This window comes from Wolffia australiana, chromosome 20 (assembly GCF_029677425.1).
Source record: "Wolffia australiana isolate 7733 chromosome 20, ASM2967742v1".
NCBI classification, from domain to species: Eukaryota; Viridiplantae; Streptophyta; class Magnoliopsida; order Alismatales; family Araceae; genus Wolffia; species Wolffia australiana.
Window position 1 is genome coordinate 170,904 of NC_135854.1, and position 72,089 is coordinate 242,992.

At 43.2% G+C, this 72,089-nt stretch overlaps 4 protein-coding genes across 5 annotated transcripts in view; 1 reads left to right on the plus strand and 3 right to left on the minus strand.

Moving 5' to 3' along the window:
• The first annotated feature begins 4,193 nt into the window (after positions 1-4,193).
• Positions 4,194-9,352, plus strand: ERD1 (Clp ATPase). The gene is made up of 8 exons (XM_078591207.1): positions 4,194-5,077; positions 5,144-5,295; positions 5,379-5,717; positions 5,796-5,926; positions 6,043-6,426; positions 6,803-7,411; positions 8,317-8,550; positions 8,968-9,352. Exons 1-8 carry the CDS (start codon positions 4,434-4,436, stop codon positions 9,274-9,276), a joined length of 2,802 nt encoding a protein of 933 aa, XP_078447333.1. The 5' UTR covers positions 4,194-4,433; the 3' UTR covers positions 9,277-9,352.
• ASHR2 (ASH1-related protein 2) lies at positions 8,632-10,964 on the minus strand. The gene has a single exon (XM_078591208.1). The coding sequence runs from the start codon at positions 10,870-10,872 to the stop codon at positions 9,679-9,681; it is 1,194 nt and encodes a 397-aa protein (XP_078447334.1). The 5' UTR covers positions 10,873-10,964; the 3' UTR covers positions 8,632-9,678.
• A 35,225-nt stretch (positions 10,965-46,189) lies between these two features.
• LOC144716221 (uncharacterized) lies at positions 46,190-49,224 on the minus strand. Its single transcript, XM_078591314.1, has 6 exons — positions 48,932-49,224; positions 48,153-48,319; positions 47,402-47,460; positions 47,262-47,287; positions 46,818-47,169; positions 46,190-46,591 (listed from the first exon to the last, which is right to left on the minus strand). The coding sequence occupies exons 1-6, from the start codon at positions 49,167-49,169 to the stop codon at positions 46,393-46,395; spliced, it is 1,041 nt and encodes a 346-aa protein (XP_078447440.1). The 5' UTR covers positions 49,170-49,224; the 3' UTR covers positions 46,190-46,392.
• Positions 49,225-69,487: 20,263 nt separating this feature from the next.
• ACS (acetyl-CoA synthetase) overlaps positions 69,488-72,089 on the minus strand; it is a 6,486-nt gene continuing 3,884 nt past the window's right edge. For both annotated transcript variants that reach the window (XM_078590990.1, XM_078590989.1), the window contains 7 exons: positions 71,978-72,054; positions 71,404-71,482; positions 71,256-71,324; positions 70,919-71,094; positions 70,783-70,839; positions 70,507-70,696; positions 69,488-69,924 (listed from right to left, as the gene is read on the minus strand). In XM_078590990.1, the coding sequence (XP_078447116.1) occupies positions 69,739-69,924; positions 70,507-70,696; positions 70,783-70,839; positions 70,919-71,094; positions 71,256-71,324; positions 71,404-71,482; positions 71,978-72,054 (834 nt within the window). In that variant the 3' untranslated portion in view covers positions 69,488-69,738. The remainder of the gene's footprint in view (positions 69,925-70,506; positions 70,697-70,782; positions 70,840-70,918; positions 71,095-71,255; positions 71,325-71,403; positions 71,483-71,977; positions 72,055-72,089) is intronic.

Sequence of the window (72,089 nt, forward strand, 5' to 3'; positions counted from 1 at the left end):
GTTAAATGGAATACAAAAAATATCACACTGCCTGGAAAATATTCATCGCTGGTGTTGATGTGTTGGTATAAGACAATTGATTGAAACTATGTTGAAGATGTACGATCGATGACTTATTTATTCTTTGTTCAACATCCAATTCAAGAATATTGTCCCTGATTGAAGTTTTTATCATTTTTTAATGTGTATATTTTCAAAATAAGTAATGGGGAGGACTTCTGAAAACTGTTAACCACTGAACGAGCTGCCAAAACTGATTTCTATACATTACCATTTAGTTTGTGAAAAAAGAAACATCTTGTGAAGGGAAAATACATTATGATCTCTTTTAAAAATTTTCTGCAGTTATCAGTTCTTTTCAAGACTAGAATTGTCATCATTTTTTGTTTCTTTTCCCAACCAATGGATCCTCCTATTTTGTAAGCTTAAATTACAATTGATCCAGGTTGACAAAAAAGAACATCAAGCTACTCATGACTCTAAGTGTTGGTAGTGAGCAGAGGATGATGTCAACAATGATACCAAGCAGAAGGATGAAGATAGCAAAAAGGACCCGAAGATTGATTAGGTTGAACCTTTTTTCCTTCAAGCATATGAAATATTTAGACATTTTTTGTATTGATGGGAGACATGTTGAGACAACTCATATTTCTTTTGATAAAGCTAAAATTAAGATTAGTTTATGTTGTGTATTTAATTTGAACATATAAATATTTTAGAAAATACTACATGGGTATGTAAAAAGTTATGGTTCTAAAATTTTAATCAGAACATTTAAAAGTTTGCATAATATAATAATCACTATCTACATAGTGGTGGACGTCAATATTTCTAAATTTAATTACAAACTTATAAATATTTTATAAAATGCTGCATGGCTTCATTAAAAGTTATGGTAACAAAAATATTAATCATAAAATTTTTAAGTGTGCATAGTATAATTTTTGTCCACATAGTGGTGGACGTCAATAATTATAAAATAAACTTAAAAGTTTAAAATACTTTATTAAATCCAGATTTCCTACGTTAAAGTTATGGAAATGAAATATTCATCAGAACATTATTAGGTTTGCATAATATAGTAACTATTATCTAAATAGTGGTGCACATCATTAATGATAAATTTAATTTTAAACTAATAAATAGTTTATTATGCATAGGTGTCAGATGGATAATAGATAATGGTTATTTAATTATTTTAACATTTAAATGTTTTTATATACTTTTAACAAAAAATGTATTGCATTTCAAAATGACAATCATTTGTGCGAATTTATGTGATGTGTGATTATTATATCTACACAAATCTGCACTGGAAATTGTTCAAGGGGTTTGGTGCAACGAAACTATTGGACTGGTGGTATGATTATCCACACAAACATTGTATGCATAAAGAAGTTCTCGAAGGCGACAAAATAGTGAAGATGAAATCGCCCGCCCTAGATATAAGAGGAGACAACTGAAGTGAGAGAGTGCATTGAAGTCCCTAGCCAAGGTAGTGCAACATCTTAGAAGAGTTCTCTGAAGAGTTTCAAATGCATTAGTATGAACTCCGATGACTGATCAGGGTTTGACGGTTGACCCTAACGAAAGTCGTCCTTGGTAACCAATGACACATAGCCTCAAGTGGACGAGGGACTATATGTACATGGAAACCAATGACAGAAAAGTTCCACGAGTGAGTTGACACCAACTAGTTTTTACCTTCTAAAGCACGAGGTGTAGCTTGGCACCCAACGGGTTGCAAATGGCCTATTGGGAGTATGAAGATATACTTAAAGTATGAGCTTTTTCATAGAGCCTACTCGTCCAATATATACAAAGGCGAAGGACCTGAACAAAATCCACGCACGTCACAACCAATCAGGACGGATAAATAATACCCCATTAGATGTACTGGGAAGATCTCGAACGCCCTAGATTATAATTTGCACTTATAAAAACCTTGCATCTTATTACATTCTATCTGTCTTAAATATGTAGATTAAGATAGTGATTGGGCCCACGGAGGCCCATTTTATGGGTATGCATTGGAACTATCCAGTTAATAATGAAAATATTTGGATTTTCAAGTACCAACTAGAGATGATTGTGTGGTGTATTGCAAATCTTTGCACCAAGTGTGCAAAAATTTCATTGCACCTGACATTCTGTGTTGTGTGTGGCACAATTTTTGGGATGAAATTTACATTAAATGGAGTAAAAATGGATCACGATAACATAATAAGAAATTGTTAAGAGAATAAAGAAATTTTCAAAGAAGAAAAGATGGAGAAAAAGGGGGGAGACAAGAAGAAGAAGAAAAGGACAATTGTGAAGAGGAAAAGAGGTGGATAAGGAAGAAAAGAAGTGGGAAAAGGAAGAAGAAAAAATGAATGAAGGACGGAAAAAGGAAGCCTGAATGTAACTTAAAAGAGACCAAAACCTGCATATACTCATGATGTCTATGAAAGCTGCAAAAAGGAAACTTGAAGATCATCACAAATACATTGGCAAAGTGGTGATTGAAAATAATTTCAAATGATTTGGCGCTAGATGCAAGACTCTGAGTTTTAGGCCTGTTCAAGGAGAAGAGTCGTGAATGCCAATCATCCTTTTCTTTGAGTTGGCATTATTTATTAATTGATTGTGTTCTAATGAGGGTGTGAGTAGGTTTACTAGATCAGTATCAATTATAGTGACTGTGATCTTTCTGTGCTGGACCCAAACTGCCTGCGTGGGGTGGGGTCAGTCGCTTTATGATTGTTGATTGAATAAAGTGTGGGTCTGTGAGAAGAGGCAGAATTCTTCCATGGGACTGGACTCGGGTTTAACTTGAAATCTTATAGATTATTCAGGTCATACTTTTTGTTTTATCTCCCTTTATACTAATACGATGTTGTATACACAACAATATTAGTACTCAAGTTTTCAGGTTTTCATTCATTAAACCACCAACGATTCAACATCAAAATGAGTTTGTCATAGCTATAAAAGAGGTACCAAAATTTGTGGTTCGGAAAAAGAAGGAAACTTTCAATAATAGTGAGAACCGGAATCTTGTTCTGTAGGAATGTGGCGCGGACGTGGCTGGACAGAATCTCTTAGTTAATTGGCATTTGGCATTTGGCTGTGGCATTTGCCCCACCATCCCTACGATTACTCTATTCAATGTTTGACTGCGGTTATCGAACCACAGATTGGAAAAACTCGTAAATCCCTTAAAATGATCGTCTCCACGTTGCAAGACCCTCGTCTTTGACTTGAGAGAGAGCGAGAGGGAGAGAGAGCGAGAGGGAGAGAGAGCGAGAGGGAGAGAGAGCGAGAGGGAGAGAGAGAGAGAGAGAGAGAGAGAGAGAGAGAGAGAGAAATAGAGAAACAGAGAGAGAGAGAGAGAGAGAGAGAAATAGAGAAACAGAGAGAGATAGAGAGAGAAATAGAGAAACAGAGAAAGATAGAGAGAGAGAAATAGAGAAACAGAGAAAGAGAGGGAGAGACAAAGAAACAGAGAGATAGAAACAGAGAGATACAGACACAGCGGGAAACAGAGAGATAGATAAATAGAGAGAGAGAGATAGTTTGATAGATACATAGCTAAATAAATAAATACATAGATGGATAGATAGATAGATAGATAGATAGACGCTGAGAGAGGGGAGAGAGAGAGGTATTTTGCGTGCCGTGTTGCACCAATCCTGCAGAGAGAAGGGCGGTCAATGATAGAATTCCCCCCGACTCCATCGCGGGCGGCGCCACGTAGATTCCCCACGGCGAGGCGCGCCGATACTCTCCCACTGCCTCGCGGCAATCTTCATTCCCGACACGTTTCCAAAAGCGCACCGGCCCACTTGCGGGACCCACTCCCCGGAGCCCCTCTCCCACCGCACGCCAAACTAGATATCGGCATAGAGAGAGAGAGAGAGAGAGAGAGAACGATCGTCGATATTTTTGGAGCAGGCGTTGACCCAGTCAATGCACCAGGAGGAACGGTCAACGGTATTCCAACCAATCAGAAGCGTAGTTAAGGAAATGGGCTTCATCAGTGGCCCTTTTTAGCCGTTGATGGGAAATCGATTATTCCACGTGGCTTTCTCTGTATGGGAACACGTGGCAGGAAACGTGTCCCCCTTCCTCTCCCCCCGCATCCGTTTCCTCGCTCTTTCCACCTCCCGTCTCTCTCTCTCTCTCTCTCTATCCCCTCTCTCTCGGCCTTGTTTCTCTTCCTTGCAAGTCAGAGGCGAGGGGGGAGAAGGGGAAAGCGACGGGAATGGCGCTGCCCAGATCTTTCTTTTAGAGAGAGAATCGGCCAGCCCAGACGAAGAGCAAGAGAGAGAGAGAGTCGAAGAGCGAGAGAGGGCGAAATTGTTGGGTGTTCATCGTCTTGCTCGGAGGAAGAAAGAGAAAGGCGCGATCTTTGCATCGATAGTCTGGTTCGGCTGTGAAATTCGGTCAGGATGGAGGTTCTCTCCACGCCGTGCTGTTCTTCCTCCACTGGGTCGGCTGGCTCGGTCCGATCCGCCGGGAGAAGGGGCGGCGCGATCGCCGGCCAGGCCCGCTGCCGCGTGCTGCCGCTGCCGGCGTACCCTCTTCGCCCGGCGCGCCGCCTCGCCGCCATCGCGGCGCCGTCGCTGGGACGGGGCGCGGCTCAGCTGCGGCGAGCCGCCGGCGGCCGGGGCGGCTCGGCCCGGCGGGGCCTGTCGATCCGGGCCGTGTTCGAGCGGTTCACGGAGCGGGCTATCAAGGCCGTGATCTTCGCGCAGAAGGAGACTCGCGCCCTCGGCGGGGACATGGTGTTCACCCAGCACCTGCTCCTCGGCCTCATCGCCGAGGACCGCTCGCCCGACGGCTTCCTCGGCTCGGGCGTGACCCTCGACGCCGCGCGCGACGTCGTCCGCAGCATCTGGCCCGACGCCGGCGCCGGCGCCGCCGCGGCGCAGCTGCACGCCACCGACGTGCCCTTCTCCATCGCCGCCAAGCGCGTCTTCGACGCCGCCGTCGACTACTCCCGCAGCATGCGCTGCAACTTCGTCGCGCCCGAGCACATCGCCATCGGCCTCCTCTCCGTCGACGACGGCAGCGCCGCCCGCGTTCTCAAGAGGTACCACGCCCCAAACCAATCACGAATCTATAGTACATAGCGTGAATTGGTCCTTGTATTGGGCAGCTTGGGGGCGGACATGGAGCAGCTGGCTTCGGTGGCGCTGGCGAGGCTACAGGGGGAGCTGGCCAAGGAGGGGAGGGACCCGTCGGCGGCGCCGCCGCCCAAGATACGCGATCGCTCCGGCGCCGGGAAGGCCGCCGCCTCGAAGGCCAAAGGTCCAATCTTTGATTCCCTTCCTTCTTTTTGGGTTCTTCTTCGTTGCCGCCATGGCGGAGCTTGAAGTGGGGGGTTGGTGCAGAGAAGAGCGCGCTGGCGCAGTTCTGCGCGGACTTGACGGCGATGGCGGGGGAGGGGCTGATCGATCCGATAATCGGGCGGGAGGCGGAGGTGGAGAGGATGGTGCAGATCTTGTGCCGGCGGACGAAGAACAACCCGATCCTCCTGGGCGAGCCGGGGGTGGGCAAGACCGCCATCGCCGAGGGCCTGGCCCTGCGCATCGCCGACGGCGAGGTCCCCGCCTTCCTCTCCGAGAAGCGCATCATGTCTCTCGACATCGGCCTTCTCATGGCCGGCGCCAAGGAGAGAGGCGAACTCGAGGCCCGCGTCACCTCCCTCATCTCCGAGGTCCAGAAAGCAGGTCTCTCTCTCTCTCTCTCTCTCTCTCTCTCGCTGGCTAGTGGCTAGAATTCTGAACTAACCATAAGTTGCGGTGCAGGGGACGTGATACTGTTCATAGACGAGGTGCACACGCTGATCGGGTCGGGGACGGTGGGGCGGGGCAGCAAGGGGTCCAGCCTGGACATAGGCAACCTGCTCAAGCCGGCGCTCGGCCGTGGCGAGCTGCAGGTGAGGCCCAACCCAGAGCTGCTCAAGTGTTGCCGGTTCTCTCCTCTGAACGGCTTCGTCTTCTTCTTCTTCTTCTTCTTCTTCTTCTTCTTCTTCTTCTTCGTTGTACTGCGCAGTGCATTGCGTCGACGACGATAGAGGAGCACCGGCTGCACTTCGACAAGGACAAGGCGCTGGCGCGGCGGTTCCAGCCAGTGATGCTGGAGGAGCCCAGCGAGGAGGACGCAGTGAGGATTTTGGTTGGGCTGCAGGCCAAGTACGAGGCTCACCACCGGTGCAAGTTTACGCGCGCCGCCATTGACGCCGCCGTGTACCTGTCGGCGAGGTACATCCCCGACCGGCGGCTGCCGGACAAGGCCATCGACCTCATTGATGAGGCTGGCAGCCGCGCACGCATGGATGCCTACCGCCGGAAGAAGCTCCGTGCTACGTCTGTCCTCTCCAAGGCCCCAGAAGATTACTGGCAAGAGATCCGCGCTGTCCAGACCATGCACCAACTCGTAAGTAAACCCTTCACCTGTCTTTTGCGCTATGTCTGTCCTCTTCGTGCCCAGGTTATTTGATCATTATGTTTTGTAGATGTCTTTTCGATTCCATTCAAAGTCTTCAGCTACAGGAATGCGTTTGTGTTTCATCTAGATCAAGGATGATCATTATGTTTTGTAGATGTCTTTTCGATTCCATTCGAAATCTTCAGCTACAGGAATCTGTTTGTGTTTCATCTAGATCAAGGATGATCATTATGTTTTGTAAATGTCTTTTCGATTCCATTCAAAGTCTTCATCTACTGGGATCCGCTTGTGTTTCATCTAGATCAAGGCCATAGAACCCAACATCTCTCTATCTCTGATGATTGGTGTGGTGTAACAATGGCAGGTGATGGCCAACCAGAGCAGGCGGGGGGAAGAGGAGGGGGTGGAAGTGCAGAAGAAGGAAGAAGAGCAAGAGGATGAAGAGGAGGTGGAGGTGGGGGCGGAGGACATAGCCGCGGTGGCAGCTCTGTGGTCAGGGGTGCCAGTACAGCAGCTGACGGCGGACGAGAGGAAGATGGTGGCAGGCCTGGAGGAGCGGCTGCGTGGCCGAGTGGTGGGCCAGGATGATGCTGTGTCAGCCATCGCGCGCGCCGTGAAGCGGTCGCGGGTGGGGTTGGCGGACCCTGGCAGGCCCACGGCGACAATGCTCTTCTGCGGGCCAACCGGCGTGGGGAAGACGGAGCTGACCAAGGCCCTCGCCGCCAGTTACTTTGGCTCGGAGGCGGCGATGCTGCGGCTGGACATGAGCGAGTACATGGAGAGGCACACAGTGAGCAAGCTCATCGGCTCGCCGCCTGGGTACGTGGGTTACGGCGAGGGCGGCACGTTGACGGAGGCCGTCCGCCGCCGCCCCTTCACCGTTGTCCTGCTCGACGAGATCGAAAAGGCGCACCCTGACATCTTCAACCTACTGCTCCAGATCTTCGAGGACGGCCACCTCACTGACTCGCAGGTTCTCGTCTTCTACTACTACTAGTACTACTACTACTGCTACTACTGCTACTACTACTCTCTTCTTCTAGCATCTTCTTCTTCTAATACTGCTACTACTACCATTACTACTCTCTTCTTCTTCTTTTGTTTTCTAGCATCTTCTAGTTTCTTCTCACTTTTTTTTTACCTTTTTCTTCTTCTGTTTTCTAGCATCTTCTAGTTTCTTCTTCTTCTTCTTCTTCTTTCTAACGTCTTCTTACTGCTTCTAGTTTCTTCTCACTTCTTCTGTTTTCTAGCATCTTCTTGCGTCTTCTTGTTTCTTCTCTCTTCTTCGTTTTTCTAGCACCTTCTACTCCTTTCTTCTCGCCTCTTCGAGCTTTCTCTAGCCTCGTCTTCTTTCCCATTTCTCTTTACTACTACTACTACAACATCTACTACTTTTCTTGTTTTTCTTCTTACTGCTTCTACTCTTTTCTTGTTTTCTCATTTCTCTAGCCTCGTCTTCTTCTTCTACTTTGTTTTAATCCCATTTTCTTGCTTATTCTAAATTTTATCTGGCGTCGTTTTCTTCTACTCTTTTCTTCGTTTTTCTAGCACCTGCTACTCTTTTCTTCTTCTTCTTCTTCTTCTTCTTCTTCTTCTTCTTCTTTGTTTTACTCCCCATCTTCTTGCTTTTTCTAAATTTTATCTGGCCTCGTCTTCTTCTATCGTCTCCTCGCTTCCTTTACCTTCTCCTTCTTCGTCTTCTGTTTTCTAGCATATTCTTGCTTATTCTAAGCTTTCTAGCATATTCTTCCTTTACCATCTCCTTCTTCGTCTAGACTCCTCTTACCTCCCATACCTTCTTTTTCTTCTTCATCTCCTCTTCTCCTTCCTCTTTCTCGTCACCATGATCATCGAGATGAAAATCTTGTCTGGCTGCAGGGTCGGCGAGTGTCGTTCAAGAACGCGCTGATCGTGATGACGTCGAACGTGGGGTCAACGGCAATATCCAAGGGGAGGAGGAGCATCGGCTTCATGATCGAAGACGATGGGGAGGGGAGATCTTACGCGGGTATGAAGGCTATGGTCATGGAGGAGCTCAAGGCCTACTTCCGTCCTGAGCTCCTTAACCGGATTGACGAGGTCGTCGTCTTCCGCTCCCTTGACAAGTCCCAGGTACTTGCACTACTCACTGTCATGACAGAGAGAGCGAGGGAACCAGTCTCCATAGGGAGATAGAGACAAGTCTCTCTATAGTTATAGAGAAAGAGGGAGAAACCCATTTATGAAGGGAGATAGAACAAGTCTCTCTAGAGAGAGAAAGAGAGAAAAAAACCAGTTTCTACAGATTGAGAGATCCAGTTTTCTCTAGAAGTAGAGTGAAAAGCCACTTTTCTTTAGAGGTGGATATGAAATCCTATTTTCAACAGGTAGAGATAAAGCCAGCTTTCTAGAGATAGAGAGAGAACCAAATTCTCTTGGGATAGAGAGAGAGAGAGAGCCAGTTTCTCTGGAAATAGAGAGAGAAAAACAGTTTTGTCAGTTTTAGAGAGATAGAAAGAAGTTTAATGCAAATATGTGTGGGCTGTTCAGTTGCAGGCAATACTAAGCATCATGCTGGAGGAGGTGCGGGGGAGGATGGCAGCGCTTGGGATGGGCCTGGAGGTGACCGACGCCGTGAGAGAGGCCGTCTGCGAGCAGGGCTACGACCAGAGCTTCGGCGCGCGGCCGCTGCGCCGTGCCGTGACCAGCCTTGTGGAGGATGTCGTTAGCGAGGCCCTCCTCGCCGGCGGCTTCCTCCCCGGTGACACCATCACTGTTGACCTTGACCCTGCCACCGGCCGCCCTGCCGTGTCCCGCCGCCTCGCCATCCAGTTCTCTGATGCCCCCTCTGTCCTTTAATCCCCCCAACCCCAACCTCTGTACAGAAGACTCATTAATTATTTGTAAATCTCATCCTCTCTAGCTTCCTTCCACACTCCACAGAGTTTTAGTCCTTTGCTTGCTGTGCAATTACAGTACCAATATCCACTAATCATTGCCGGCAAACATCTCTTCTAATTCAACGATACTAGAAGCAAAAAAGGTGAATCCGAATCAGAGTTGACTTGGTAACATTCATCTGAATCTGAATTTCTTGCTCCTAAGGAATAAGGGAGTTCATCTGAATCTGAATTGACTTAGTAACACTCATCTGAATCTGAATTTCTTGCTCCTAAGGAATAGGAGAATTCATCAGAATCTGAATTGACTTCGTAGCATTCATCTGAATCTTAATTCCTTGCTCCTGAGCAAAAGGGGAGCTCATCCCTCCGCTGCAATCCCGTCATCGCCCACCTTGGCAAAGGTGCCGCAGGCATTGCACTCCGAAGTGTCGGAGAGCTGGCCGTTGGGTGACGGCGGCAGCGGCGCCAAGGTGCCGCCACAGTCTTCCTTCTGGCACATGAACCTCGCAAAGAAGTAGGCATGAGGGAAATCTCCCCCACCACCACCACCATCATCATCATCATCTTCTTCTTCCATTACCTGCTCATCATCATCATCATCTTCTTCTTCTTCTTCCTCCTCGTCCATGGACTCTGGTTGCTCTTCCTCCTCTTCCTTGTCCTCAGCCCAGTTGCTCTCGACGACGCAGCGGTCGCAGGCGCAGACGAAGCCGTAGTCGTTGAGGAGCCGCCGCTGCCGCTCCCTGAAGCTCCAATTCACGGGGAAGTAGCTCAGGCAGAGCTCCCTGCCCGGCTGAATCTCGTGAATGGCTCTCACGACGAGGTCCGTGTTAGCCCCGAAGCCAGGAGAGTCGATGTAGTCGAAGCGGCAGACGTTGGGGAGGCAGTCGTGGTTGAAGAGGGCGGCGCTCGGGTAGATGCCATAGGCGCGGACCCGCCGGAGCCCGCCGGAGCAGGGCTCCATGAGACCGAAGGCGTTCATCCGGTCTTTGGCGAGCAGCGCCGCGGTCAGCTCCGGCCCGAACCCGGCCGGCCCGGGCGGCGGGAAGAGCGAGCACAGCAGGGCGTGCAGCGCGAGAGGGAGCTCCGGCGAGGGGTGGTCGGCGGCGCCGCCGTGGAGGGAGAGGAGGCGGTGGAAGGCGGCGGGGGAGACGGCGGCGAGGTTGTAGGCGGCGACGAGGAACGCGGCCTGCGTGGCCGCTTCGGGGTTGTCCTGCGGCGGCAGGGATCGGATCCGGGCGAGGGCTTGGCAGACCCAGCCGGTGTGGGAGGAGACCAGCGCTCTGGCTCCGCACTGCTCGCCGCAGAACCGCGCCTGGCCCGAGCAGCCGGCGCAGCCCACCGCCGCCGCCTCCGCCGGCAGGGTGCGGTAGCAGTGCGCGCACCAGGAAGAAGAGTAAGAAGAAGAAGAAGAAGGAGATGGGTCGAGGGCGGGGTAGAGGAAAAGGGGGGAGTCGGTGAGGAGGACCTCGCCCGGTTTGATGGTGCGGACGGCGACCAGGCCCTGGCCCCGGCCGGGTATGTCCGCCACGGTTCTCACCGCCGAGTTCATCGCGGTCGGGACGGGTCGGGCGGCGGGCCGGCGGCGCGGCGGCGAGGGCAACGAGACGATGAGACGCGGGGAGCCTGTGAGGGAGGGTTTTAGGGGCCTCCGCAATGGGCCCAAGTTGAGGTTTTCAACTGGATCCGCCAATTGGGCCAGACCCAGTAGTGATCGTCCTTAAAGGTCACTCACTGGTGGGTTCGGATCGAATCAATCAAAGTGAGATTCGATCCAAACAGTTGGAATCTTTTGATAGAACAAGGATTTAGGTTGAGTTTGATCAAGACTTTTTTATGCTTCCTTGCTCTCTCATCTCTTGTTCGTTCTCCCTCTCCCTTAGGCTTGTTTGACAAATGACAAATGACGAATGATGTTTTTGGATGGACAAAATGCAACTAACCGGACTTTCGTTCAGTCATCCATCCATAACATTTTAGTTCGTCAGTTTTGTCATCCATCTGTATTTCATCATCATCACAACTCCGTCATCAGTCCCATTCCGTCATTTGTCTGTTACAGAAATATGAACTGATGATGGATGGATGGATGGATGGATGGATGGATGGATGATGAATTAGACTGAGAGGCGGAGAGAGTGATAGAGAGAGAGGGACAGGGAGTGATCAACAGAGACCGAGGGAGTGATCAAGAGAGAGAGAGGGAGCAGGAGAGAAAGAGAGGGAGAGAGGGAGAAGGAGAGGGAGGGAGAGAGAGAGAGGGAGAGGGAGAGAGGAAGCAATCAAGAGAGAGAAATAGAGGGAGAGAGGGAGGATAGGAGGGAGAGGGAGAGGATGAGAGTGAGGAAGCGATCAAGAGAAGGAAAGAGAGGGAGAGAGGGAGGAGAGGGAGGGAGAGAGAGATAGGGAGAGGGAGTGATCAAGAGAAAGAGAGGGAGAGGGAGAAGAAGTGATCAAGAGAGAGAAAAAGAGGAGAGAGGGAGGGATCGAGAGAAAAAGAGGGAGAGGGAGAGGAAGTGATCAAGAGAGAGAAAAAGAGGGAGAGAGGGAGTGATCGAGAGAAAGAGAGGGAGAGGGAGAGGAAGTGATCAAGAGAGAGAAAAAGAGGGAGAGAGGGAGAAGGAGAGGGAGGGAGAGAGAGATGGAGAGAGGGAGAAAGACAGGGAGCAATCTAGAGAGAGAGAGAGAGGAGAGGAGAGGAAGTGATCAAGAGAGAGAGAGGGAGAGGGAGAGAGGAGAGAGAGAAAAAGAGGGAGAGGGAGCAATCGAGAGAAAGAGAGGGAGAGGGAGAGGAAGTGATCAAGAGAGAGAGAGAGAGAGAGAGGGAGAAGGAGAGGGAGGGAGAGAGAGATGGAGAGAGGGAGAAAGACAGGGAGCAATCTAGAGAGAGAGAGAGAAGGAGAGAGCGAGAAGGAGAGAGAGTGATCGAGAGAGGGAGAGAGGCAGATTGAGAGAGGGAGAGAGGAAGAAGGAGAGGGAGCAATCAAGAGAGGGAGAGAGGGAGAAAGAGAGGGAACAATCAAGAGAGAGAGAGAGAGAGAGGAAGAGAGAGGGAGAAGGAGAGGGAGCGATCTAGAGACAGAGAGGAGAGGGAGTACTCGAGAGAGAGAGGGAGAAGGAGAGAGAGCGATCAAAAGAGAGAGGGAGAGGGAGTGATCGAGAGAGAGAGAGGGAGAGGGAGTAAGAGAGAGGGAGAGAGGGAGAGGGAGCAATCAAGAGAGAGAGAGAGGGAGAGAGGTAGAGGGAGCGATCAAGAGAGAGGGAGAGAGGGAGAGGGAGCAATCAAGAGAGAGAGAGGTAGAGGGAGCGGTCAAGAGAGAGAGAGGGAGTGGGCGAGAGAGAAAGAGAGGGAGAGGGAAAGGGAGCGATCGAGAGAGAGAGGGAGTGGGAGAGGGAGTGATTGAGAGAGAGAGAGAGGAGGGAGAGGGAGAGGGAGCAATCAAGAGAGAGGGGGAGAGGGAGTGATCGAGAGAGAGGGAGAAATTCAGACAGGAAGAGGGAGAGGAAACGATCAAGAGAGAGAGGGAGAGAGAGAGAGAAATATTTCTTACGATTTCACAGAAAAGCGTCAGCAGTCATGTTCGTCATCCGTGTTGTCATATCTGTCATCATTCATCTGTCATAGATGATGGATGTCTAATCACAGATGAATGATTACACTTTGTTCAGTCATCTGTCTGTTGCTCCAACGATGATGGATGACATTTTTTGGATGGACGGATGATGGTCCGCCATCCGTCCAACAAGTCTACTCTCCCTCTCCTGTTATCTCTCTCACTCGCTTCATGTTTCTGTTGAAGATAGAACTGTTCCAAGCGAGAAAATCATTTCTAAATGACAATGGTCATTGACAGTTTGTCCAACCGTCAGTGACTGTTGTGATTCCCGATGGTTCCCTCTCCTCAAGAGGCACTTCTCACGCCCATATAAACCCATGTACATGAAATGATAGCATACACAACACAGATATATCTCTATTGTTGAGATCTTAGTTCTTCTTCTCTCTCTTTCTTAGATTCTTCTTGATCTATTTCTCACTTTCTCTCTTGCTCGAACCCTCTCACTTTCTCTCTCTCTCCCTCCCTCTTACTTCTTCTCTCTCCCTCTCTCACTCATTCTCTCTTACTTATGCTCTCTCTCACTCATTCTCTCTTACTTGTTCTCTCTCTCTCACTCATTCTCTCTTACTTGTTCTCTCTCTCACTCATTCTCTCTTGTTCTCTCTCCCATTCTCTCTTGTTCTCTCTCTCTCATTCTCTCTTACTTGTTCTCTCGCTCACTCATTCTCTCTTGTTCTCCCTCTCACTCATTATCTCTTACTTGTCTCTCTCTCACTCATTCTCTCTTACTTGTTCTCTCTCTCTCTCTCACTCATTCTCTCTTACTTGTTCTCTCTCTCTCTCTCACTCATTCTCTCTTACTTATTCTCTCTCTCACTCATTCTCTCTTACTTGTTCTCTCTCTCACTCATTCTCTCTTACTTGTTCTCTCTCCCATTCTCTCTTACTTGTTCTCTCTCTCACTCATTCTCTCTTGTTCTCTCTCTCACTCATTCTCTCTTGTTCTCTCTCCCATTCTCTCTTACTTGTTTTCTCTCTCACTCATTCTCTCTTGTTCTCTCTCTCATTCATTCTCTCTCTCTCTCTCTGTCACTCATTCTCTATTGTTCTCTCTCTCTCACTCATTCTCGCTTGTTCTCTCTCTCTCTCACTCATTCTCTATTGTTCTCTCTCTCACTCATTCTCGCTTGTTCTCTCTCTCTCACTCATTCTCTCTTGTTCTCTCTCTCTCACTCACTCATTCTTGCTTGTTCTCTCTCTCTCACTCATTCTCTCTTACTTGTTCTCTCTCTCTTTCTCTCTCTCTGTCATTCTCTCTTACTTGTTCTCTCTCTCTTTCTCTCTCTCTGTCATTCTCTCTTACTTGTTCTCTCTCTCTTTCTCTCTCTCTGTCATTCTCTCTTACTTGTTCTCTCTCTCTCTCTCTCTCTCTCTCTCTCTCTCTCTCTCTCTCTCTCTCTCTCTCTCTCTCTCTCTCTCTCTCTCTCTCTCTCTCTCTCTCTCTCTCTCTCTCTCTCTCTCTCTCTCTCTCTCTCTCTCTCTCTCTCTCTCTCTCTCTCTCTCTCTCTCTCTCTCTCTCTCTCTCTCGTGCTCTCTCACGTGATCTCTCTCTATCTCTCTGTCTCTCTCTCTCATGCTCTCTCTCTCCCTCCCTCTCTCGTGCTCTCTCTCCCTCTCTCTCTCTTGGTCTCTCTCTCTCTCATGTGCTCTCTCCCTCTCCCTCTCTCTCTCACGTGCTCTGTCTCTCTCTCTCTCTCTCTATCTCTCTGTCTCTTTCTCTCTCGTGCTCTCTCTCTCTCTCTCGTGGTCTCTCTCTCTCACCTGCTCTCTCTTTCTCTCTCTCTCTCTCTCGCGTGCTCTCTCTCTATCCCTCTCTCTCGTGCTCTCTCTCTCCCCCATTGTCTCTCTCTTTCTCTCTATCTCGTATGTTTTCTCTCTCTCATTCTTCTAAATAGGATCAGATAAGATAATTCAATTTCCATCTTGACTATCCATCAAATATGAATCTTTAGAATACATGTTTAAAGACTAGCAATCATTGTATCATGATATCATCATAATTCACTATGGCATTGCATATAGTCATGGACTTCATTATAAACATTACATTGGAATAATAATGAACGTAGTGTTCACCCGTCCCGATACCGGTATCGGATGACGGTATCGAGACGGATGCTGTATCAGATATCGGAAAGGAAATTTCTGGTATCCATTCGTTTCGATATCCAGATATCGGATATCAGTATTGGATATCGGTTGCTACAATGCCAATATCCAATGCTGATTGTTGGGTTCTGTAGTTTGGTTCATCCATGAAAAATAAATTCCATGGCTGCGGAAGCGTAGTTGATCGATTCTCAATCGTTCTATCAAATGAAATTTTGTAGTACCTTTTGGGGAACACGTTCCGCCCTTGACTTTGTCGTTCCGAGATCGTTCTGAAGCCGTTCACGCGTCCGGCCTCTATAAGTATCCACGCGATCATTCGGAGCTTGGATCTCCACCTCTTCTTCTTCACTTCTTCTTGAGAACCTTGAAGATCTCCTCACCATGAAGACACTCTTCCTTGGAAGTGTAGAAGAGAGTGGAGAGGGGAGAGGCTCTCAAATGAAACTTGCATGGGTGTCTAAAATGAGACCCCTTTCCCTCTTTATATTTCACTTAAGGTTTTTCTCAAAAACCCTCTAAAGAAAAATATATCCACCAATGCCCTTATGACCTTTTGCGTTTGACCCTCTAGGCCCATGTATCGTTCTAGTAAATAACTAAAATGGCCCAATAACATTTATTGACCGACCTTATTAATTAACTATATCAACATATAAATTAATTAAATAAGGATCGATTTAACCCAATCGACAGGTTAAGTTTCCAGCCCGTGGGGTGCCAAGCTACACCTCGTGCTCTAGAAGATACCGAGTAGTCTCGAACTCTCTCATGGAACCTTTACCGTCATCGGTTACTGTATATGTATAATCCATCATCCGTGCGAGACTCTCGAATGACTTAGAGCATGGTTTATCGTCAAACTCTAATCCGTCATTCGATTAGTACTGATGCGTAACGGGGATCATTGGAGAACGTCTTCTCAAATATCCTCACTACCCTGGCCAGGGATTTTCTTGCATCGTCTTCCTTGAGTCAATCTCCTCTTATACCGAGGGCGGATGATCCCATCTTGACCACTCAATCATCTCCGTAAGCGTCTTACTACATCCAATCTATAACTTGTTTGAATCCCATGATTAGAGACTCATATATCACAGCCAAAATGTAGTGGTCCGCTTACGAGATGTCCTTGGTGTGTCAGGTCAATGGATCACTTTTACAACCATGACTTGAATCAACCTGATTGACGGTTAGGTATAATACCATTCAGGGATTCATACGGATCAATTCAGTGAACTCTTTCTCCAAAGAGCACCCACTATCTGTCCTTAGTGTCGACACACTAGTAGCCACAGGATCAGCTATACTTATCAAATAAGTAGGATCAGCTAGTGTTATTCTATCCGGATAATTCGATGTCCGTCTCGACTATCCTCGAGTAGGAATATTTAGAATACATGTTTAAAGACTAGTGATCGTTGTATTATGATCTCATCATAATTCACTATGTCATTGCACGTATTCGTGGACTTCATTATAAATTATTTGCATTCATTATAAATTATAATGAATGCAAATAATTTATTCAATGAACTTAAATATACACGGTAGTGTGATTGGCTCGACGGCCACATAATATCCATCACCGATATCCGTCTCGATGTCGAGATCTGTCTCCATCTTAGGGGGAAGGATGACGATATCGGATGTCGGGTGTGGATATCGGTTTGCGATATCCAACACCGATATATTTTATAAAAATATATTTCATTTATTATTAAAGAGCGATTAGGCGAATCAACTTGCGATAGAGGGTATTTAGAGCTTTTAATTTGTTTATTGGCGCTGTGATATATACAAGTCGAAGTTTTTTTTCTTCTATATGGGATAACAGTAGGATTCTGAGATTAACAAACTCTGAATACTTTATCCCATATGGATGATAAAAGAAATTTCAGCCTGTAGTCATTAAACGAAGTATTAATATCATAAATATATATTATATATAAGCCGATTATAATATAAAGAAAATCTATTGATATAATATTAATTCATTTAATATATATACCTTGTATAATGTATACATCGCACGATTTTATATATCTTCCATATGGGATAACAGGATTCACAATTTACACTATATATATTACACTATATATATTAATGGAGGTTGATAACATATCAAAACGTAAGTCCTTAGATATAAGTAAACCAATGAATGAGATAGCTTAATTTTTTTCAGTCGATACCAGTATCAATATCCGGATAACCGTACCGATATCTGGATACCTGTACCGATATCTGGATATTGAAAACCGATATCTGGCATCCGGTTTGCATCGCGTCCCTCTACCTACGGTATCTGGTATCGATATCTGTCTACCCCTCAAGAGACGATTATTGTCCGATATCCGATATCTGGCACCGTCTCATTTTTTCCCGGATATCAAATATCGGTTGTCCAATACTGGATGACGGACGGATATCGGTTGGGCGAACCCTAAATGAACGTAATGTTTTATTCAATGAACTTAAATAAATATATGGAGGTGTGATTTTGCTTGACATCCACATAATATCCATCATTCTTTCTTTCTCTGTCTCCTTGTGGCTCTTTCTCTCGTTCTCTCTCTTTCTCTCACTCTCGTGCTCTCTCTTTCTCCCTCGAGTTCTCTCTCTCGTTCTCTCTCTCACACCTGTTCTCTCTCCCTCTAGCTCTCTCTCTCCTTGTGGCTCTTTCTCTCGTTCTCTCACTCTCATCCTCTCTCTTTCTCCTGGTTCTTTCTCTCGTTCTCTCTCTCTTTCTCCTTATGGTTCTCTCTCTCTCTCTTTCTCTCTCTCACTTGTTCTCTCTCCCTCTAACTCTCTCTTGTCCTCTCTCTCTCTCTAGCCCTTGCGATATATCTCTCTCTTGTTCTTTCATTCTCTCTCTTCCCTCTGGGCCTCTGTCTTCCTCGCATTCTATGTTTATCTTGGCCTCTCTCTCTCTCTCATTCTCACATGACATGGCTCTCTCTATCTTGCTCTCTCTTGTTCTCTTTCTTCCTCTAGCTCTTGTCTCTCTCTCTCTCTCTCTCTTGTTCTCTCACTTCCTCTGGCTCTTCTCTCTCTCTCTCTCTCTCTCTCTCTCTCTCTCTTGTTCTCTCACTTCCTCTGGCTCTTGTCTCTCTCTCTCTCTCTTTCGTTCTCTCACTTCCTCTAGCTCTTGTCTCTCTCTCTTGTTCTCTCTCTTCCTCTGGCTCTTGCCTCTCTCTCTCTCTCACTTGTTCTCTCTGTTCATCTGGCTATTGCCTCTTTCCCTCTTGCACTCTCTCTCTTCATCTAGCTCTTGCCCTTGTCTCTCCCTCTCGCACTCTCTCTCTTCATCTAGCACTTGCCCCTGTCTCTCCCTCTCGCACTCTCTCTCTTCATCTAGCTCTTGCCTCTCTCTCTCTCTCTCTCTCTCTCTCTCTCTCTCTCTCTCTCTTCTTTATCCCCCTATGGGACAGATAAAGAAAGAATGGCGATTGACGGGCGGCGGCCTGCGCGCTGCAGCCTATGCGGGTGACGGCATGTGCGGGCTGTAGCCGGTGTGGGCAATTCGCCTGCGAGCGGCGGTCTCGCGAAGAGTGGCGGTGGTGGCAACGATGAGCAGCAACAGCGGCGATGGTGACTGGAATGTGACGGGAAGAGGGCTAGGGCAAATCTTCAAAGAAGGAAGACTTTTCAATTCTTGAAAATAATTTGCCAAATGTTTCTTGCAACATTGGCCTACATATAGGCCTTGGAGGAAAGAGAAAATACGAGAAATAAAATAAAGTAGACGATGTGTTATCGTGCCATGTCAAAAGACAGTTCTGGATTTGGCGTTGACCACGTGTCATGCTGCGGGATGTGTCGTGTGTAAGTGGAGACACGTCTGATGCCGACGCCTCTGATGCCGGTGCGTTGACTTGGTCGTTATCAAGGCGGTTCTTCAGTTGATGTTGGTGACGAGTTAGGATGCGAGGCGTCTCGGATGACGGTGGCGGCGCATCCAAAGATGATGCGTTGACGTCGTCGCCACCAGTTAGGATAAATAGGTTGGAACTTTTAGTCTTCCCTTTCCATCGTTTGATGAATTGCGCACAAGATAAAACGTCAACAGAAGATGTGAAATTCATTTTTTGGTAGTATCTGATTATCTCCTAAGTTTGTATGGAATCATGTAAATTTTAAAATATTAATTTTGGGTATATGTTGACTTACCAGAATTCTCTGCCATGTTGGGATCGCCAGCAGCTTGCGACCTTCGTCCAACCAAGTTTTCCTCCAGGTGAGTCTTCAGTCCTCTCGATTCCCCCCTCTTTTCTTCTCTCTTCAGGTCAAAGAACTGTCATCACTCGAACCAAGAGTTTCCAAGAGGAAGAGAAATGATTTTAGGAGTTTTACTCTCTGTTTTTTGTTCTCGGATGGAATTTTAATAATGGTGAGCTAGATCCATCCCTGGTAGGCTGATGCAGGTTTGCCTTCCTCGTTGATATGGGATTATTCCTTATCGCTTTCCGTTGGTGATTGGGTGGAGATTTTCCTTCTCATCACCAAAATTAGGTTGTCAATGTCGGAGACGACAGCAAGGGGGTAGAAGAGGATGATTTTGCCCCTCGACCATTTGAGTTGTGTCTTGGAGGGTTCAATGTCTATGACTAAATAGTACCAGTGGACCCTCTTAAGTTCTGGCGGTCCTCTCCCAGTTGGCACATCCACATCAGCTCTGACCTCCTGTTGGTGATGCATCTTTGGTCCACGTCAGCAACCATCGTTAATCTCTTGCCTACAAAAGAGAGAGACAGGGATATCAAAGTATGTAGCTTGAATGACCTTCGATCTTTTTAGAGAAGATCAACAGTCAATGCAAAGAAAATCCCATTTCAACATGAGCTTTGGACTGGGTCTATGCGAAGCCCCAAATTTGTATATGTGACTTATTCTCACATTGGCCTGCAGGCCTGGTCAAAATATGTTATATCTGCCATGCCTGGCCTGAACCTTTCTGAAAGCTCCAATTGTTAATCCCATATTGAAATAATTAAAATCCATCAATGGTATATAAATCTGAAAATCATATAACATTTGAATTTAAAACAAAGAAAGACAGAACTTCTCGCACATGCACGCACTGAGACTGATAGTGATTACCTTTTTCAGTTCGTGCTTGATGTGTACTCCCTTCACCTGTGGCTCTAGCTATGGCCCTAGCTATGTCTCTTCTACAGGGCCACAATTGCAGCTGGCTAGGTGGCTACTCCTTCAAGGCTACAACATTTTTGTTTCTCTTGTTTTTTATTTATTTTTACTAATAAATTTTTTTTACTTATCATGTTTAAATTATATTCATTTTCATAATCATGCTAAATTCATTAAAAAGGAAATTTTACATATTATGTGAATCGATGCGAGGAATGGAATTCATTCATCACATATCAAGAAATATGTATGCTGATTCAATCTTATAGACAACATATAACCTTGAAAGTGATTAAATGCATGCATGAATTTGAATGTGTCAGTTAGGAAGATATAGAAAAATGACCAATGCGTGACCAAAATATTAGAAAGGGAAATGAAAATTCCAACTCATGCGGAATATACAGTTTTCTCAATTTCATAGGGAAATTGATGGAGATCCTCAAACTATAAGTGAACAAAAATCATTTGATCATCATGCACAACAAGTACGGAAGGATTGTGAATGACTTAAAGGACAAGTGGAGCAAAACAATTCCATGGTCAACACCAGCACTTAAAATGAAGAGAATAATATGGACTACTCTTTCAGCCAATCCTCCACTCAATTTTATATTAACCCTAAAAACAATATTTAGAAGAAAAGCGGTTGTGGATTAGTAACTTTTGAAATTCAATTGATGTTTGAATAAAGCGGTTGTGATGTTATTCTATATATGTATATTTACTTATGGAGGGACATGATGAGAAAGATGGAGAGGGTAAATTTGCATTACAATCTCATAATTTTTTACATCATTTTTTTGATGCAGGATGATAGGTGATGTGGGATGATGGGACTGACTAGGTAGGGCATGCTAGCTTGAATAGGGTATGATAAATCAGACCACAATTTACACTATCAAATACGAAGATTTAAGTCTGATGTAAATACTTATGGTGCAACCCCTTTCCTCGATCGAGGGCGGGAGAATTGTCTTTCAACCACCATGGTTAAACAAGCAACAATTTCAATAAATCAAATGGTCTATCACGAGAAGATTCAAAAAAGCCTAATCAACTTATCACGGGAAGATTCAAAAGCCTGATCAACTAATCCAACGGCGTTGGAAAAATAATCGAGAAACACTGGAGGAAGAACACCGACACCAAAGAGGGTAGAATTACCTCGACACTAGAGCAGTGCGCCGTGGCGATGCGGGTAATTCTTGACGTGGCGACATCAAGCAGGGATGGGTGTGGAGTTGGTGGAGCAGGAGGATGGCAGGCCGCGGTGGTCGCAATTGGAGCACGGATGTGGTTGGCTGCCGTGCGCGCGGGTGGCGCAGTCGGTCGGCCATGCGCATAGCGTACGCGAGCAAGCGGGCCTGTGCGTGGCAGGCACAGGCAAGCAGCCCTGTGCACGACGCGCACGAGCAAGCGGCCCTGTGCATGGCAGACGCGGGTAGGCAACCTTGCGCGCGGCAGGCGTGGGTAGGCACTCTGTGCGTGGTAGGCGTGGGCGGGTGACCCTGTGCGCGACAGGCGCAGGCGGGCGGCCCTGCACGCGACAAGCAAAGGCGGGCGACCCTACGCGCGGGCGGGCACTCTGCGTGCAGTGGGCGTGGGCGGGTGGCCCTGCGTGCGACGAAGGCGGGCTGGAAGCTGTGTGTGCAGCCGGCGCGGGTGGACGTGCGTGGCAGGCATAGGCAATTGGCAGTGCGCGCGAGCACACAAGGGCTGGTGGCCTTCTCTCAACAGCAGTGGTTGCGGCAAGAGGCAGCGACAGTGGCTCGGACGGGAGATGGCTAGGGCAAACTTCCTTTTAGAAGAAGAAACTTCAGTTGCAAAATAAATTCACCGCATCTTTTTTACATCATTGGCCTATGTATAGGCCTTGGAGGAAAAATAAAATCAGATAATCGTAAATTTAAAAACCTAATATTAATCAACATTGACGACGTGTCAACATGTCAAGTAAAAGGATGGTTCTGAAATTGGCGTTGGCGACTTGTCATGATGCGGGACGTCTCATGTGAAGGTGGATCCACGTCCGGTACTAGTGCATTGTCGTGGTCACCATCAATTCCCCCAAGGCCAGTAGAACTCGACTCCGTCGAGTTGCCGTTAGGAAGCTCCAATGGGATCAGCAGCTCTGGGCGAAGGTGAGCCAAGTCCTTTTTCGCGATCCACGTGTCATCCGTTGAAGGTTCGCCCTGCCAAAGAACAAGAAACTTCCACCCCGTTCCACTCTCGGTGAAGGTGATTCCTCATCTAGTATAGCCTCGATGTTTTCATCCTAGTCGAAAGGTAATGTAGGAGGAGTGGACAAGTCAAACTTGCTCACTGGGAAGTCCATGGGTAGGGGCCAGTTATTTGAGGAGAGAGGTGGGGCTTTATATTCAATCAAATCCGAAATATTAAAAGTGGAGCTTATCCCCCATGTAGAGGGTATACCAACGGCATAGGCATTTTCCCCAACTCACTTGGGAACGGCCCGGCACTACAAGCGTGAAGCTTGGTCGCCTGATTGGAGAAAGTCTCTCAAGTTTTACCCTCACCATCACCATGTCACCTTCATTAAATTAGCAAAAATGCGGTGCAAATCTGCGGTCTATTTACATGATGCATTACTACTGGTCATGCGACGATGAATGTCCTCATGTAGACTTCTAAAATGATTAGCAAATGACTCACCATTGCCTGAGACTCTAGCATGTGGCGACATGGGAGTTAAATCAGTAGGTTTTCGAGGTGGATGACCATGAACAATTTCAAAAGGACTCATGCCAGTGGTGTGATTAATTGATGCGTTGTAGGCAAACTCGCGCGCGGAATAACAGTGTCCCACGATTTGAGGTTATCCCCAACCAATGATCATAATAGATTGCATAGGCTTCTATTAATGACTTCAGTTTGTCCGTCAGTTTGGGGATGAAAAGCGGTGGACAATTTGAGTTTAATCCCTAAGAGGTCCCAATGGGTTTTCAAAAAATAACTAGTGAACCGCACATCTCTATCCGATACAATACTTTTTGGGAGACCATGGAGGGGAACAACTTCATTAAAATAGATTTGGGCAACCCACGAAGTGCCAGAAGTTTTGGAACATGCAATAAAATGGGCCATTTTTGAATAACGATCGACGACTACCATGATGGAATCATGCGTTTATGAGTGGGGGGAAGCATCAGAACAAAGTCGATGCTCACGTCATCCCAAGGTTTATGAGGGACCGGAAGGGTTGTATAGAGACCTATATTCTGTTATACCTGTTTAGCGAGGGCACACACACTACATTGGGATACAATATTTGCTACGTCTCATTTTAGGAAAGGCCAAAAGAATATATGCTCAACGGACATGATCGTCTTATCTCCGCCAAAGTGACCACTTAGGGTTCTAGCGTGTATTTCCCAAAAAATAAAATCTCTAAGTGAAGTTTGCGGGATGCATAGCCGACGATTGTAGAAAAGGAATCCATTTTCTAGAATATAGTCCTTGGTCTTCGGATTCAGACCTTTTCCCAAGGAATAAATGATAGGTGCAAAGTCTGGACAATCTATGTAATGATCCTTTAATTTCTCAAAACCAATCACTTCAATTTTCATGACAATCAACATGTGGATTCGCCTACTTAATGCATCTGCTACTCGATTTTCAATGCCTCTCTTATGTTTTAAGACAAAAGTGTACTATTGGAGATATTCGACCCATCGACCATGCCTAGGATTTAATTTCTGCTGTGAGTGAAGGTATTTTAATGCTTCATGGTCAGAGTAAAGAAAAAATTCCTTCGAAAGTAAGTAGTGTCACTAATGACGAAGTGATTGAACAATGGCATAGAACTCTTTATCATACGTGGAGTACTTGAGTTTGGCATCATTTAATTTTTCACTAAAGAAGGCAACGGGATGGTTATCTTGACTCAAGACTCCTCCAATCCCTAAGCCAGATGCGTCACATGGGACCTCAAATACCTTACTAAAGTCGGGTAAACGAAGTATGGGTGCCTTTGTCATCTTAATTTTTATATCCTCAAAGGAACTTTGGGCCGATGGAGTCCACTCAAAATGATTACCCTTAAGGCACCTGGTCATTGGTGCCATGATGGAACTGAGTTTTGGAATGAAACAACAATAGAAAGTACCTAAACCGTGGAAGCTATGTATATCATGGACATTTCTAGGGGTAGACCATTGGGTCATGGAGTCGATTTTAGGAGGATCCACGGAGACACCTTGTGCAGATAGAATAAACCCAAATAATGAGACTTGATCAATGAGGAATTAACATTTCTTAGGGTGTGCATATAGTTATTCAGCCTTTAAAACTTTGCACAATTGGCATAGGTGTTGCATATGATCATTTTTAGATTTATTATATATGAGTATATCATAGAAGAAAACCATCACAAAATCTCAAATAAATTGTCAAAGGACATGATTCATCAATTTCTGGAAAGCGTTTGGGGCATTTGATAATCTAAAAGGCATGAATTTTCATTTGTATAAGCCATCCTTAATTTTAAAAGCAGTTTTCCATTCATCCCTAGGGCAGATTCGTACCTCATGATAACCACTTTTTAGATCGATTTTTGAAAAGATGATTGAACCAGTCATCATATAAAACATGTCGTTGATGCGAGGGATTGGGAAGCAGTATTTAACTGTGATCTTATTGATAGCCCTACTATCAATACACATGCACCAACTCCGGTCTTTTTTCGGCGCTAATAATGTGGGAACTGCGCACGGGCTAAGGCATTTCTGAATGAATCCTTTGTCCAACAAATCTTGGACTTGTCGATGGAGTTCCTTATACTGTGTGGGGTCCACATGATAGTGGGGAAGAATAGGCAAAGAAGAACCGGGAGTGAAATATATGGCATGTTGGATGTGGCGCATAGGCGGAAGGGAGTTAGGTAAATCCTTCGTGAATACACTTTCAAATTCCTTCAGTAATTTTGAAATTTCAGGGGGAAAAGGAGTGGAGCTTTCCTTGGAATGATTGGGAATCATGGCCAGATAGACAGATAGCTTGTTATCTAATTCCTGTTGGAATTGACGTCCATTGAGAAAACACAAACCTAACAACGCCGATTTTTGTACAGGATTCTTAGGAGTTTGGGTGTACGGGTGCCACGTAATCTTCTTACCATTGTATATAAAGGAACAAGTGTTACTCCTACCGTAAAGTTGCACATCATTATTATAGAGCCAAGGATGACCTAAGATAATGCTCCCAACTTTCACGGGTAAAAAATCACACAAAACCTTGTCTTCATATGATTGTACCTTGAGGGGAAGGAGACATTGGTTTTTCATAGGGATCGATGTGGCATCGATTCATGAGACATAATAGGGGTGGGAATGGTCAATCAACGGCAACCCCCATCGTGAAGTCATGACATCAGATACTGCGTTGATACAACTGCCACTATCTATGATTTTCTTGCACATCTTATCTCCGATTTTAACATAGGTCCAAAATATGGAAGTCCTCAAAGCGGATTCTTCGATGGATGGTTGGGTAAGGGTGCAACGAACAATACCCCTAACTGAAGTATAAGTGTAACCTTGAGGAGGGTATGGTGGAGAGAGTCAGTGATTCTAATGAAGCTCACCAAACCATCATCATGCACGAATTCATCTACTACATAGTTCTCTACCCTACATTCTTCCTCATAAATAGGTTGTTCTTCTAAGGTAGATTCAATATCAATATACTCATGTCCTATGTGTAAGGCTTGAGAGGGGCACTTGGAGGCTCAATGGCCACGTCCCTGGCACATAAAGCATGTCATGTCGGACGGGCCAATCTGTGCTGGGTTAGGGTGAGTTGGGGCCCTCATGGTAGAGTCGAGGGAGGTAGAGGTATGGCTATTTGGGTGTAATAGAGTGGATGGTTGTGGTATGGGAGTAGGAGCACAGTGTTAAGCAGGAGTACAAGTCGGAGTGGGTACGAGTGCTAGAAGAGCAAGAGGAGGATTGCGAGGAGTTGACCTATTGGAGTAGGAAGGATAAGCGCGATCATTAAGAGCGGGGCAGCCACTAATGGTAGGGCTACTGTAAAGAGTTTGGCAGAGTTCGAGATCCTCTATAATCTGATAGGCCTGCTCAAGCGTGATAGCCTTTCGATCAAGTAACTCCATCTCCAGATAAGGATTAAGTCTGGTTTTAAAGCAGGATATGACAACTCGAGGGTTCTCCTCAACTCGACACCTCATATAAAATTATTCAAATTGGGTGATGTATTCTGACACAGGGCGTCTACCCTATTGTAACTTATGCCATTGATCGAGGAGATTATCTAAACAAGAAACAAGAACAGATTTCATTTGGGGCCACATGTCTATTGGTGCCTCTCATCTCTTATAGATTGAAAATTCAAGGTTCTCCCAAAAAATTTTGGCCTCACCCCCTAATTTCATTTCGGCATACTGAACTTTCTGCCACTCATGCATATCATACCATTTGAATTAATTGTTTAGCTTGGATTCCCAATCAAGATATTCCTTAGGGTCTCTAGATCCCTCATAATATGGGACATTGACTTTGACACTCATCTAAATCTATTGCCAATGATTGTGGTGATCACATGGTTGTACCTGATCCTCAGGAGGGTACGGATCGTCCTGCTCAGGACGATTCCTATTCCAACCTTGGCGTCTATCCTCATGCAGATAGGGATCATTCCACTGTGGATGATTCCTATCATGACATGGGAGCCTATCCTTAGGTGGATAGTAATCGTCACGGGGCGGACGATTTCTATCTTGTCCTAGGTGTCTATCCTCAAGCAGATAGGGATCAACCCGCAAAGGATGATTCCGATTACGACTCAAGGTTCTATTCTCAGGTTGATAGGGATCGTCTCAGCAATTCCTATCACGGCCTAGGGTTCTAACCTCGGGAAGATTCAGATCATCACGCTCAGGATGATTCTGATTACGACCTCGGAACATATTCTCGGGATGATATGGATCATCATTTTCTGGATTCTTTATATCGCACTCTCAAGGTCTAGGTTCAGGTGGGTATCGGTCTTCGCAATCACGGCGATTCCTATCACGACCGCGAGTTTCTAACTAGTGAGTTTGCTCACTAACCGTATCAATAGAATTGGTTAGACGGGTGTCCATATTGGTTAGAGGTGTGTTTATGTCACAAAAACCATTTTGGACCACTTCTAACATTCGGTCAACATCGCTACGTGATGAGGACGGTGGAGCAAGTGGAGAAGAATCTTGGATAGGGATAGAGGCCTCACGGTTATCTAGGGAAGGATCGGTCATTGCGGCAACAACACGTTTGCCTGAACATAGCTGCATGCAAAATCAAATGAAGATGGACGACATCTATGAATGTGGAGTACGTAGGCTGACACAGGTTAGGCTCTGATACCAAATTGATGCAAGATGACAGGTGATGCACGATGATATGTGATGAGGGATGATGGGACTGCTGGGTAGGGCAGGCCAGCTTGACTAGGGTAGCTTGCACGGGCAGGCGGCCTTTGCGCGACGAGCGTGGGTGGGCGCTCTGTGTGCGGTGGGAGTGGGTGGACGGCCCTGTGCGCAGCGGGCAGGGGCGGGTGGCCCTGCGTGTGGCAGACGCGGGCTGGCGGATGTGTGTACGGCCGGTGCGGATTAGCGGTTGTGCATGCGGCCGGCGCGGGTGGATGTGCGCGCAATAGGCGTGGGCAGTCGACAGTGCACGCGGGCATAGGAGGGCAGTTAGCCTTCTCTCCACGATGGCAGTTGCGGCAAGAGGCAGCGACAACGACTCGGATGGGAGACGGCTTGGGCAAACTTCCTTTGAGAAGAAGAAACTTCAATTGCAAAAGAAATTCACCGCGTCTTTTTTACAACATTGGCCTATGTATAGGCCTTGGAGGAAAAACAAAATCAGATAACCGCAAAGTTAAAAACCTAATATTAATCGACGTAGACGACGTGTCAATGTGTCACGTCAAAGGACGGTTCTAAAGTTGGCATTGGCGATGTATCATGTCGTGGGACGTCTCGTGTGAAGGTGGAGGCATGTTCGGTACTGGTGCGTTGTCCTGTTCACCATCATTTTTCATCAGTACTAATGATTTACTTATTTAAAAGACACGAAGGAACATTTGGATACAATTAATAAAAAAATTAAATGTAAAACTCACCATAATCTATTGTTTATCTTTAAGGGACATGAAACTATTTCATATTTCAGGGCCTCGTCATTCCTCATATTTTGGAATTTATTATGTTTAGATAATTTTCTTTAAAGAATTCATTTCTTAATATACCATGCTAAGATAATAATATGGTGGCCATCAAAGATCCGGCCACTCTTTATCCGGCCACTCTTTATCCGGACACACTTTATGTGATTTTCCATTTAAGAAGGATCAGGTAGAACCATCATCATCAGCATCTGAGTCCAATGATGAATTTATTAAACAGTCTTTTTACATCCTCCAGACCATGGAAAATACATGAACAACATCTTGTGTCACCGACACTGACAAAAAAATTCTACAACAGAAAACAATAAAACAAGTTCTGAAAAATTATTACTTATTTTGATAACAGCTTCTTCGAAAAAATACTTTGTAGTAGTTGTCATTTTTATTCTTCATTTATATGGAATTGTCCAGGAATACAAAAAGCTGAAGCGGGGCATTGAACTAAAAAGATGATGACTGATGGGGGACCATCCGCAAGCCAAAGCACAAGGTCAACCCGCGACGACACATCAGCGACCACGCCATGAAGCACGGGCCGATGAGAAGGACCTTGCATTCAAGTATACAGCCTGATGCGGTCCTCTCGGCGAGTTCTTTCTTTTATGCATCTTAATTTCCCCTAGACTTGTGTGTGTGTGTTTTGGGAGGGCCCCCGTCGCTTTTGGGCCCTCCTGGTATTTCTCAGACCTGTTTTGGGGGTCCACTAGGGAGGGGGGTTGGCCTTTTCATTGGGCCACAACTTCCCCTAAAATTACATGGTTATCCTTAGGGTAACCCTCCCCTTTCTCTCCCCTATATAAGGAGAAGAGACTACCGAATAGAGAAGATGTTTTTTTGAAGAAAAGTTATGTTAGATGTGATGTTCCCATGATAATGGAGACCACTTGAGGGAGTTCTAGAGGGAGAAGAAGGAGCCGTTGTCACCTCGCCACCGCCGCTAGCCGCCATCGTTCTGCCGACCGAGTCGCCGTCGTCAGATTGTGCCGCCGCCTCATCGCCGCTGCCGTTCTCCTTCCGTCTCTCAAGGGAGAGACCGCTGAGATCCATCGCCCGTCGCTGCTGAGACGTCACCTCCTCCGTCGCCGCGACCGCCGGTTCCAACGCCCCCTGCCGCCGCCTGTCAAGCACGGTCCAGGCGCCTGCTGCCAGTTTGTTAGCGGCGCGCGCCCTTGTGCCCACCCTGACCATCGCCGCCCTTCAGCCGACAGCCACAAGGCACCTTCCGCCCGACGAGCCGACACCCCTCATCTTAGGGCTCGGCCACCCGCGCTCCAGCTCGTCCTACGACGCAGCCGGGACACAGCCCCCCACTTGACTGCTGCCGACGGGTCGTCTGAGTGCCGACCACCGCCCGGAGAATGCCAGGGCAGCCAAGGCACCGCCTCCGGTCTTCTTCGCTGGGAAGGAGGGGCGACGAGTCGCGACCGACTCGACCCAGTGCCTGACTCGACCCAGTCCGGCCCGCATCGCGACTGAGTCACGACTCGGTCATCCAGACTGAGTCAACCCGGATTTAAGAAAGGGCATTTTCCGGTAATTACTCGCCACGGAAGGGGCAGTTCTGTCCTTCCCGCGTTGCCATGTCCTAGGTCATGGCGAAAAGTCGCCGCCGCCATCGCTGCCGCTGCCGCCACCCAGCCGCGCGCCGCCTCCACAGTCGTGCTGCCCGCCTCCGCCGCTGTCGCGCCGCCCGCCAGTGTCACTCTCGCGCCGTACTATACCGCCGCTGCCACCGCGCTGCACACCCCCTCTGTGACGCTCGCCGTCTCCACCTCAGCGTCGCCGCGCCGCCGCCGCCACAGCCGCACCATCGTCGTCGCCGCCGCCGCTGCCCGAGGTGTCGTTCGCCGCCGTCTCCACCACCGGGCCGTCGCTGCCGCCGCCGCCCGCTTGCCACCTCTGCCACCGCACCGCTCGCCGCCTCCAGCGCCGTTCACCGTCTCCCGCCGCCGTCGCCGTCGCATGCCGCCGCTGCCAACGATGCTCATCATCGTTGACGCCGTTCGCCGCATCGGACCGCTACGCCAATTAAGACACGGCTTCGACCACCGCGACTACCGGACTCAGTCCGCAGGTCACGACGCTACCCCTTTCTTGCGTATTATTATTTCTTGCTATATTCTCTCACATGCTCTCCCCTCGGACCTCACTCTTCGCCGTTCTCATACATTGGGTTGTCGGTAGTTATTTCCCCCCGTTATCCTACCCATCACCTTGCTTTCGGAATAGACAGTTGGATCGAGGATACCCTTTCTTGCGGTGCCCTTCGATTGATCTACCGGGTCATTGGGAGTTTGATCGTATGTGACACGTACGGAAACTCTTCCAGGCCGCTCATTGTACCTCAGCTGCTCCATTGTACTTCTCGTTGTTTTCTCACAAATGTTGCATCATTACGTAAAACATCAAATCATACTCGTTGTCCGTTTCCCACCCTGTGTTGCAACGCGCGCCGTCAATCCTGGCCATACGTGTTGCATCAATGACACACTATGATATTAAGACAATGTGAATCTTAGAACCGATGGTACCACAATCTTGGATTCTCAAATATTTTTTAGAATTGGGTTTGGATAATAGGATCACAATCAAAAATTTTATAGAGAGATAAGAAATGAACTATGGCTTGGCCCCAACAACTATCTAGGACATGACAAGTACCCTGGATAGTGAGGGGATTTTAATTAATTTTAAAATGTTCTGAAAAAAGGGGAAGTGATCAAAATCTCTGAACCCCCTCATGATGGGAATCACACTCTTGGAGAAATAATAGGAAAGGTCATAAGCATACCTATGGAAAGTTTGGATAGAGTCTATTCAATCATAGAGCCTAATGTCAATTTGAATAACATTATCATTGTTACGGTGGAATGAAATTATTAGAAATTTAATTTGTGAATCATAAAAAAAATTTATAGAATAATGTAAGCCTACATAACACCTAATGTTCTTAAAATATTGGACATAATGCCCTAAGTTTGAAGAACATTATAATTATTACCTACTTAGAGGTGGAACCAAATTATTATAAATTGAATTTTTGAATCATAAAAAAGTATAATACTAGGATCCCACATAACACCTAATGTTCTTAACATTTTGAACATAATGCCCTAAGTTTGAATAACATTATAATTTCTTCTAACAATTCTAAATAACTATGATTTTAATTTCATAATTATGAAATCGATTTCACAGCAATGATGAATTTATTACCGTAACCATCTGGGCCAATGTCCAATTATGGTTGAATAAATATATGATATATTTGTACTTAAAAAAAAATTAAAAAGCAAAATAATGGGCCTTGGACTGTGCAAATTTGTGCAGTGTGAAGTACAAATTTTCACACAAATTTTTACCAGACATCAAATTAGGCCTTCCTTGCAACCGGAAAATTTGCACAGCGACCAAAAAACTTGGGCTAGACCACACGACCTTCTGTAACTACTTCCCTCTTTCATGTGCTTGACTATCGTGGAAAATTTTGGGTTCTTTGTAGGCTCCTTGTGGGCTCCTTATTGGATTTCTGGGGCTTGCGCTGGGCACCGCCGCTTGTTGGTTGAGGGTAGGGTTGAGCACTCTGCGCTCACCCGTCTATGGCTGGCTTGGGCACTGTTGTGCCCTGGTTCAGCCGTTGCTGCCCACCTAAAACTCAAAATTTTAATATATACCTTTTTCATATATCTCTCTCTCTTTTTATTTCTTCAACTTTCACTTCCTCCATGTAAAAACATAAAATATCATACTAGGGAGAGCATTAAACTAATCAAACTTAATTATGTTTTAACACATTTTACCAAGAAATAATTGGACCTCTAGAATATTAAAATTTATATTATAAACTCTTATTTTCACCAAGTTTTATTTTTGATGGATGAAATGAGATTCCAAATAAAAAATAAAGTAATATACATAAAATGATCCCAAACGGTCAGTAAAATAAGTATAATTTCATGCATTATTGAGGGTCCATCAGCTACCAGACAACTGAAACATCCAGGATTTAGATTTCAGGCAATCTGAGTTAAGCACCTGGTACTATGAAAGGTGATACATGAAAATAGAGTTTCCCCAATAGTGTAACCCCATGGTTTTTCTGAGCTGAGAACACAAATATATAAAATCCATCCATCCATCTTAGTATTTTCACATGGAAGTATCTCTCCTAGATATGCCACCATAAGCCATAACTGATGAGGAAAATAAATAGGTATGCAGCAAACCAAGCTTCTCCGAAATTGAATTTTCTCTACAGCCTATGAACAGTAATAGATCCCCAGCCCGATGGATTTAAAACCCACTTTTCGAATACTCATGGTAACATGTATTTTGTACTTGAAATTTTATCAAAACTTGGAAAAACATTTTTGTAGCATTACTAACCAAAACTGAAAAATCCACCTGATTCTCTGTGGTGGAACCCATAAGCTTGTGTAATGGTTCCTAAAATATCATTAACAAAATTATGAATCAACAACTTAGTAAAATCTTTCCTAAAATTATTTATATATAAAATTTTTATTTTTTCAAAGGGAAAACTATATATGAAGATATTAATATGGTACCAGAGGTCAGTGAAATACTAAATAGTAGCATCCCAAGACACTATAAATGCTAGATATGTGAAAAGTAGATGATAGAGTTGAATGATCTCCTCTATTAATGATTTGAAAATGTTTCAGATTGGTAAAGAATGCCAAGATCTTATAATTAATGCATTGTGATTTATAACTTCTTGGTGATATAGACAATATCTTTTAAAACTCTGGAAAAAAACTTAACGGATGGAAGATAAACGTCTATTGCCAAAAGAGAAATTGATTTTAAAAATATATTTGATATCATATCTATTCATATTATTTCTGCATTTCATGTTCCTAAGAAATGATAGCTTTCATTGATTGTATCATAAAAAATCTGTACGGTTGAGTTATGAAGTAACAAGAAAAAGGGATTGGATATCATGTAGAGAATGTCCATTCGTGCGACTGAATCTGTTTTGGTGCGATTGTGCAGTTCGGTATGAAATTTGCACAGCATATCACACAGCATATAACGGAACTGCACCGTATTTTGCACAACCCTTTGTTCAGTGCGAGTGTGCAAATAGGTGCCAACTTTTTGGAAGGACATCAATAATTTTGCAAATGTGCAAATAGATGCCAGTGCTGCTGCATTGTCATTCCGGCAGCATTCTGTGAGACATTCCGACATTGTTCCTTGGTGTCTCCCTCACTCGCTTTGGCATCTAGGGAGTGATTTCTGAAGTCAACGTCACAACAACAATTATTGTCCTCTACAAGACATTGGGCAGGATTATGGCAGTTTCTCTGGGAGAAAATACAGGCGTTCTGGCATTCAAAGATAAGTCTTTTTCTGTTGACATGCTATTTTGTTTGTATCATCTTGTCATTTTTTCTTACTCCCTTATTTCATTGTGATTTTATCCTATTCCATTATCAACTTCTATGTGGGCTCATTTTTCATTTATAAGAGAGTTATGGAGATGTGTTCTGGATCAAGAGAATTTCTTAGGGCATATTTAATTTGCTGAACTTGATTGATCAATTGAATTCTATCGTCCCAAGGAGGTGTCCCTGCATTGTCAACTTTTCTTGATCATTGAAATAATGTTAAATATGTTTTGTGTAAAATGGTGCTCTTTAGGTTGATCAATCTCCACCTCTTGGGGATCAAGAGGTGGAGATTGATCAATCTCCATCTCTTGATCTCTCCCTCTTACTCCACCTCTCTCTTCTTCTATCCTCTCAATCTCGCTCTCTTTTTTCCTGTCTTCCTCTCATACTTGAGGATCAAGAGGTGGAGATTGATCATTTTCACCTCTTGATACCTCCCTCTTACTCCACCTCTCTCTTCTTTTATCCTCTCAATTTCACCGTTATTCTCATGGTCTCTTAGTTTCTTTGATATTCTATTATATCACATATCCTGCCACTCTATTCATTCAGTCGAATTGGAAATTTGTGGGATGGAAGATGGTACGTCTTTGCATGAACCAAATTCTGTAGAAATGTCTGCAAAAGAAAAATCACATCACAGTAGCGCAATCACCAAACAAAAAAGACTCACCGTTATGCATGTGATGCACTACGGCACTACACAGCTTTGGGCGAAGAGAAATACAAATTCAACTTGTGTGGTGTCATTGTAGAATGTAACAAATAACAAAGCAGCACTCCATTGGGGAGATATCTAAAAGGTTCCACTGTAAAACATTTGTTACATTGAAAGTGAAATCGAGTGGAGTTCCAAAAGATGCATAATATCTGTCGTACAATGGAGAAGCACAAAGAACAGCTGGTGCGCTTCATATGTCTTTCTGATTCACCATGGGCTATTGTTATAAAGAAGTACTTCATACAACTTGTTTGTTACATTGCACAAGAAGAAATATTAGTCCCATCAATTAGGGCTATCAAGGCAAAAGCGTATTCTCTCTACGAAAATATGAAGAAGAGCATTTGAAGAAAATTTGCTGATGTTGCACGAGTGTCATTAACACTTGACGCGTGGACTTCAGAAAAAAACATTGCATTCTTAGGTGTGACGGTGCATTGGGTGGACTCTGAGTGGAAATTGTGTGAGCGTGTGTTGGGCATATGCTAGTTGAAAGGGCCCCACAATAGTGACAACATAACTGCACGCATCCATGAAATCTTGGAAGAGTTTAACTTGAAGTCAAAGGTAAGGGTGACTTCAGTAAATATAGTATTGCTGATTTTTTTCTTTATTCCACTATCAACATGACTCAATTTTATGCACGCGTGTGTAGTGACCACAGACAATGCATCGAATAGCAGAAATATGATGAGTATTTTGGAAAAAGAATTGAAGTTATTGAACCCTCAATTTAGTGCAAGAAGACATGTGCTCTGCCTTGCACACATGATAAACCTTGTAGTCCAGGCTGGGCTGAGCTCCCTACGGTTAGTTGATCACGGTCATTGGGATGAAATAGTAGCGTATGTGCAAACCTTATTACATATGCCCGAGGTCACCAATGATGCAAGCATAGTTCGTACAGCTTCTTCTGGATGTTTTCGAATGGTATGGATGTCTACAACTTTCTTTAATGAAGCACTAGATGAGTTTTAACCAAACAACGAGCAGACACCAAACATTAATCCAGGCCATGAGCTAGATGTGTACATGAGCTCACCTCCTCTCAAGGGAACAGAACAATTACGCTGGTGGAAAGTAACATGTGTACACTCATATCTAGGGTTGGAAATGGCTGTGAAGGAATTCCTATTGGTCTCAACGACGAGTGCACCCTCTGAAAGATTCTTCTCAACTGGTGCGTCATCAACTAAAAGTGATTCAGATTGACAACAGAGAGCATTGAGTTACTAATGACACTCAACTGTTGGTAGCGATTGGATGTCGATGTCAACAAGGATACCAAGCAAACAGACGAAGATAGCGATGAAGACCCGAGTGTTGATTAAGTTCATTTATTTTAGTTCAACTTGTTGAACCACTTATACATTTGTTTGGAGATTCATACTAGTTGTGGCATTGATTATTTCATTTTATTTCAAGAAAATGTTAACATATTTATTTATGCCAATTAGTTAAATTAGGATGACTGAATAAATTAAATGTTCATTTGAAAGAATTAATGTTAATTAAATACTTATAAACAATACACATCAAAATGAATGTCGACTAGATATCTAATGATGATAAACAATTATTATTATCACATAATTAGTAAATGTTAATTTAATCCTTATTAATAATTTATACATCAAAAGAATATCAACTAGATATCTAATGACGATAAATTATTATTATTATCATGTAATTATTAAATGTTAATTTCATAGTTATAAATAATTGATGTTAAATGAATGTCGACTATACATCTAATGATGATAAACTATTAATATTATCACGTAATTAGTAAATGTTAATTTAATCCTTATAAATAATTCATACATAAAAAATAATGTCAAGTAGATATCTTATGATGATCAACTATTAATATTATCACGTAATTGGTAAATGTCAATTTCATAGCTATACATAATTTATGTTGAATGAATGTCCACTATATGTCTAATGATGATATACAATTATTATTATCACATAATTAGTCAATGTTGATTTCATAACTTTTAATAATGTATGTTGAATGAATATGGACTAGATATCTAATCACTATAAACAATTATTATTACCACGTAATAATAAATGCTAATCTAATCCTTGTAAATAACGTATTCAGAGAATATGAAATACTTACAGCACAATAATAAATGTGCCAATTCATATGTGTAAATTTGTGCGATGTACGGTATGAATCCTGCACAAATTTGCACTGCACATCGCACAAGGGGTTTCGTGCAAACAAAAATTCGCACAGATGGTGAAAATGAAAATTCTCACCACACGACCTTCTCTAATATCATGTACTGACTCATAGGATTTGCGACCTCCATGAACCTAATCCAAAATTAATAGCATATAGATATATTGAATCAAAAGATAAATATGAAATCTTAAAACATCACATTTTCAGTGATCAAATCTGTAATTTCTTGATTCCTGGAATGAATATCTTCATGAAGTTTTAGATGTTCAACCTTTAGATGTGCACATGTATCTTCAGGGACTACATCTTTTCTTTCCATCAAACTAAGCCACCACGAATCTGATTTCCTCATCACTTTTGGAAGCGGATCTCAAGAAGAGGTAGAAAAGAAATTGAAGGGCACTCAAAAAAGATTTGAATGGGTCTTATGAGGGGCCCCCTTATAATATCTATTGAATCTCATTTTTAATTATCTATCTCACTATTTGTATTAATGAATTAAGGTTGAGCTGGGTTTTCAAGCTACATCTTGTGCTCTTAAGATGCAAAAGAGCATGCCAACTCTCTCATAGGACACTAACCATCATCAGTTATTGTGTACGTATAATCCTTCACCCATGTATGAGTTTGGAATGACATAGGGTTCAGTTAAACTGATTGTTAGTATGTGGCTCTCATGCCTATCCCACTTCTATGTCATGTTTTAAGCTCATTGAAATAAACAAGTGCTCATTATTATTACCATGTGATGTTTATAATGAAGTCTATGACTTCTTGTAATGACTTATTGAATAATGATAAGACAATAATACAATGATCACTAAAGTTGAAACATGTATATTAAATACTCCTATTAAAACGATACTCAAGAAGGACATCAAACTAGCTGAAGATAATAACACTATTTGAGCCTACTTATATTATAAGTATGGCTGACCTTGAGGCCATTAGTGTAGTGATGCTAAGAACATGGGGTGGGTGTTTATTAGGTAAATATTTTACTGAATTTATCTATATGAACTCCTGAGTGGTATTATACTTCAACATCAATCAGATTCATTCATCTCACGGTCATATAGGACATTCATTGAATAGAGACACCAAAGACATCTTCTGCATAGATGGCTATGTTTTGACTACTATGTAAAATCCGTTAATTGCGTAATTCAAATATTTATTATCTCAGATATAGAAAAAAGTGCACAAAGGAGATTGAGTAGTCAAGGTGGAATCACTCACCCTCAATATAGGAGGAAATTGACTCAAGGAAGAATATGAATTAAATCCCTATCTAGGGTAGTGGAGATATTGGAGAAATATGTTCTCCAATGATTATTACTACACATATATACTAACTAAGGTATTAGGATTTGACAGTTAACCGTAGGCTATATCATTTGTGAGTCTCATGCAAAATGAAGGATTATACGTAAATAGTATCTGATGATGGTAAAGGTTTTATGACAGAGTTCAATCACCACTTTGTATCTTATAGAGCACACGGTATAGCTTGGCAACCCATTGGGCAGAAACATAACTAATTGACTAAGTTAAATTTAGCCTTAATTAATAATGATATAGTTTCTTAATAACGATAGGCAATAAGTGTTATTCGGCCATTTAAGTTATGAAAAAGAGTGATACATGGGCCTAGAGGGTCACATGTATAAGGTGTTGGGTTCTGGTGGCCTTGAGATGGATGAGCAACACAAAAACAATGCGCAGCGGAAAACGTAATTGCGAATCGAACTGCATCAACAAAACCATTAAAACGACATACCTTTACACGAATCTGATTCATGATTTCTCTGATCCCGGAGCGAGACGAGTCGAGCTGCTCAAGTGTGCAGCCTCTAGATGTATCCACACGATCCTCGGCACGTCGGATCTCCTCCTTCTCGTAGACGAGCCCCGTTCGATCTCCGTCGGCGTCGTTAAGTCGTCCCGATCACATCATGGGTGGAGAGGGGGTGTGGGGAGAGTGGAGAAGAAGGGGAAGGCCCTTGAACAATTCTGGCCTGGATGAATTTCGTTCAGGGCCTTCCCCTATTTATACTAAGTGGGTATTTTTCATAAAAACCCCAAAAACTTAAGTATATCTTCCAACGTCCAAAAGACCATTTGCGTGTGACCCTCTAGGCCCATGTATCAGTCTAGTTAACGACTCCAGCAGCCCAATAACCTTTATTGGCCTTCCAAATTAATTAACTATATCATCATATAGATTAATTAATGTCGGATCGATTTAACCCAATCGATAGGTCGAGACTCCGACACGTGGGGTGCCAAGCTACACCTCGTGTCCTAGAAGATACAAAGGAGTGTGTATCGACTCACTCATGGAACCTGTTCGTCATCAGTTACCGTGTATGTATAATCCCTCATCCACTTGACGCTCCTTGGATGACTTAGGGTATGGTCAACTGTCAAACCCTAATCGATCATCCGAGTTAGTACTGATGCATTCGGAAATCATCGGAGAACTCTTCTCTGATATTTCACTGACTTGGCCAAGGACTTCATCGCATCATCTTCCTTGAGCTGTCACCTCTTATACCGAGGGTGGACGATCCCATCTTGATCACTCAATCGCCTTCGTGTACTTCTCGATGCACCCAAACTAAGACCATTTAGAATCCCATGATTAGAGACTCGTTGGCCATAGCCAAAGTACAACCGTCCGTCCACAAGACGTCTTTGGTGTCTCAGGTCTAAGGACCACTTACACAACCGTGACGTGAATCAACCTGATTGACTGTTCGGTATAATACCATTCAGGGATTCGTACGGATCAATTCAGTGAACTCTTTCCACTAAAGAGCACCCACTATCTATCCTTAGTGTCGGCACACTAATGGCTACGGGACCGGCCATACTCATCATATGAGTGAGGCTAGATAGTGCTATTCTATTCGGATACTTCGATGTCCTTCTCGTGTATACTTTGAATAGGAATCTTTAGAACACATGCTTAAAGATGAGTGATCTCCGTATTACGATCTCATCGTAATTTACTAAGTCCGATCATGTATGCATGGACTTCATTATACGCATCACACGTGCACTATAATGAATATGTTCTATTAATGAATATGGAACGAGATGTGGATTGTGTGATTGGCTTGCCGGCCACATATATTTCCATCATAAGGTTCATGGTGGATGTACCTAACTTACAATGACTCTTTTTAAAAGCACTTAAATCATCATAAGTAGAGGGGAGGCACCCACGTTTGGTGCCTATGCTAACCAGACCTGGGCACCTTCTCTCTCCCCCCCTTTCTTTCCTTCAATGTTTTATACTCACTGCATTAGTGTGACTTCATGCCGAGTAGATCAACTAGATCTTTAAGAAGTTTTGGATAATAATAAGAGGAAATATGTCACCACATTAATTTCTTGGATACATTTAGAAGTCACACAAGTCCATAACTTAAATAGACTCCCAAGGAGCACCTCTAACATTTTGAGTACCCTAGCTAGGGATCTAACTACATCTTTATCCTTGAGTAAATTACCTTCGTGGTCCTATTTTTTTATCTGTGCTGTGAGGGTTGTCAATCCCGTGATTGGAGGCTTGTAACTCATAATCAATCCACAATTTGTCTTTGGTATCTCAAACTTAAGAACCATTTATAAAACCATGATATGAATAAAATTTATTGATGTAATGTATAATACCACTCAAGGACTCATACAGATTATTTCAGTACACTAATCACCAAAATAGCAGCCACTGTGAGTCCTAGCTATTTCCACACTGATGTCTACAGGATCAACCACACTCATCACATGAGCAGCACAATATATTCTTATTATTTCAGGATACTTTAATATCTTTCTTGATTATCCTTCTAAGAGGAATATTAAGAACACATTTTCAAATACTAATGGTCATTATACTATGATCCCATCATCCTTAAATTAGTCATCCCATGTGTCCATAGATTTCAATTGTAAGCATCATGCATGCATTAAATTGAAATTCATAAATATTGTTTGAATATTATAAGCATGATATGTTCCATATCTCTATCAATAAATATTAACTGAGATATGGAATGTATGGTTGGCTTGAAAGGCACATATATTTCCAACATTAATATCTTCTTTCCGATTGATGAACAATGGCTAGGAGTAAGAATATTGAATGACACCATTAACATTTTTGAAATCAAGATATCTTAGCTCTTTCATCCAAAAGATACATTATAGGCTATTATAAGATTTATGTCACAGAAATTTGGAAATTTATATTTGGAATCTCCCAACCCACATTTACCAATAAATGATTAAATTTGGAATAATAGGTTGCCTTAAATGGCAGAAACTCTTCAACGGATTCTCGGAAAATGAGACCTTTTGGCATGACATAGAAGCTGGTCTGGTCAAGATGCTAGGGGGATTTCCAAAACATAAATCTTAGTGACATAAATCTTAATTTTTAGGCTCTAAATTCAAATGTGGAAAAATATTTTACCAAAATGAAATAAACTTTCAGGTAATAATTCACATTGAAATTACGAATATACAGAATTTTGGTGCACAAAATGCTTTGTAATCTGTTCATTGCTGATAAAACCATAGAAAGGAAACAAAGCTCATGTACTTTTTGGTGAATAATGGGTGACACACACATACAAAAGTTAGATCTCTCCCACGTGTACTATTTATCCCTCACTAACAGGCTTCATTACTTTCTTAGATACAAAGCTAAGTAAAAACATCACCTACTATGGGGGATTCGGAAAAAATAAATCCATCATTGATGGGAAGATAATAATGATTGATATTATTCTATATTTCAAAGTTTACAGGCTTTATTTATGTTATTATAACCTTCCATCAAACCTACAATGATAACTTCCAAGATAAAATCAAATGACTACTAAATTGTAATATAACAGTTGGATACACATCCAGATATTCTGTGAAAACCATTAGTTGGGTGCCTCCTCCAGAACCCATGCATGAACTTAATGTGGATGGTACAAATAAAGGTAACCAGAAAAGGCTGTTAGAGGAGGCGTTATCTAAGACTAGGAACACCTTGATTTTTGCATTTCCATAATTGTATAATATTTCTACAAACATGGAAGTAGAGTACATGGGACTGCTTGATGCTTTATGTGCTCATCATGGAATAACAAACATATATGTAGAAACTGATTACATAGCCTTATACCAAATGAATAGTAATTTTACACACAGAAGTATAGAAGTTAAGTATTATTGGGTTAATATTTCTCGATTCTTGAATGCAGTCACCAAAATTATGAATATTTGTAGAGAAAGTAACACTATCACTAATGCCCAGGCCAACTGTGCCATCAGGGAGGAATGAAGTCAGCTTTTTTTAGTGAAATCAAACTTACAAAGCCTGCCCCAAGCAAAGCTTAGGATGGACAGAAGATGGTTACACCAAATCAAACTATAGTAAATAATATACCCATACTCACTATGAAAGGACATCCTGAATAAGGCATGAATCAATATGCCATTAGACAAACAGATTTTCAAGATGGAATGATGTAGTATCATGTAAAAAGATCAAGGAAGAGATCCATAGGGGCCTTCAATGACACTAGCATAAGAAAGTCATAAGCACTAAAGAATGAAAAGATCAAACCAGGGGAGTAATTAAAAAATTATCGGGATGTCTTTCGTCAAAGATCTCCAATCTAGGTGCAACACTAATTCCAGGTGATTAGTATCATCAATTGGTGCATCTAGAAATCACTAGCAAAAAAAGGCACATCCAGCATACCCAAAAGCATTTGTCTTGTTGCCAATACTAGTAGCTAACTAGTGTCATTTGCCTAGGCTCTTGCTGCCATCATAGATAATGCCATCAATAAGCACAGTTGAGAAACTTGGTAAACTAGACATTAGGGTTAAAATGTCATTTAAAGTTTCAAAGTTATTTTTAAAAAACTATAATAATTTTATTACTAAGGTTAGAGTGATTAAGGGTAAAATTCATAAAGTTTGTATTCCAAATTGAGTTTTCAGCTTTGGTTTTTTATAATGTTTCTACTTTTTTGGTTTCATATGAATAATTTTAATGAAAATGAAAGGAAACTACTAAAAATAATTTTAAAATAAAAATTAATAATATTTTTCTTAATATATTATATTAAATGAATGATTTTTAATAATAGTTAGGGAAGAGTTGAATTATAAATAAATAGTTCACCTTCACCTGCGTGTTACTGGTGGTACTTTTAGGCGCCCATGCATAAAGCAGGCGACAATTGGCACAATACTGGGCTGCAAGTGACAACATTCACTGTGATGAAGGGTGTATTATACAGAAGGAATTCTGAGGCATGGGTGGCATTGGAAAGGTCTAAATATGAAATCTCCTAGTTAAATTTGAACTTAGCAACAGAGCGGAGAGAAACATCTGACAAACCAAAAAGAATACACACCTTTTGTCACATCGATTAAGGCCTAAGATGGTGTTTTTTTGTTTATATTTCTCTAAATAAATGAATTTGGATCGCTGCTCTTTTAATTTGACACCCTTTGGAAAGACTGGAACTTAGTAAACTAATCCACTAAGACTTCCAACTAGGGATCACCAAGCGTCATCTGTCATGTTACACGTCACCGTGACGGAAACGTGACAGATGATGTGACGGTGACAGATTTAGGGGAACGTGACAGATGACGTGACGGGTTTAGGGGAACGTGACGTTGACGGTGACAGATGACGAGGAGGGCGTAACGGTGATGTGACAGTGATGAGGTGCCCTGGACGCGTGACATGACGGAACAGCCGCCACGGATGACGGCCGTTATGTTATTTTTTAATACATTTTAAAAATATTATTTTAAAACATTTTGATTTTCTGTCGTTTTGCACAGAAGTCCTTGTGTTTTTTTTGCGCCTGCAACTCGACACCATCTATCAGTAATTGGAGATAAATCCCTTAATGTTTCAGTCCTATAAGTTTTCCATGGTAAAAAGCATATAGAATTTAAACATTATTCCATCGTAATTCCAATTGTAACACCAAAGTTGACACCAATAGTAATTCCGATCTTCGATCTCTGATCTCTGAACCTTGCCTTGCCTTTTCCATACAGCAAAAGCGGAATCGACACCAGTCAATGCGACGCCTTGTCTTTTCTGCACAACAAAACCTTGCCTCCACCTGATTTGCATAACCGATCAAAACGATAGAAAAAACTATCAATCGAAATTTCTATCGGCTAATCAAAGTTTTGAAGGGCATCCCCAAATCTCTCATGAATAAGTTCAGAAGTTTATTGAAAGACTGGCAAGATAAATGCGACGTAGAGGAGAATTTTCAGATTCTAGGATAAAGAAATTTGCCGCCATGCCTCTTGATCTTTGATAAGAATCTTAACAGAGTAAAAAATCGATACAAACCTCTTTGGGAAGTGCACAGCATGATGTAACTTCAACATCAAATCAGAGGACGCGATCAGCAAAGAGTCTCAATAAACCAAAAAACATCATCAACGCTGCACATTGCAACTGCATCAGCTCTGGATACTTCGAATACCATAAAAAATTCAAACACCAGAGCAAATTAAGATGAACAATTGGAGGCAGAGGACCAATACATAATAGGGTTTTTTTACGTCACCGGTGATGGTGACGCTGTCATGGTGACAAAGATGTGACAGGATACCCGCTGGTGGGACGCATGACAGCAACGTGATGGTTTTTTTGGAAATGCAGGGACGCGTGACGTGACGGTGATGTGATAAAATTTTTGTCACGTCACCATTTATTAATGTCATCCGTTCTGTCACATTCAGGGCGTCACGTCCCGGACGTGCCGTTCCCTACTTCCAACAATGTATTGGTACAGAATTCAAGGATGGGATACGAAGATGGGGAATGAGAAATTTAAATGGAGGATCCCTAACATTCTCACTCCCCGGATTTAATTTCAAGGAACTAGGAGATGGTACATCTTAAAACCCAACCATAATCCACATTTTATTTTATCCTCTGATAATAAAAAAGCTTCCAAATTCAAAGTATGGAGTTAGTTTAACAAATCATGTCTCCTTTTGACATTGTCTATAAAGAGAGTTAAGTTGATTCTTCTCTCTACCTTGAAATTGGGCCTCTCCTTCTGGTACAGTCTGTGGCTTATATTTATCATTGTCTCCCATTTGTATCCAGAATTTAAACTTTGATTTCCATAAATATTTCATTTTCAATAAAAATTCAATAAAATAATAAGAATAATTCACTTGATTTAGGAGAATAAAGTCGGGTTAGTCCCATAAGCCAATAGATTTAGTAATTTAGGATTCAATTAGTAATCTGTGTTTTTGTACTTTTAATTATAAATAATATATAGTATTTATATGGAAAACTAAAAGATTAGATAAGACATAATCTTACATAATTCTCAGTGTATATTTTATGATATCAATACACAAGCGCTTGTTAGCCAATATTGATTTCTCATTCCCCAGAAAATGGGTAAAACTGTAGCATGCACCTCCAATGTCGCTAGGACAAATATAGACAACAGCTAGTAGCATCCACCCACCTGTAGCTACTAGAGACAGCCATCACCCGATGAAGCAAGAAGAGAAAAAAAGGTAAGCAAAAGAAAAGAAGAACACATAAGCAAAGGAAGAACAGAAAATAAAGAAAATAAAAAAAAACCACTACAGCCAAGTTAGTATAGAGGATGGCCCTGTTAAAGGAGTCAATGTGAAAGATACAGCTAGTTAGCACTTGTATGGGGCAGGTGATGTCGCACGTGTTTCTACAGATACTTCTGCAGCAACAGCTGACAGCCGCAAGCAACGACCAACTTGGACCGCCAACTTGGACCAACTTGCAACTACTACTCATCAGACAACAATCTACAAACAAATCCCCACTAGCCAAAAGTTGGTGCCCAGATACCAACACATGCCCAGATACCCAGATATACATGCTATGCATAGTCTGCACCATCCTCGACCTTACACTATTTGCTAGTGCTGCTGGTGCATCATTAGTGACACCAACACATGCCCAGATACCAGCCATTTGCACCAACCAGCCTGTAAGCACAAGGAACTACCCATACCAGCACCGTTTTACCCACAGCTATCACAGCCAGCAGCCACAGCTAGCACTGCCCTAAAGGGAAAAAAAGGCAAGGAGCAGACACCTGCAGCAACAACTGACCGCTGCCAGCAGTAGCAGTTTACTTCCATCGCCAATAGTAGTAACCAGCTGCTGCTAGTTATAGCAACCCCAGCAACTGCCAACTGCTAGAAACACCCAGAAGCTGCATCAAGCCAGCAAAAGCAATATCTAGTCACTGCCTGCTAGTGGCAACAGTAGCAGTTGCTCGCTGCTAACAGCAATAGTTAGCCAACAACTGCCACTGTGGCTGACGGATGGATAGAGGGAGGGTGGACAGATGGACAGACCAACGGAATGACAATGAGATGGAAAGATGCATGGATAGATAGATTGAGAAATTTGGGGGGCTCTCCAGTTGACCCAAATTGCAGGCTAAATGGGACAGACCCAGTGCTCAAGTCCTCAAAGTTTGACTTTTGCAAACACGAGTTGTAGAGAGAGAGAGAGAAATAGAGAAAAATGGTCCTTCCATCCTCCTTTGGGGATGAGGAAGTTGCGGTTGGCTCAGGAGAATGGGCTATGGGGAAGCGGAATTGGCATGTGGGCGCCCTCGCCATGTAATATCTCAGCTGCGTCTGGATGATGATGATGGAAAAGGGAATTGTTGGCACCACCATGGCGGAAGAGCCCCCACCACGGCAGCCCGCTGCACTCCACAACCCTTCCTCCCCAATTAACAGGCTGCGGTTCCAATCCAGTCGCCCTACATCATCCATCAAATTCCAAACAAAAAAAAGAGGAAGAAAGAACACCAATCAGAAACCAGACCCATAATCTATTTTCACACCAACATTAAGCGAGAATGAGAGAGTTTGAACAGTAGGAGAGAAAATGAAAGAACAGCAAGAGAGAAAAAGGTCCAGAGAGAAGAGAGAGAGGTAAGAGAATTTTATCCAGGATAATGGAGAAAGAGATAGATCAAAGCCTACCATAAATGCAGTTGGTGCTGTTGTTGTCGTTGGTGATGGTAGTGATGCTGGAGGAAAGGGGACAGAGGGTGGCGGCCAAAGGATGCAGGCCTGGCGAACCCACCACCCCTCATGGAACCAGAGGGCTGGTGATCACCTCCAGGGGCTGCTGTCCAGCTGTGGCGGACTGGCTCAGCAAAGCCCTGGGTGACTGCCGCAAACGATGGCTGGCGGGCAATGTCCACCGGATAGTGGTGGAATGACTCAGTGGCAGCAGTGGGCTGAGCTGCAAGTACTGGTGGAGGTGGTGGTGCATGGCGGCCATGCAGTACCAGGGCTAGATAGGGACACATGTGGCCAGGCTGATCAGCATCTGGTGCACAAATCCAAAAAAAGTAACAGAAATGTTAAGCCATCTGTGGAGAAGGACATCAAAGAGGGGAACATTAACTCTCTAATACTTACGTCCCGTTTCCTGCGGTCCCACCCCCCTGCAACGGAAATAACATACTTTCAGCAAAAAATTCTCAAATTCTTATTTACTTTCCCTCTTGTGCTAGAAAATAAGTATTTTTTTAAGTAGATAACATGCGGTACAAACTCACTCGATTAGTGACGCAAGTTGAGCAAACCCACGCACAGGACACCAGTAGTATCTAAAAAGCTTTGGAGTGAACACCATTGGGGCACGAAAGTCAATAACCAGTACGCACCGAGAAATGAATGTTTTGGAATTATGCTTCAAACTGAATGAGAAACGTGCAATTTTAAAGAAATAAAGAAGTGGCGAACCAAGAACACTAAAGGATAACCTTTCTCGAATAATACTACCTCCGGAATCATATCAATTCTCACCGTAGAGGTCAATTTTTTTCAATTGAAATACTTGAGGGCATTGGATGTTCCCAACTAGGGTTGGCGAATGATCATGAAATTACCGTTGTCAATGTCATCCCTAAACTTTGTCACTGTCATTGTCATCTAAGTGTGGCTTGGATGAATGAAAATGATGATGATGAATTCATCTCATCGATGATGATGGTGATGATGATGATGATGGAAAGGACATGATTATATGTTCTTGGAAGCTAATAGATGAATATGACGATAACGATGATGTCTCTTGGAAACCAGATGTCGATGAACATTTGTCATCAACTGATAAATAACTGTGAGGCTGGTGGTGACGGTGGGCAGGATGACTCTTGGAAACGTAATGATGATGACAATGCTGATGATGATCCGACTTCATCTTCCATCATCGACGCAGACAATCCTAAGCCACTCTTGCTTCTAGAAACGTCCTCCATTGTTGGAGAATAGATCTAGGGAAAGAGCAGGTTGCAGCTAGTTTACCGAATCTGCGTGGCCTAGGCTATGATAGACATCTTCGAGGGCTGACTCCTCGAGAATTTGATGAGATGAACGACATCCATTTGAATATAGCCACCGACCATTCTCAACCCTCCGACAATTGGGGCACTTCATGATCCCTCCGGCATTGAATGCGGAGCCGATGCAATCTACAAAACATTAGATTAGACGGGTCAAAAAATGGATAGCAAAGTCTCATTCTCCAGATCAGAGACACTTTCAACCAACAATATAATACGAAAGTCTGAATCCAGAACAATGCCCGGGGAATAATCTTAAGAGGGTCTATTCGTCCATCTCCTTGACTATTAGCAAAACGCAGTATAGATTGTTTCGATGATACTGTCAAAGTGTTATCAGTACGTGGACTGCGCGCCATATAGAAATAAAGCGAGAAGATGCTGTCTATTTTTTATGAAGGACTTTACAGAAAAATTGTTTCTGAGGCCAAGCACAATGTGAAAATAATGATATAATTTAAAACCATTTCAAAATCAGGAATTGGAGTGGGAGTCTTCCAGAAAAGATGACGTTTTTCTCCATCAAGAATCAATGGTTAAGTACTAATACGCCAAACCGGGAAAATCCATGGTTAGACCCTGAATCCCAAATTTTGGACACGGGCGCACAAGCGGAGACAGAATGCGAAGCGGAATTAAGCGCAGGAGTCAGAAAAGAGTAAAAATTTTCATCATGCCGAGTTCATTCGCGAATGCAGCGATCCAGATAGAATGAGAGGCAGCAAAAGAGGATGGAGCAACCTAAATGGAACTCGTGGCCGCAGAGGAGCGTGGCGACGGATCGAGGGCCGGAAGAAGGGGACAGATTTTCGAGGCAGATCGAGCAGGAGACGGACGATGGTCCGGCGCTTTGCGCATCTTCCCGAGCGGCTTCTTCCCGCCTCTTCATGTTCGACATTGCGCCTCCGCGGACCGATCGATCGATCGAATGATCGACAGAATTCTGCAACGACAGCCCGAACTCTGCACTGCAGCGCATGCCGCTCTCTTAAGCTTGCAGGCCACGGCTGGGCGGCGGTCACGAGTTTGATATGCGGGTGATATTCTTTATTCCCTTACTATTATCCGTCATTTTCCATCACATTTCTTTTTTTTTTGTTTTTCCAATCTCTCCATCAGTTTTTTAGTATTGTTTGTGTTTCATACATTAGTTTTATACTGTTACTTACAATTCATACATTAGTTTTATAGTGTTATGAACGTTTCACACTTAAGTTTTATAATGTTATTAATGTTTCATACGTAAGTTTTTTACTGCTGTTTATGTTTCATACAAAAGTTTTGGAGTGTTATCCATGTTTCATACATTAGTTTTACACTGTTATTTATGTTTCGTCAACAGGAATAATTATAGAATTAAGAGTTTATTCTATATCTTTCAGAATATGTTCGAGGAACCATGATGGAATTGGATTTCATGTTTGAATCATTTTCCTGACCGAAAGTTTTTTTCATAATGTTCTTTATTTTTTTACTTGATATTATCCAGGACTCAAAATTAATTGTCATTGTCCTTCACCTCCCTGCTTGCTTGATATTTGAGAGGTCTGGAAGATCTTTAGTCTCAAAATCATTTTGAAAAGATTGACTCTCAGTGCCTCTGGTTCTTTTATTAAAGAAAGTATTTGGTGTTACTTTACTAGCAAATAACAAAATAATGTTCAGCTGCTAAAAAGAATTGGAACAAATTAAAAAATAAAGTGACAACTTCAATGCCAAGAAATCAACCAGAATTCAGGATCCAATCAGGATTTTTTGTACTTGGGAGATGTGGACTCTCCAAAGCTATGCACCAACACTTTTGACTCCTCTGGCTACCTTCACAAATGTCCAATAATGACAAAAAATTGGGGTTAAGCAGTCATCATAATTAGTTTCACTCCGATCAATAATACTATAATTTTTTATCTCACTTAAGAATGTATATTAGAGAGCTAGAGGTCGCCTCCATATGAACTAGCATTTTAGACATGGAATTAACTAGAGAGAGAGAGAAAAGACATATACAGATACTAATACAAGGAAAAGTTATTATTAATAATATATAAGTAATAGGTAGAGACTGGTATAACTGTAGTAAAATTTATATTATGATAGGCAAAAGATAGGGGGATAATTAGACAGAGGAAATGCTGCCACGATAGGGAAAATCACTAAAAAAGACACAAAAGTCCAAAATGACGAGGGCTACACTACATGTTTGTAGCAATGTCGAAAGGAGGGATGAGGTGTTTATCTAGGTATTTTCAAGCTGAAGTTTTATTTTGTATTTATTCATAAAGTGACAATGGCATAGTAAAGTGATTGGATGGTCAAGATTAAAAGAAAGCATTTTATGAGACGTGTGCTTTGGTGCGGGCTTCAGCCTGGGTTGGCTCTATGCCCACATATTAGTTTCTTTATTTTCTTGTTCACACCATGGCTCCCAATCTGTGATCATCTTATCCTTTGTGCATTTGGACTGAAAAGTCAAAAATTTAACAGAATATGTTGAAAAAGAAATCACTATATAAATACATAATCAAAGATATTTTGACTACAAAAATAAAATCTCCCATGTGTGCATGTGTGGGACCCTTGGCACTGTTTACTTCTCTTGGTTTATCTATTGTTGTCTTATAGTCCTTTGCATGTGTCTCGGTGGCCTGCAACTACGACTTGCCGACCTAGTGTGGCTGGGCAGCCAAGGCTCTAGCTTATCGGCTCATGGTTGGCATGGCTTGCAGCTATAGCTTAAGCTTGCTGGTCTACAACTTGTGGTTATGGCTTTCTGTAATGTAGCTTTCAGGACTAAAATTCCTCAACATTAAAAATAAATTATTAAAGCCTCATGAACTTGACCTGAACGGGCAAACATTAACATGAAAAGTGTGATCTACTGTAAAAGATTGAGACGTTATGTTGAATATTCATACACAAGAAATGAATCAACATCATTTGATTATCAAAGCCTGTAAAATGGGTTTGGATGCATGTTTGAATATTGATGTGTAACCCACTCCCGCTGTGTGTCCTCCCCTAGGGAGACAATTTGACCAACAGTTTAGCATATCTTTCTTCCCCCACTACTAAGGATACTTCTGAGGATACAATTGGATTGGCCTCTATAGGAGAGGATGATGATGTTGAATCCCCAACTGATTATTTACCCATCGTTCCAGCCTCTCTTGTCAATCATCAATTAGACACCCAATCAATTATCCTATGTACAATACCAGATAATCTGTGCAACAATTAAGCCAGTATTTCCATGATTCCAAGCTTTTTTTGAACTATAGAGGGCTTGGAAACCCTCTCACCTGCATATCCATTCATCAATAAGCACAGACTAAGAGTAGTTTGTCTTATTGAACCTATGATCACTTCAGATAATACACATTCCCAAATGAGCTAATGAGCTAAAGATCTATGTATAGCATGGTGGGATATCATTAATATTGGGTAACTATACTTTATTAAATAAGTATTAATACACAAAGTACATATAAGAAGTTGGAGATTCACTTTTCCTTTCACTTATCCCAAAAGTGGATAACCCAGTTTCTTTCTTGGACTTTCAACCTATCTGTATGTGGAATTCATGCTAAAAGCTGACTAAGGTGTTTCCTATGTAGAATCATCTCTCTTGAGCGGTGCATTTTTGTCAAGGCTCTGCAGATCCATGATAATATTATGCTAGTTCACAAAATATCACAATCATTAGATTAATACATCATTAGATCTGATGTCATCATCAAAATTGAAATGGATAAAGTATTTCATATTGAGGATATGTTTTCAATACTTTAGTTTTGCTAACAAGTTCATCGCCCTTGGTAATGCTTGCATTAAAGAGAATCATTTTTCTCTCTTGGTGAGTCGAAACTCTGCTCAATTCTTCCTTACCACATGCAGGTCCAATAAGACATCATTATGTTGAAGTCAAATAAATAAAATGATAACTCCCTGATAAACCCAAAATACATCAGGTAATTATACACATTTTAAGATCATTTTTGGATGATTTCATGTATATTTTACCCATTTTTATAAGATTTTGCATCACATGCACTAAATAGAGCAAGTTATAAAATATGCATTTTTTATGTCATTTTCATGCATGTTCTACTAGTCTAAATATTTCTGAGTGAAAATATTATTTAAAACATAATAATTTTCTAATGCTCTATTTAGCAGGTAACTATGCTTTTGCGGGGAAGAAAACTAGGTTGGAGAAATAAATAGAAGAAAGAAATAGAAAAATAAAAATAATGAAATGAAGAAAGAAAGATTTATTTTATAAATAAAAAAGGTTACTGGGCCAGCTAAGGAGCCGACCAGGAGCACCAGCGCCCAAGCCAGCCAGGGCAGGCAAGTGCGCAGGGCACTAAAGCCCACCCGCGGCCGGCGAGGTGCAGCGCCCAAAATGAAAGCCATATCCGGCCACATAAGAGGTGCACAGACCGAAACAAGGCCCACAACAAGTCGCACAAATGGACAGATATATCATTTATTTTGAACCAGTTGACGGTTTACGCTGAAATTTATCTAGCAATTTGCTTTTTAGAAATCTTCCATGTGGGATTGCAAAATCCCACTATTTCTTTTAGTCTCACATCAGGCCAGGCCAATGAAGAACAAAGGGATGCGGCCCAAAGGGCCGCGATCTGATCAAATTACAAAACATAATATGATCGGGCTTCTAGTCGACCCAGCCCGAAGCCTGTATCATTTTGGGCCATTTTTAAAAGGGCCAATATGATCTCAGTCGTCCGATCTTTGCAAGGAAGATCGGACGGTGGAGATTTATTCCATTCATTTTAATTGTTTTATTTGTTTTCCAGGCCTCTAAAGGGTCCTCCCATAGCTGACGCAGCTGCAAGACCCGTCAACAGACGAATCAGAGAAGGCGAAGGTGATGTGGGCTGTCTACGCAGATGGTGACGAGGTGCTGATGGGGCAACAGAAGGGTACACCGATCGCTATGGGTCCACGGCTGCGATTGAATCGCAGCCGTTGGCCCATATGAAGGAAAGATCGGACGGCCGGGGGTAATCTCAACCTTCATCACCCCCGGCCGTCCTCCTCGTCGGCCGGCCGGCGGAGGCCACTGACGAGGGAACCACTGGCCAATCCAACGGCCCTCACAGGGCCGTTGGATCAAGCTTTCCCCTCTAAGTGGTCGAGAGAAACTCTCTCGACCTTTTAAAGGGGAGTTTTGGCAACTGATTTTTCGTCTCTCGTCACAAGAAACAAAAGGGACGGCAGAGGACTCTCACAGGTGACCTAGGAGCTGGTTGAGGTGCCGTGGCACGCCTCAACTACTTAAAGGACTCTCAAGAAGATCACGAGGTCAGAGCATCATTGCGTCACACTCGGACGGAGGAGGAGAGCAGGGGAACCACTAAAATGAGGCTCGACGGCGGTGACCGGCGCCGCCACTCCTGTTCTCTAAATCAGGGCGTTCAGTGACATCTGGTCATCATAGATAAATCTCTTATACATCCGTTTTGATATTAGCGGAAACTTTTACCAAATTTTGCCACATAGCACATTTCTGATTGATTTTGACTCGCAGATTTTGTATGGGCATTTTGTCGAACACCTTACGTGTTCGAGGAAAATTTATCCATTAATATAAAATCTTATTAATGACTTTATAAAATCAAAATTTATAAAATACATTAATCTCTTAGAGGCATTCCGTCAAACAACTTCCAGGTTTCAATGGAAGCACCTCTACTATTTTAAATAAATGCTTATACAGAAAACAATTTCTTCTCTGGCATTATGTCGAACACCCCTCAGATGTTTGACAGTGTAATCCATCTTTTACATGGTTTTCCTCTATAAAATCATATATACATAAACTTAAATATCTTCCAAAATCCGACCTACGCTCAAGCATTTGGTCGAACACCTCTCCCCGTGTTTGACTAAACCAACTATTATCTTTAAAAATTGACCCAAAAATAGATAAAATACATAAAGAAAATATAAATACATGTATACATATCATTATATAGTAACTATTAAACTCTTATAAATCGATTTCAACTCTTATAGTAATCGTCATATTCATCCATCAAAACTCAGACTAATATATTTACTTCCTCCTAACCTTCTTCTTATCCCTTATCACTTTAACTTGTCTCGCTTATCTCAATTATTAAACACTCTGTCCTTAAATTCTACTCACTATTCTCATACAACTTACTAGTAGTCTGAGTAAGTAACAATTTACTTCATTCATAGACATCATTATGTCTTAGTGAAATTCCATACCTACCTCATCATTCTACCTCATACTTCATAAAAATCTTGAGTCATATCATATTTCTTTATCATTACTGGTGTCTCTAAGTATAAATAAATACCCTATCACTTACTAGATATTGATACGCAGTGCACTCACTATCTCATTAGTAGTTTTATTATCATTATCTCTTTTTTCATTAATTAGTAACTCAAATATTGAATATTTCTCTAAGGCCAGTCCTTGTGGAGACGACCTTACTCACTCTACACATTTGAGTAAGTTTCTATATTTTACCAATTTATTTGATTGTAGGCAAATTAAAATTACAACGATAATTAAAAATAATTACGTATTTTGCCTTCATCAGTCCCCTATTGGGGAAACTGGGAATCCCATTTGAATCCTCAAAAGTAGTTGTGACAATTGAGCAAGGGTCCATTTGTCATATATGGACACTCACACTTGATGAGAATTACTTTGACGATCCTATTAGGAGCATTTTTTTAGAGAAATTCCCTATGCAATATTAAGGTCTACACAAATGGCATTCGGAGATTATCCCTCGCAGATTTGTAATAATTTGAGTGGTGCTTACTTGTTACTACATCTGTGTGCCAGGACATTCTTGTCCTGACTTTACATAGGCTGAATTAATGGAAAACCTCCTTTCCATTGTGTAGGGAACGCCATGTCCGCACCGTCATGGGATGGATGATGGGTGGTGGACAACAGGGACGTGATGAACTACTCATCACATCTCAGTCCCGTTACACGTCTGAGGATTTTGAAAATATCCGTACATTCCCGTCACGCGTCACCACAAACATTGTCTCGTCCTCATCCCCTCACTGGACAATGTCACCATCACATGTGACGAAAAAAAATAATGTAAAGGAAAAAAACATAGTTTGTTTAAGAAATATATTCATATGTGTTTGTCACTCATCTTAGAAACAGAGACTCATCAATCGTCAAGGGTGAAGGTTGTTGGGTCTCTTGCGCACAGGTGAAGGAGAAGACCACATTTTTTCTCTTTCATTCTATCTATCTGTCCCTGCACTCTCCCTTTAACACTTTTATTTTATCTCTATCATTAAAATATCATCAGAATTTAATCCGATCGGATCGTCCCTCTTCTTGGAATTTACTCCGTCACTATTACCGCATATCATATTTCTTAAATATTGAAAAAAAAATGAACTTTCCTTCAAAGGATCTTCAAGCTCAGATATTTTAAATTTAGCAGAGAAGGGTATCTAAGTCACCATCATCTAAAGCCAGGATCGCAATTTTTGAAGAATTTATGATTTAATTGAGGTCAAAATATTATTTCTTTTCTGATTTTTCATGACCTGTATTAAACATCCTTAATTTCATTAGATCATACGAAGGTACTGAATGAAAAGGAAAGGTGATCATTACCATCCATTCGTATGATTGTCTCAATTGTCACTCAACATATCTTTTATTTTTCATTTTGATGGAAATATCAATGTGTAAGTGGGTTTTTCATCTGCAGTTGCCTTTAAAATCCTGGTTGGAAGAGGATACATATTTGATATTACAACAGTTTGACGGATATCAGACATAGCTCAAGGTAAACATGGAAGTTATTTCTTGAATATCATAGTCATCTCTGCTGTTGTTCGTCATTTATGCACTACCATTACTATTTAATCAGATTTTGACATTTCATACTTCCCCCATTGGGGATTTTTATCATGACTCTAGAATATCAGTTTACTGTCCACTTGGCTTTTGAAAAGTGGACACTCATAGTTTGAATTAAATATTTCTTGAAATACACATCTATGTCTCTCTATCTATCTGTCCCTGCACTCTCCCTCTCTCACTTAAGTTTTCACTCCATCTTTTTATCTATGTATCCCTTCACTCTCCCTGTCTCCCTTTTTCTTTTCTCTTTATCTATCTTGATTCACTCCCTCTTTCACAGTTTCACCTAATTACATCCTTTATGCAATCTATCTTTCTCCATCTTTCTCCAACATTTTTCTCCCTGCACTCTTTCTTTCATTTTTTTCTTTCTCTCTCTCTCTGCACTGTATAGTTCTCCCCATCTATACATTAATTCAGTGTCCTCTCTCGCTATCTATCTTGCCTTGCAATCTCTCTTTTCCCCCTTCTCTACTCTCTCTATCTGTCTCTCTGCACATCATCTTACTCCATTTTTTCTCCATTAATCTCTCTCTATATATATCTGTCTCTCTGCACATCATCTTACTCCATTTTTTCTCTCTGCACATCATCTTACTCCATTTTTTCTCCATTAATCTCTCTCTATATATATCTGTCTCTCTGCACATCATCTTACTCCATTTTTTCTCCATTAATCTCTCTCTCTCTCTCTCTCTCTCTCTCTCTCTCTCTCTCTCTCTCTCTCTCTCTCTCTCTCTCTCTCTCTCTCTCTCTCTCTCTCTCTCTCTCTCTCTCTCTCTCTCTCTCTCTCTCTCTCTCTCTCTCTCTCTCTCTCTCTCTCTCTCTCTCTCTCTCTCTCTCTCTCTCTCTCTCTCTCTCTCTCTCTCTCTCTCTCTCTCTCTCTCTCTCTCTCTCTCTCTCTCTCTCTCTCTCTCTCTCTCTCTCTCTCTCTCTCTCTCTCTCTCTCTCTCTCTCTCTCTCTCTCTCTCTCTCTCTCTCTCTCTCTCTCTCTCTCTCTCTCTCTCTCTCTCTCTCTCTCTCTCTCTCTCTCTCTCTCTCTCTCTCTCTCTCTCTCTCTCTCTCTCTCTCTCTCTCTCTCTCTCTCTCTCTCTCTCTCTGCCTGCCTTGTCTCTTTTTTCCTTATATATTGTAGTTAAGTGTTTTTTTCTTCTATCTTAAATTTAGCTCTAATCCGGGCAAAATTATGATCATAATTTGACCATGAACAGAATGCGACTCTTAACTTTATTCTATACAAAACTCCACCCTAGTTAGAGTTGTACTCTAAAAAAAAAGGTGAACTCTGACCAGAACTGCACCCTTACCCTAGTTAAATTTTGATGCAATTCCACCATTTCCGAATTCAATCCTAGTCAAGGTTAAATATTGTTCAGAAAGGAATTATGATAAGAGATGAACTCTGATCATGGCCATATTATTTTCAGAGGGGGATTCTGATCAGAGATAAACTCTCACAAAACTCTAAATAGAGCTGCGTTATCATCAGAGTTTAGTTTTAGTCAGAATTCCAATTTGATTAGTGTCGAATTCAACTTTTAATCTATTTCTCTCTGAAATCTCTCTTTCTCTCCTTTTCTCTTCTCTCTCTCTATCGCTATGCACTCTCTCTTTCTCCAATCTATTTTCTCTATTCACTCTCTCTTTCACCTATTTATTGTCTCAATGCACTATTTTCTTTCGCCTATTTACTTCCTTGATGGACCCTCTCTTTCACCTAATTATTGTTCAAATTTACTATAATGTTATAACTTTACACATACTTATTTAACTATTAGTTTTTCATCTTCAATGCATATTTACGAGTGTATTACATAGTCTTGAATGGAATTCGCACTTGGCGACTTGCGCGTTGACTCGGGTGGAGAGTCATCGGTAGACGATGTTTAGGAAACCCTTCAGCATTTGGTTGGGACATCTCATACCAAGCGTAAGGGGAAGGCTGAGGTATTGAAATATTTCACAGAGGTTGGGTCAGGCATATGGGTGTGCATACTATGTCATGACCAAAAAGTTGAACCATTACAGAATAGGTTGAAGAGGTGTAAAGATGGACTATGAACATATTCTAGAGGCATCTATAGTTCAATCATTTTAAAATCCATGATAAGTTGAAGGGCATTCCTTATGATCAACACTTGATTGTTGAGGCGTATGGGCAGGGTGTGGTGACGAAGACTCTAGACAAGACGAAGGAGATTATAGCACAATTTATTTATCTTACGGACTCCCCATGGACCATCATGGACAATGTGGCATTCAAGATCATGTGGAAGTACGCCGTTGAGACAACTGTTAACATGCCAAGTTCGAAGGCAATAAAGGTTGCGACACAAAAAACTATGTGAATGTTCCCAAGTCATGAAAGGGAGGCTCATAGATCTATTTGCAAATGTTCCCAAAGTCTCATTGATGGTGGAAATATGGGCTGCTAAGAATTCAAGTGGTCTTTCTGGGCATCATGGTTCGAACAACCGATGGGAACTATGTGAATGTGTGCTTACAATACGCGAGCTGGTGGGGAAGCACGATGGTGGGAATATGAGCACAGTTGTGCTCCAGGAATTGGATGACTTTGTTTTGAGACCGAAGGTAAGCAATAACCCAATCCATCTTGGCTATGTAATGTACCACGTTATTACAAATCACACCATTTTTCAATGTAGGTTGGCACTATCACCACAGACAATGCCTCAAGCAATGGGCGAATGATATCACTACTAGCGAAAGAGTTAGGGAGGTGAATGACCATCCATTGCATAGTGGTTTGACATGTCCCATGTGTTGTACATGTGCTGAACATTGTTGTTCAATCTGCCATTAAGTCCTTGCATGTAGTAGTGAATACACCTCCTCCTACAATTGCGGATAGCACTGCTGTTGGTGAAGGAGAAGATAATGCTTACGACATCGACATAGATGATTTGGATGTCATGTGCGAGGCCAAGGCGAGCCAAGATAATGCCCTTGTCATGGGGGATGTGGTCTCCTATCTGAGAGACTTAGTCACATGCATCCGAGCATCGACTGAACAACGCTAAAAGAATGTGAAGACATGCAAAGACCTCAGACAAAAGAATCATAATTAAATCCCATTGGATTGTCCAACACAATGGAACAATACACATAACATGCTACATTAGAGAAGCGAGATGTCATTGATTTTATGGCTATACAAATATTTTATGCAATGGAGAAGGACATGAGAGTCTCTCGTGATGAGTGGGAAATGTTTGCTAACTTTCACGATATCCTAGGGCCATTCTACAGGATAACAAACTATGTTATTGGCTCGAACACAATGAGAGTCGCCAGAGTGCTTCACATTTTAAAGGCGTTGATGAGACATATTGATGCTATCCTACAAAAGTTTTATATGTCTACAATAATTACTTCGGGATTAAAGTTGACTATTGGACAAGTCGCATTGATCCAACAAGCATGTGAGAGTATGAAGATTAAGTTATTGAAGTATGACACAATTATATCAAAGAATTGTGCAACCACAAGAGCGACCATTGTTGACCCTTTCAACAAGGCATCATCACTCGATCCTAGTGTCAATCATGATGTTGTGGTATTTTTTTGAGGGCTAATGCCCCTTCATGGGAACCAAGATCTACCATCTAATTTCCATGAGGATGAAGATTGGCTCACTGAACTCATCGATGGGGTACCTCCTTAGAGACACGAAGCGAGGAGTACTCACTCTAATATAGGAATCAGAAACTTATCTCTAAGCAATAGAGAGGAAGGGCAATGAGACAGCACTAGGATGGTGGGTACGCAAAGGTTCATGGACTTACCCTCGATTAGCTAACATTTCTCAAGTGTTTCTTTCTATGTGCGCAACTAGTGCCCCAGTAGAGCATTTTTTCTCCATAGGTTGTGCGGTCGTCACATTCAAAAGGGCGCACCTTACTACTACAAGCATTGAGCTCCTTGTTACTCTATAGTGTTGATTACGTGCCAAGATTGCTCAACTTTATGATGGTGATGATGACAAGGACTTTTCTGAAGATGACTAGTATGAGGTAATAGTTTGCATCTTAAATACAACAATGCTTAATGTAAATTATTTTATGATATTTACCCACCATGTTCATTCTTTTGCAGAATTAGCAAGGCTTTCAGGTAGAAAGCATGATATAGGAGCTTCTTAAAGGCGTCCAAGTAGAAGCCCAAGACACACGGACTGTATAATTCTCGAAGGTGTCCAAGGAGTAAGAATTTGCATCATTCATAATACTACACCATTCTTATTTCAGTAGACAACAAAAGGCTTTCTTTATTACTTTACAATCCTTTTTTGAAAAATATAATTACTTGAATAATTTATTATTGATGGAGCACGCCAGCCCGCTCCACCAAAGACGTCTTCAGAGCCACCATCATTGCCATTGACAGCCCCGTTAGTTCGCATCCAGCCGACTGGCATGCCAAGGCGCAAGTAAAGACACCCAAGTTCAAATACCCGGGGTGAAAGCAAGTCCGTGTCTTTCTCATTTTGATTCTATAGCCTTCGTTGTTTTATCGTGGATGTATATTGTATCATTTTTGTATTGCTCCGTTCATCGTCATGGGTTAAGTGTTTATTTTTCCTTTGTTTTTGTTGTAGAATGGGGCCCATAATGGACCCTCTTGTGAGGGCCCATTATGGCCCTATATAAGGCCATGACGGGCGCCAGACAATTTCACATCTGGTTTTCTTATTGTGGAAGTTACTGTTCAGAAGCTGGGCTCACCAAAGTAGAGAGAAGAGAAGGAGGGGAAGAGGAAGAAGAAGTAGAGCAGAGAGGAAGAAAACCAAGGAAAAAAGGACACCTGTTTGGTGCCAACAATCCGCCGTTGTGGATACCCCCATTTAGCTCTCTAGTCAGCCTACCGTGTGCCACCGCATGGTTCCGATCATTCATCCGTCGGTCCATCCTGCGTAGGCCACTGCATATGTACCCTCGTCAGCATCCAGATGAGTTGCACCACCACACGACCTGACAGTAACACCATCGTGGCCTTCGTGCTGTCGACCGGTTGATACTGCATCCTCTTCTGCCTCCCGGTCATGTAGTTGACCGAATGCGCATCGCGACCACAACCCTCCAGCCCCGACTGGCCTCGTTCATCGTGCATTTGTGTGGTTGACAACGCAATATCATGCCACACTATTGGACAAGTTGTAGACAGTGTTGACTGATCCAACGTGGCAGCAACCCCGCGATAATGAATCAGTTGCTCTTGCCATGTCGTTGACTGGCTGTCATCGCGCTAACCAACGCCGCACGGCCAAGCCCCTGATCTAACGCGCTTCGGCATGGACCCTTTTGCCACATTTGGTTGTCGCATCTCTCAGCTGATCGGCTGCGTCATCACGCCGTTGACATTACTGCTCAATTGCACCGCCATCTCGCAGTGTCTGCAGAGTCGTGTGGCCGCACTACCACTCCAGCCGTGCAGCTGCACCATGACCACTGCGCAGCCGAACAATTACTCCGTCGAGTCACGGTCTGCTACGCCGTTGAGTGACTGCCTGTCCCTCATCAGCACCATATCTATCGCATTTGTCACCGTTTCCGCCGACTTCGCACACCGATGGTGCAGCCGAGGTGCTCAAGCCCGCTGACAGACCGCGTAGTCGCGCCCTCCATGACCGCGTCTTCCTCGCTGCCGAGCCACACCACCACTCCTTCGCGTTAACAAGGCGAACCATCATGCTCTGCCTGTGCCAACCCCACGGTAAGGCCATGCCCGTAGAGCCCGGCCGCTTCTTTGAGCTGCATCACATCTGCCACACTTCTCACCTCCTCACCTCCAACGCTCCTGTGCTGTGACACCACCACCAATAGAGCCTTATTGTGCCCACCAACTGCACGCTTTAGCCTACCTGCCCGCCCCGGTCTCCATACACCGGCGAAAACATCGACGACGAGGTATGTCATTCCCCTCGCTCGTCAGCTATATTACATTTTTCAGTATATTTTGGCTGCACTTCACCGCGCTCGAAGTAGAATTAGGTGAGAGAAATATATATCGAGAAAACTATGTCACAAGTGAATTCTTAAGAACGGGTCGAGCCCGTCCATTACATGCGAGCGTCAATGGAATTATTCCGTTCAATGTCGTAGTCATCGCTGTCACTCCAACGAGGGTCAACAGATCACCGTCATCGTCAATGGTCATCCACCCCGAAGCTCAGAGTTCGCCGAATCACCACGAGTCGGGGCCTATACGTACATCCGCTTAGATTCATCGCATCACGTAGTTACATCTTCATAAGTTATTACCCATCGAACGACATCACCGACAATGTCTGACATCAATTATCCCATTTCTTTAGCTTTATTTTTTATTTTTTAACTCCATAGTTCAACATAGAAAATTAATTCATGGATGCAAAAATATGTACCAAAGTATTTGTATTTTTGCAATATTGCCGTAAAACTAACGAAGTATAAGACTCCCCATAAATTATGTGGTAAGCTACATTAAATAGATGAAGCTCCATTAAATATGTGAAGATCCATTAAAATAATGAGAGCTAACTTCCCTTTAGTTTAACTTATTTGTATAATTTAAAATTTTAATATGTGATAAGATCCATTAAAATAGTGGAATCTCCATTCAATAAAGAAAGCTAGTATATCAGAATGTTTATCATTAGATGAACAAAACTAAATTTGGATACTTATATGGTTGAAGAGGGGGAATGGTTAAGAAAACAAGTGTAGTGATAGGAACTGTAAAGAATGTGATAAAGTCCTTCTACATCAAATTAAGTGCATCAAATTGAGTGGTGCAACTCATCTGGATGCCGACGAGGGTGCATATGCAGTGGCCTACGCAGGATGGACCGACGGATGAATGATCGGAACCATGCGGTGGCACACCGTAGGCTGACTAGAGAGTAAAATGGGGGTATCCACAACGGCGGATTGTTGGCACCAAACAGATGTCCTTTTTTCCTTGGTTTTCTTCCTCTCTGCTCTACTTCTTCTTCTATCTCTTCGCTCCGTTGTGCTTCTTCTTCCTCTTCCCCTCCTTCTCTTCTCTCTACTTTGGTGAGCCCAGCTTCTGAACAATAACTTCCACAATAAGAAAACCAGATGTGAAATTGTCTGGCGCCCGTCATGGCCTTATATAGGGCCATAATGGGCCCTCACAAGAGGGTCCATTATGGGCCCCATTCTACAACAAAAACAAAGGAAAAATAAACACTTAACCCATGACGATGAACGGAACAATACGAAAATTATACAATATACGTCCACGATAAAACAACGAAGGCTATAGAATCAAAATGAGAATGACACGGACTTGCTTGCTTTATGATTCCAAGTCGGTGTGTCACGTGAGCCGGTAGTTTTATGATTCCAAGTCTTGTTTGGAATTGTAGAGGGATTGGTAACCCTCTAACCCAGTCACATCTCCTCTCACTAATAAAAAAGCACAACTTAGGGATAGTTGGGCTTATCAAACCGATGACAACATGGGATCATTCCCACTCCATAGCGAGTAAACTCGAAATGGATCATGTTTATTATCATTCCTCGAATAAGCTTTGGCTTCTTTGGAAGCAAGATTATTCGTTGGTGCTACTGGCTGAAGGGACCTGGTACGTCACTTTTGACGTACCGTACTCTCCGAAGCCTTACTCGCTTACTGTCGTTTACACCCCGAATAGACAACTAGGGCATGAGGCCCTCTAGGAGGAACTCGCCTTACATGCCCATTCCCACTCACGGCTTGTTGATCTCCCTTGGTTTATAGCTGGGGATTTCAACTGCATACGGGCAGTTAGAGAGCGCTAGGGGGGCCTTCCACCTTGGTCCCGATCTATACAAGTGTTTAACGACTTTATCCATCGGGCGTCACTAGTGGAGCCGCCTACCATAGGTGAGCAGTGAACCAGGTGTAATGAACGTCAGGCGGATGCGCTTATGTACGAACGGCTCGATAGTTGTTTTACCAATCGTACCGCACTGATGCATTGCACCATCACGATTGAGATCCTACCGCGATATTACTCGGACCATTCACCGATCCTCTTTCTCCCAGACTCCAGCAACCGAGTCCGCCGCCTTCCATTCCGATTCCAAGCCATGTGGTCAGATCACACTGACTTCCATTGTTATGTTCGAAGCCATTGGCATGGAACGATCTCTACATCACCTATGGAGAACTTCAGTTACAAACTGAGGAAACTAAAGTTCCACCTTAAATAGTGGAATCGACATGCCTTTGGAGACATACGCGCACCGCTCAAAGCACTCAAGCGGGAACTAGCTGGTATCGAGCGACAGATGCAAGATGGTTGGACGGATGACATGGGAGAGCGCCAGCTTCACCTTAGAGAGCAGCTTGAGGACGCTATGCAGCACCAGTATATTTTCTATCTCTAGAAGTCGCGTGTCCAATGGCTACGAGAAGGTGATAGGAACACACGTTTCTTTCACGCTTCAATCCATCATAGAGTGCGTCCTAATTATACGACACTATTAGAGACGTATAGTCAGGACCCCGCCCAACTAGCAGCTGTAGGAGTGCAGTATTATCACTCGCTCCTCCCCTCACAACCAACTATTGTGAGTGAGGACACCCTTGCCTCTAGCCCTCACTTGGTGACCGACCAAGATAGTGCACTTCTCACAGCCCTTCCTACTCGATCAGAGATTAAGGAGGTCGTTTTTTCCTTGGGTAGGAATAAGGCCCCAGGACCGGATGGATTTTCCATAGAATCCTACACTGCATGCTGGGATATCGTAGGCACTGACTTGGTGCTTGCTATCAAGGAGGTGTTCACGCGCAAAGCCTTCCCGCGAAGTTGGAAATCCACTTTTCTGGTGCTCATTCTAAAAGTGGACACTCCAATTTCCTTCCGAGACTTTCGCCCCATTAATCTTTGTAATGTATGCTACAAAGTTGCATCCAATATCATTACAAATTGACTAGGGCACTTTCTCGATACACTTATCTCACCTGAACACTGTGGTTTTGTCAAAGGTCGACAGATCCATGAGAATATCATGCTAGTTTACGAGCTAGCCCAATCACTAGACGCTCATATTCAGGGCTCAAATGTCATCATCAAACTAGATATGGAGAAGGCCTTCGATCGAGTCGAGTGGAATTTTCTTACCCAAGTGTTACGTCGCTTTGGGTTCACCAATGCGTTCATCGATCTAGTCTATGCCTACATTTGAGAGAATCATTTCTCTCTCTTGATGGGTGGAAATTCCACTGCCTTCTTCATGACTACGAGAGGTCTACGGCAAGGTGATCCTGTCTCACCCACCCTTTCTATATTGATGGAGGAGGTCTTCAGTCGATCACTCACAAGTGAGATTGATCGTGGCCTAATCCAACCACATTTTATGAAAAGAGGATGCCCGATCCTCTCGCACTCACTCTTCGCCGATGATGCCATCCTTTTCCTTAATGGATCCAAAAAATTCATTAAGGAATTTATGAGCGTCCTCAATGCGTAAGAGCAAGTCTTGGGCCAGCTCGTCAATGACTTAAAGAGTAGTTTTATAGTTGTTCCTTCCACCACTACAAAGCGCTCTCAGATAATCCAACACTCTACCAATTACTCACGAGGATGCCTCCCTTTCGATTATCTTGGGTGTCCTATCTTTCTCGGACGCGCTAGGCATCATTACTTTGATGCTCTTCAAGCCAAATTGAGAAAGAAACTTGAAGGATGGAAACTCCACTTTCTCTCTCTTAGAGGACGCATCCAACTTATTCGACATATCCTCATGAGTATCCCGCTGCATACCCTTGCGGTCCACTCACTATCTCTCACAGTCCTCCGCGTAGTGGAACGACTATGCGCACGTTTCTCATGGTCCGGTCACCTCGAGGGCGAGCGTCGCCATCATTGGGTCGCTTGGGAGAAAGCATGTCCGCCGACGGCCGAGGGGGGTTTAGGGATCAGACGCCTCTCAGACGTCCAGGACATGCTTCAAAATAAACTTTTATGGCGCATGAGCACCACACACTCCCTATTGGGAAGTTTTATTTTTGCGAAGTACAACGAGTGGGCTCGTCGAGAGATGGATATCTGGGGCCATCGAAGATGGCAGACGTGGCAGCGACAGTGGCTTGAGATCGCCCAGGTCACATGTTGGCGTATAGGCCGAGGTACGATTAGCGCCTAGTTTCATACTTGGCATGTTGACGAGCCTTTTGCTCGCCATCCCCGCTTTGTACCATATCGAGTGCGACTCACAGTGGCCCAACTACTTATGGACAATACGCCACACCTATGGAAGCAACATGGCCTCCCTCCGCCATGTTACCCCAAGTCCAAAATACTTCAATCGGGTCCATTCCCGACCGTGCTATTTGGATGCTCACACTCGACGGTGCATACTCATGCAGTTCTTCTTGGGAGTATTTCCGTGAGAAATCCCCCATCCAGCACTGGTTTCACCGCATCTGGCACCCAGCGATCCTTACCCGCATCTCCTTTTTCCTCTGGAGACTCCTACACCGTGAGCTCCCGACTGATGATCGGGTAATCCGTCTAGGCCACTCTCACCTCATGTTGCAATTGCTGTCTTGCATTTCCACATGTTGAGACTATGGAACATATATTTTTTCATAGTGAGATAGCCATAGAATGTTGGCGCCAAATCACGCACCTTTGGCGCCCACTCCTTCATATTCCACTGACCCTATTCGAGTGTTTTGGCAAGATATTTCTCTTGCCAATAAGCTCTAAACGGAGCCCCATCTTATACATCACCATAGCTTATTTACTATGGGAGATATGAAAGGGGCGAAATTCTTCTCGTTTTGCAGAGACTCCCATGCGCGCCGTGGATATCATGCGTCGCGTCAAGCTGTGGATACGACGCATCCACCATCTCATCCCAACTCGCGACTGCAGCTCAGCACTCGGATGCGATCTCCTTCGTGCCTGGGCCATTCCGGTGACCCTTTGCCCTATCCGCATTCAGCTACAGGTCATCCATTGGCACCCACCGCCAGTTGGCAGCCTCAAATTGAATGTGGATGGTGCATCCAAAGATAACCCGGGGCCAGCAGGGGGAGGTGGTATCCTCCGGGATCATACAGGGAGTATTCTCTTTGCTTTCTCCCCTTTGTATGGCGTACAAACTAACACAGTAGCCAAAGCTATGGCGATACGTGATAGTTTACTCCTCTGCGAGGAACGAAACCTTCATAATATTGTCATAGAATCAGACTCACAGGTGTTAGTCGACATGCTTCATGCAGGTACATGCTCCCAATGGCGACTACACCGTGTATGGCAGGACATCATGCGGTGCCGCCCTCGCATAACTAGCGTTCGCCATCAACTGCGAGAAGGCAACTAGACAGCAGATGCCCTCGCCAACCACGCAGTACACACACGTCTCCCTTCCTCCCTTTTCCTTTCTTGGCAGGCGCTCCCTCCGACCGCTAGGGGATGCTATCGCGTCGAACATCTCGGCTTGCCGAACCTCCGCACGCGCCGCACACTTTTGAAGGAGGCCCCGCGCAAGTGGCAGATCACGTGGAGGACTCGAGGTGGGAGCGCTCACGCCTGATCCGACGATCACGACAGCGGGGTGGACTGCGCCCACCTCGGATGAGGTCCTCGCCACACACTTCATCGATGGACTTGTTAAAGGCGTGGACAGCTCCACTGTCTCTCCATCATCATTATGCGGGGGGCTCCTGTGAGGTGTCGACGGGAGCACTTCTCCGAGCACCTGCCAGGTATCACTCATGTATCGTTTCCTTTCCTGCACATGGGCGTGGACGAGTGGGATCCGAGTGTAATTGGGATATTTATACTCGCTCCATGCCTATAAACATTGATAAACACTTTACCTTATAAATGAAACCCCCCCTGGGTGGCATCTAGGGCACGGCTGGATCAGTCTACGGCACAACCGCAGGGTTGGTCGTACCCAGCACCGTGTTTTTTGCCCAAAAATAAAACTTTCTATATATCTTGGTAAAATATTATACTTAATATGACCGGTAATATTTATTTTCAATTATGGAACAAAAATATTAGAATGTAATGAACTTTTCTTATTTATCAGGTTTTCTTATTAGCACATAATAGCATGTGACACATAAAGCAATGCCTTGGATGAACCCATTTCCTAGTCATGTCTCTCATGGGTCACTCACTCGATACCTGCCAGGAGTTGTGTATGTTGGAAATTCCTGCCACTTTAACCCATCATCACTCAACTATAAATTGTCCATTGGCACCCCTCAACGAGGATTCTTGAGCACAATGTGGACGATGCAACCAAGAAGTATCTAGGATGGGCTGTTGTAAGGGTTATCCTCCACAATCATGTTCTGAGTGTCATATTCCTTTTTTCCCACTTCTACGGAGCTTTGATTCAAATAAAAGCAAAGGCTATGCTGATGCATAACATCTTTCTCCTTCGTGGGAAAGAAAACATTCATGATATCGTCATAGAATTTGAATCACCGCTGTTTGTTGAGATGCTCTGTATGGGCCCTTTCTCTCGTTGGATTATACATAGTTTTTGGATGGACATCATCTTATATAGGCCAAGAATTATGAGTATCTATCACCAGATAGGCCGGTTGAATCAGAATTAGCATACACATTTGCCAAATATGTGTTAAGTTCTCACATTTCTCTTTCTTCTCCAATTTGCATGATCTACCTTGGGAAGAAAGGGTTGGCCAACATGTTGAGAACCTCAAGATGCTGACTATTTTCAACCAACACAACCTTACCCCTGAACGGATCTCACAAGGGTGCATAAAATGAGGTGTTTGCAGCAGGCATGCAGGACACCCTGCATAGGCAATGTCTACATCAAGGAGCTCCTACGACAACATTTGATAAAGGCAATGATGGTGCCTCCTCTTCTACACTCATCAATGCCTTGGAGAGATACAAATCTACTTTTGGCATATAAGGCCTACTCAGTGACCTATCAAGACATTGGGTTAGCTTTTTTTATATGTACATAGTATGGCTGAATCAGTATACGAGCACAACCTTAGAGTCTGTCACATCTAGCACTATATAAGATAAGTTGTCCTCAATTTTCCTCATCCTATTTCATAGAAAAACTAGATCAGATTGAATATTTTAAAAATAATTTCTTGAAACATAAGCCTTGTCAAACAACAAGGCATTAATACATCACTAATGTAGGTTTAAAAGCTGCGGCTCTAAAACAAAATGGAAGTAACACATTATTATTATTTAATTATACTTTTTGATAATAAAATGTATGTAACCTTCCTCTATGAGCATGTTACATTAAGTTATCAGACAATATGATTACATTACTGTAAAATAAGGTACGTACCTAGAAGCAATTAAACATAGCTCCACTTCTTGAAGTAGAGGGTCTTGATCCAGTTCTCACTGATTAGTTTTCACCTTTGAGTCCACTGACTATATAAAAGGGCCAAAGATTCATCAATGAAGATAAAACCATGCCTTTGAGGAGAGAGACTCAGCATACTCTGCTGCTTCCTTACATTTTATTTGGGCGAGAAGGGTGAAGAGGAGTTGGCTCGGATAGCAGAGCAATATGGACAAGTTATTAGAGGGTTTGGTGGGGGGAAGAGGAAAGGAGAGGAAGAGAGGAGACTGATTAGAAGGGGTATTGGAGGGTGGTTAAGCATCAGCGAGGGCGATGAGCTGGTCAACAACAGCGGGGTCAGCAAGGGTGGAGGTGTCTCCAAGCTCGTCCAGCTGTCGGGACGCGATCTTCCGCAATATCCTTCGCATGATCTTCCCACTCCGGGTCTTTGGCAGTCCGGGTGCCCAGTGTATCTTATCCGGTGCTGCAAATGCCCCAATCTGCCAAAGATTGGATTATGATGATTATGCTGACGACGATGATGATACTAGGAGAGAATGATTGTGATGGTGATGATAAGAATTGAGGAAAATGATGGAGATCATGATGATAAAATTATTTTGATGGTGATGATAAAACTTGAAGAAAATGATTGTGATGTTTTTGGCAATGGTGATGACAAAAATTGAAGAAAATGATTGTGATGGCGATGGTGATGGTGATGATAAAACTAGAATAAAATAACACTGATGGTGATGATAAAACTTGAAGAAAATGATTGTGATGGCGATGGTGATGGTGATGATAAAACTAGAATAAAATAACACTGATGGTGATGATAAAACTTGAAGAAAATGATTGTGATGGCGATGGTGATGGTGATGATAAAACTAGAATAAAATAACACTGATGGTGATGATAAAACTGGAATGAATAATGCTGACGTTGATGATAAAACAAGAAGAAAATGATGGTGATGATGACAAAACTAGAAGATATTGATGCTTATGAATGTGATGATCATGAAGAGGAAGATGATGATGAAAAAGGGGAAGAGGAAAAAGGGAAGGTATCTTTCTTACCTGCTTGCGTACGGTGAGGATGAGGTTCTGGCGGAGCTCAGGGGAATAGGGCACGCCTTCAACAAGGGTCACGAAGGCGTAGATGCCCTGTCCCTTCACCTCATGCTCCACCGCCACCACTGCCGCCTCTGAGCACTGCGGGTGGGCCACCAGCGCTGACTCCACCTCTGCCGTCCCAATCCGATGCCCACTGAAACCCCATACGCCCCAAAGCACGGTTATGCCCCACAATTACCATGCATCATTATTATATACCATGTCCAGCGCTTTGCATACCTGACATTAATCACGTCATCCACCCTCCCCGTTAGCCAGAAGTATCCATCCCCGTCTCTGGCAAAGAATCAAGACAAAGATAGATAAGTATGTGTACTGTTAGAGAGTTGTGGGTGGGAAGAGAGAGATGAAGGACCTGCTGCAGCCATCCCCGGTGAAGTAGAAGCCAGGAAAGGGCTTGAAGTAGGTTGTCTCGTAGCGGTCGTGGTCGCCGAAGAGCGTGCGGAAGGCGCCGGGCCATGAGTTTTTTATGCACAGGTACCCGCTGCATTCCCCCTCGATCTCATTCCCCTTCTCGTCCACAATCACAGGCTGTACCACCAATCAATAAATGTAGGTGATGGGCTCAATCAATAGCCTGATAAGATGTCATATCAGGGGTAACAAGGTCCCTTTGGCCTTGGCACCATTCATGCAAAAATCGCAATAACTTAAATAAAAATTTGGTAAAGGTTAAAGACACAGGCACATACCTGAACGCCAAAGAAGGGGAAGGTGGCAGAGCCAGGTTTCTGTGGCCACGCACCGGGCAATGGCGTGATCTAGCAAGATATGAAATAGAGCATGGGTTAGGAAGAAAGACCATGGTTTCTTGGATGTTATAGTACATCAACAAATTACCATGAAGCCGCCAGTCTCTGTCTGCCACCAGGTATCTGAAATGGGGCATCGGGAGTCCCCAACGACATTAAAGAACCACCTACCCAAGTGGCATCATCACATATTATGATAATTAACAAAAACATCATTACCACTAAAATCATTGTCCTTGTCATCGTCATCATGAACACCACTACCTCCACTGTGATCACCCACAAAGCCATCATCATCATTTTACCCCGAATCATCATCATCATCACCTCCATTATGATCACCGATACCAACACCGTCATCATAATCATCATCATCATCATCATCATCATCATCACCCATGGCATCATCATCATCATCCTTGTCACATATAATGATCATTACCATAAACATCATCACCACTGCCACCACCAACATCATCGTCATCACCATCACCACCGCCACCTCCACTATAATCACGGCTACAAATATCATCATCATCACCATTACAACCAGAACGCCATCATCATCACCATCATCCTCAGCATCATTTTTACCATCACCATCGTGATCAGCATTAAAAGTAAAAATCATAGAAGGAAAAGGAGCCACGGTTGTTTGTTACCTCCAGGCGCTCGGGTTGATTGGCTCACCAACGCTGCCCAGCACTCTGAGGGACTTCCGAGAAGACCGACGCACATACTGCAAATGTATTTGTATTTCGTTGGTTTCGTTTG

Bases quoted from the DNA above. Each gene is read 5' to 3' on its own strand.
- LOC144716221 (XM_078591314.1), bottom strand. From the start codon at position 49,169: ATGCGCTGCAGTGCAGAGTTCGGGCTGTCGTTGCAGAATTCTGTCGAT. The intron at 47,461-48,152 runs GTAAACTAGCTG...TTCACTCCAAAG, and splicing joins GCCTAGGCCACGCAGATTCG to CTTTTTAGATACTACTGGTG. The intron at 47,170-47,261 runs GTAAGTATTAGA...TTTGTGCACCAG, and splicing joins GGGACCGCAGGAAACGGGAC to ATGCTGATCAGCCTGGCCAC.
- ASHR2 (XM_078591208.1), bottom strand. From the start codon at position 10,872: ATGAACTCGGCGGTGAGAACCGTGGCGGACATACCCGGCCGGGGCCAG.
- ERD1 (XM_078591207.1), top strand. From the start codon at position 4,434: ATGGAGGTTCTCTCCACGCCGTGCTGTTCTTCCTCCACTGGGTCGGCT. The intron at 5,718-5,795 runs GTCTCTCTCTCT...GTTGCGGTGCAG, and splicing joins CTCCGAGGTCCAGAAAGCAG to GGGACGTGATACTGTTCATA. The intron at 5,927-6,042 runs GTGAGGCCCAAC...TGTACTGCGCAG, and splicing joins TCGGCCGTGGCGAGCTGCAG to TGCATTGCGTCGACGACGAT.